Source organism: Hevea brasiliensis, unplaced genomic scaffold (genome assembly GCF_030052815.1).
Source record: "Hevea brasiliensis isolate MT/VB/25A 57/8 unplaced genomic scaffold, ASM3005281v1 Scaf1, whole genome shotgun sequence".
In the NCBI taxonomy this organism is placed as follows: Eukaryota; Viridiplantae; Streptophyta; class Magnoliopsida; order Malpighiales; family Euphorbiaceae; genus Hevea; species Hevea brasiliensis.
In genome coordinates, this window is record NW_026614585.1 from 1,564,664 (window position 1) to 1,636,752 (window position 72,089).

Below are 72,089 nucleotides of genomic sequence, written 5' to 3' on the forward strand. Positions count from 1 at the left end.
CTATTATTGTTGATATATAAAATTATTATTAAGGGTGTACATTATATAATTATTAATTTAATATATTATATTATTTATTTTATTATTAGATAAATATATAATTATTGGTTACGTTATATCATTTATTTATTATTTATTTTACTATTTTATCATTGTTTATCAATATTAAGTTATAAGATTTGATATTCTAATGAGTAATAATAGCTACCTTATAAAAGTTATTTTTACATAATTAAATAGTATAATCTATTTTTATATTAAAAAAATAAAGTACTCAAACAAATTTAAAATTTCTCAGAAATTTATCTATAAAATTTATGATTTTAAGATTACTTTTCTCAAACTTATAGAACGAAGATGCATAAAATAAATTTGACCAAAAAATGTAAAATAAAGAGAGTTATTTTTATCAAATAATTACATAAATATACAATAATTTTGAAATACCTTCTATTTTAAAATTGATTCAAATTGTTGCAGTATCAATTTAATATTTTAAAATTTTATTAAAAATTTAAATTAATTATTTAAATATCTATCAATGATAATTACACCAAACAACTCAACCAAACACTCTTTAATTAACTCCGGACAGCACACCGAACCTGGTTTATTCCGTTCAGGATGCGAATCCTCTATGAGCTTCTTTGAGGGCCAAATTAATATCATGCAGGGCACGTGATGATCTTTTTCTTTCTTTATTTTCATAAAATCCCACGTGAAGATTAATTCAAATCTAATCCAAATTAATAATTCCATGTATGGAGATATTTTACTTTACCTTTGCATCCTCGTGAATGAGGAACTCCTTTTTTTTAATGCTAACATTATCATTTATTAAAGATTAACGTTTTATATCAAATAGATATTCAATAAGATACTATGCTTACATATTTTATTACTGTATTTGCACTTAATTATTTTTATTATTAGATGAATTATTATTAATTCATTCTTTTGAAAACATATTATTAATTAATTTAATGTTTAATTATTTATAAAGTAGATTTTACTTTATTTTTTCTCTTTTCAATCCAATTAATTAGTTTAACAATTTTCTCTAATAATGTATATCAAAACTAGGTGTGCATAGTTGTTAAGGTTTCAAATCAAATTGAAAATGTAACAAATCAATAAAAATAATAATAAATTAAATTTATTTTATTATTTTAATTTAGTTCTAATTATTTACTGAAAATCAAATCAGAACCATACAGAATTCATATTGAGTTAGAGCTGTGTTATTATATAATTAAGAAATAACTTTATGTAAATGTGTGTGTTTAATTTTTAATTATATATGTATTTTATAGACAAATATTATATAATCAATAAATAACTGAAGAGTATATTATATGATATAGTATATATTAATAATAAATTTTTAAATTTAAATGATAATTTAAGTATGAATTTTTATATAAATAATTATATAAATTTATAGTAATCGAAACTCAATCTAAAATCATACTTAAACTAAATTGAAATAAAATATTAAGAATCAAATCAAAACATAAAAAAATTAAACTGAAACTATTTCAAAATTTTAATTTCATCTCAATTTCCAGATGAATCTTGAATTGAAATCTGGACCTCACATCCCTAATTAGATGTACCAAATGCTATGTTTCCAAAATAATAATAATAATAATAATAATAATAATAATAATAATAATAATAATTTTATATAGCAATTGAGATATATAGTATAATACGTATTAACTATTAAGCAAATTTTTTTAATTCGAAGTTTAATGTGTCACACTATGTAAACACCACGCAAAAATAAAAATCTTTGATAATTCTCAACCAAACAAGTATTAATTTATGTATTTTATTTTATTTTATTTTATTTTATTTCTTTTATGGAGACTTCCACGATCTAAAGTTTAAAAACCACCAACTTCACTAATACTGTAAAATAGTAAAAAAAATAAAAAATAAAATATGTCAATATTTCGCAGGTAATTAAGATTACTTATCAATTATCGATGATTTTTTTTATATAAATTTATGCATGAGTGATTTTTATTGATGGAAAAGTTTTTGTCATTAAATATATCAATAAAAAAATCATTGATAAAGTGAAATTTTTTTATGGTAATTTTGTAGGGGATTATAGATGAATAATAATTTATAAATTATTTACGAATGAAAATTTTCATCATTATTTTTTTTAATATTATTAATCAAATATGAATTGGTTAGTACTTATTGATAAACCTTTTTCTTAAGTAAAATTTTTAAGCTTTTCTTGTTATAATTGATTACTTAATTGAAATAAAACAAAATTTTATTTTAATTTTTTAATTTATTTTATTTTTTTAGTTTAATTTAATTTAAATTTTAATTTTTTAAAATTTTATTTTTTAAATAATTATTATATTAATGATTTTAATTTGATTTTTTTTGTCGAAAATGTTGTTTTAATAGATTTAAAATTAATTTTTAATTTTTTAAAATTTAAATGAATTTTAAAAAAATAACTTGTAGGATTCAAAGTAAGCCCGCACAGTGATTACGTCATAATTGCAATAAGTTAGAGAGTGACTTCCCCTAACACCTTTTCATTCTATTACAAAACGACGTGAGAATTTTATATTTTTTGTAGTGTATCCATGATTATCGATAGAACCATTTTCATAGAAAATTATCGATAAAACTTTTTTTTGTAGGTAATTTATTTTATAATTTTATTTTTTATTTTTTTTAAATATTACAAATTAAATACGAATTGATTGATAATTATTGATAAAATATTTTTGTAGGTAAATTGTTTTCAATTTTTTAAAATTTTATTTTTTTAACATTACTGATCAAATACGAGTTTGTTGATAATTATAGATAAAACTTTTCATAAATACCATTGTTTAAACTTTTTATAATTTTATTTTTATTTTATTTTTAATATTATCAATCAAATATGATTTTGTTAATAATTTTTTATGAAGCTTTTTCGTTCATAAAATTTTTGAAGTTTATTTATTTATTTATTTATTTTTTTAATATTCGCAATCAAATAAAAGTTGATTGGTAATTATCAATGAATTTTTTTTATCAGTATATTTTATATTTTGTCACTATCTTTGTCGTCAGTATTTTATGCTACTTTTATTTATGAAATTACGTAATCGATAAAAATTCTATCCACAAGTGATCGGTAATTTCGTTGATATAAATTAGTTTAGATTTTAATTCTCTTGACTTCCCTTTTTTGTCAATAAAATATAGGCAATTACCAATAAAATGTAGTAGTAGATAATTTTTGTAACTATTTTTTTTTTTAATTTCTTATAATGCAACTTCATTAAAAAAAATTATATTAAAAGGAACTATTCGTATGAGTCGAACTCTCAATCTAATGAAAGCTTTAATTAAGTTTTATTAACTAAACTAACTCTCATCAGCTATTCATTTATGTCTCTGAATGCATTTCGGAATCTCATATTTATACATTAAAAAAATTAAAAAAAAAAACTATTATCATGAAAATCAATGGTAGATTAATTAAGAAGCAAGGTATCTTCTATTCGTACTAACATTAGTAGTTAATTTTTTCTTGTTTAACATGTGCAAAGTAGCCACCCACCATTTTCAACACTAAACATTGGCAATTACTGGTCCATACTGCTGAAGAAAGGTGATCTTCAATTAATTAATTAGGTTAGGCCAATTAGCATAACTGTTAAGGAAAGAACTCTCGCATGATTGCGACCTTGATTCGCTACGCTTGAATTTTGCGTGCATCTAACATAAGCTTGTAGAATAAATTTTATAATCGCTATATTAAATATTTATATTAAAATTTATATAAAATTAATTAAAATATGTATAATGAATACATGAATTTATAAGTTTCTATTTATTTTGTAGAAAATATTTTTTTAAAAATATTTTAAATATTTTTTAATATTTGAGATACTCAAAAAATAAATTAAACAGAAAAAAAAATTTTTATCAGAGAAAAAAATTAAGCAATTTTTAAGAAATATTACTATCTCTTCTCAAAAGAGTAAGTTATTTTCTGGAACTTGACAATCTTATTAAATTGTGAAAATACTTATACATACGTATAATATAAATATATATATTATTAGTTTAACATTGTTGATAGTCTAGCCCAAAATTCGATCAAAGCTCAGATCCATCTCCCTCAAATCGGATCCATCCATAGACCAAGTGCTCAATTCTAATCATCTCCCATCTCATATAGATTGGATAAGATCTTCTCATCAAAGGCAGTTGATATCTTAGTAAGTGGATGATCAGGAGATCAGCACTACAGGCAAAAGATTGAAAGAGCACAAGACTTGCCAATAAGTAAGGATGGTGTGATCCTTGTTGGGAATCATGCTAGCCGTACATATCACTTATGTACAACAAGCAAAAAGCTTGGGATTAATTAATAGAATTCCAGGATTAGTGTTGGCTATCTCCTATCACCATATAAAAATGTTCCCAGTGCCTGCTCAGGTATACATTCTACAAAATACTATTCCATTTGCCATTATTTCTTAAATACCATTACTAACTTGAGCATCAGAGTAATTGTCAAACAGTTCTAGCCTCACTTTGTTCTTAGTTTCAAGCAATGTGAGACTCTTGCTCAAGTATTTAGTGACTCAAAGATCCATGGCAACATTAGTTGGTGCCATCTATGAGAAACCATCGGTTGTTTCCTAATAACAATAATTTTCTTCTCATTATTTTTACTTTTGTGTTTCTCTTAACATCTGTTCATATTTGCTTTCTTTTTTCCCATGTTTGAAATGATTGAAACAGGTTTGAAAATGGGAAAAACACCCTTAGACACCACTATAGACAATACAACTAACTTCACCGTCTGAGGTGATATCCCAGTCGTTGCCTAAAACTAGGGAGCTAATTTAGTGAGAATATTTGATTCCTCTCAAGATCCTATGTTCAAGAAAATTAAGGAGATGGAAACCATGTTAGTATCCCTGAAGAAGGAATATGAACAGGCTAACAAAAGTAGTGCACCAACAACACCAGGAGTTTCACCACCTCCACCTCCTTCACCATTCAGCATAGTACCTTCTGGAGACCCTCTGAGGGAGGTCAAATCTGGCAATAGCAAGGGAAAAGGCAAAGTTAGATTTTCTTAAAGAGGAAAAGTCTGATTCAGAGGCCAAATCTAGAAATAGCAAGGGAAAGGCAGAGTTAGATTTTCTCATAGAAGAAGAGTCTGATTCGGAGGATCATCAAAATGATCAAGAATTACTAGAAGTTTCCACACGATGATGATTTCGACATGGATGATAGATCTCCACTATGTGAGGTAATCTTGTTCAAGGTCTAAAATGGAAAATATTTTCATAGAAATATCTTCATAAAAAACAAATTTCATGAAAACCATTTTTCATATACAATTATTCCCTATGAAACAAGTAAAGTAAAAAATGTAAATATTTATTCTAATGATTATTAAGTTTATTCTCATATAAAATACAAGTTATAATAGTGACACCCTAGGATTTATATAAGGAAAAAAAAAAGTTCAATTGAAAACTAGCAAACCCAATTCATCCATATCAAGTTTGAATATTTTAATTCCATATCACATTGGTTGTATGGAATTGTTTAGGATTTCTTACTAATTTGTTTTGGAATTTGATTTTGGAATTAAAATGCATAAAAATTATTTCATATATTTTAATTATTTTATGTCATAGACTTATATCATTGGCTCATTTTCTACCTTCCTACAATAATTTTTTTTTTGTTATTGTAATTTTTGAAGTATGAATGTTGTGATTTTTTTCAAATTTTTAATTGTATGATTTTACATATATGTATAAATTTCCAAAAAAACTAAACAAGTAAATAGCACAATTATTATAATATCTTTTCTTTTAACTCAGAATCACAAGATTTTGGATTTAAATTTTAATTAATATTAAGATATCACTTCTATGCAAAAAAAATCAAGAAGAAAAAGCCAAATGTTATGAAATATCATAGCCTTAATTATTTTTATATAAATCTATTATTATTTTATTAATTACATTTTCTTTATTAAAAAATTTAATACAATCTATAAATTTTATTGTAATTTTATTAAAATATCTTTTTTATCTAAATTGAAAAAAAAAAAAACCTGAATCAGGGCGCCCATTTTTTCCCCCTCACCAGTCCCTACGCTTTAGTCAATGAAGTTACATTTTTGCCCCTTCATGTTTGACACGTGCTCCAAGGGTAGAGGAGTGGCATTCATCTTTGGCTTTTATATAGCACGCAACCCCCATATATTCTAATATCCTGTCATTCCAAGCAGAGTTTATCCAAAACAGTGGGCCCTCAGAATATGGCACTATGCATCTTTTGGACATGAGTGGAGTCTTTTAGAAAATGGTGTAGACTCGTTGGCCAATGGTGTGGCTACATTTAATTACGAGGCACACTTGTGAGCTGCACCACATCACCATGCTGCCATCATTTTATATGCATCAATGCTAGACTAAGCAATAGTGTACACAATTTAATGTATAATTTTATTATTAATAATTTTAATTCAATAATATTATAATAATCTTTAATATTATAAATTTTCGAATCAAAATCAATTACAAAAATTTTATTTACAAGATAATCATTTGCTCCCTTTTTCACATGATATCACAATTTTAAAATTTATTTTTAAATATTAAATTTAACATTTTTTTCTTTCTCCTCCTTTATATTGTTTGTTTGATTCCATGGCTTAAATTGATTATTAAAAAATAGAAATTATAAATAATTATTTAATAATTAATGATTAGATATTAATATTATCAAATTAATAATTAAATGATTAAATATTTATTTCCTAATATAATATCAAACATTTAAAATTTGATCATTTTATTTTTTTTTTATAGAAATTTAATGTATTAAGTGCCTCGTTAAATTTAATATTTTTAATATAATTGACTTTGATTGAAATTTAAATTTAAAAATTCACAATTTTATTTTTATTTTTATTTATTTAATTTGTTATAAAAATGCATAATTTTTATTAATAGCTTTTTTAAAAAATTAAAAATTTATAAGAATTTAATTAAATTAATTTTTTAATTAATTTTATATTTAAAAATATAAAAAATAAAAAATTTTATTATTTTAATTTTTTAAAAAATACATTTTAAAAAATATAAATTAAATTAAAAAATTCTATAATTATATGAAAATTTAATTGAATTTTCTTTTCATAAACGATTTTTTACATAGAAGCCTAAGGAGATAAAGGATATTACTCCATTTGGAAATCAAATCGAAGGCTCATGAAACTTGATACAGGCGTTGCACATTTTACAACTCCCTCACTAAGAGATAAACGAAGAAAGTCGATCGGCTACAAATCCACGTCCGCGTGATTTCATCTATGTGCGCAGCACGCCGTTAAACATTCCGCGAACACAAAATGCATAGGGACAGAGAAGAAGAAATAAAAAAAAGAAAAAGAAAAAGATAAATTAAAATACATGTTTAGAGAGAGAAACACATACAAATACAGCACAACAAGCAGCAATCAGAACCTCTCTCAGTTGCCTCATACAAATCCATTAATCTTAATCTTAATCTTAATCTTAATTTTAATTTTCTGCTTAAATCTGCTCCTCCTAACGTAAAACACTTCAGAGAAAATCGCTAACCTTTCTCTCGCATTTTTCTTTTTCGTTTTCTTTCTCATTTCGTTTCGTTTACTCTCTTTTTTCTCTTCCAAATGGTGGTGATGATGGAGGATAATGACAGTTCTGGAACCAGAGTTCACGATACAACGACGTTGCTTTCTTCTTCGCCGGCGCCTTCACCTGTACAGGGACGACAACAGAGACAGAAGCTAGAGGTGTACAATGAGGTTCTTCGTCGGCTTAAAGAATCAAACAATGAAGAGGCTAATCGGCCTGGCTTTGACGACGAACTCTGGTCTCACTTTCATCGTCTTCCTACTCGGTACCTTTTACCTTTCCTTTCATGAGTACTTGTTTCTGTGTCTATGTATGTTTTGTGTGTGTGTGGTTATGGTGATTGTGGTTTTTGCTCGACGGATTTGGTGCTGCTTAGCTATTGAGATTCGGATATGGAAATTACATTTTCTTGTTTCTTTTTTATACTATTAATTTAGTTAATAAAGCTTTCATGTGTTGGTTCTGTGTGCTTGATTGAGTTTTGTGGATTGGTTTTGTGTTGTTAGTTAATTTACAGCTTGGAGGATTTGAACGGACTCGGAAAAGAACAGATTTGATATATTATTTATTTATTTTCCTCGTTGTTGATTATTAATATTAGGGAATTTTGGGGGCTTTGATATGCATTTCAAGCGCTTGTACTGTTCTTTCTCGTTATTTCCCTTCATTGGTCATTAAATTGGTGTTTTAAGTGCTTATCTTATTATGTATTGCAGATATGCATTGGATGTGAATGTGGAGAGAGCAGAAGATGTACTTATGCACAAAAGATTACTGCAATTGGCTTGTGATCCCGATAATAGACCTGCTATTGAAATTCGCCTTGTGCAGGTGACTTGATTCAATAATTTTACAACTAAGCACGTTTAGTTAATTGATTTGGCCTTAAATCTTTTATTGGAATACCTACATGCACTCTGTATTGCGAGACTGAAACAATTAATACTGACACAATTAATACTGCTATTTACATTTGAGCTTGTCCGCCTTTTATTTGATCGGTAAAGGATATTCTCACTGATGATGTGATATTTTGCTTTCTTGATTATGATTAAAGTTTGCAACTGATTAGTTCCCACCTGTCAAATCCTTCTAGACTACAAAGAAGGCATTCATAATATCACTTTGAAGTTCGGTTCATGTCCTTAATCCATCGTTCCATATTGTTTAAATGATATTTTCCTTCTCATTTGGTATTCCAGACTCCAGTACTCATTTACCGGCCATGAAATATCTGGGTTGCAGACAGTTATTAAATGCGTTCAGCTGCAAACTTTGGATGTTGGCTTGACACAATGATAATGACATAAAAATATTGTGTTTTCATCCTCACCTGTGAAAAATCACAAGTTGTGACTGGAGTTGACTTGGTATGACTCAGATTAAGTTGACTCAGTAGAATTTGACGTGAATTTGTCAGAACATCTTTTAAATACTGCCACTCTGAATCTATTTATGCGTCTCCTGGAAATTCCCTCTTTCGTATTATCCTTTCAGGGGATTGTAGTTGAAAGACACTTTTGCGCTGGAATTTTTTTTTTTGGTGAATACTCTACTATGTACTTTATTTTCCACTCAAGGAGTATATATGAAATTTCCATACTGCTGGAAATGCGTGACCGTGATCTCTCTCTCTCTCTCTCTCTCTCTCTCTCTCTCTCTCTCTCTCTCTCTCTCTCTCTCTATATATATATATATATATATATATATAGCGCAAATGTGTTTGTTCATCACTAGCATAGAACCTGTGCATGTATATTGACATTGTTTTTTTGTTAATTGTATATTGATGTTGTTAAATAGTATTTTGTTAATAACTACAATTTATAGATGATATTTTTCACAGATAATGTAATACAATAGCTAATTTATTTGTCCGCCTTCAGTGAGTTTTGTATCTCTAGGTTAGGAAGTCAAATTGATGTGTTTCTTAGTCTTAGTTAAAATTTGCATTTTCCATCTCCTAATCTTTGTTTCGTAATCATTTTGTGTTCCAAAGTTTCACAATTTCCATTGAATTTGCATTATAAATTTCATTTCTTTATCTTTTTTCCCCTCGTACAGGGCATTTTAATTTATTATCTGCAATTTGCTGATTGGAACTCTAATGATTTGTCAACCAATTTATCTTTTGTGCAGGTTCATCCTGTTTCTGATGGGAATTTGTTTGATTCTAACCTTTCAGATTCACCTTATAAAGAAGATGCCCAAAGTAGTAGAAAGTGGTATGATACTCCTCATTGGATCATTGCTTTTTCTGGATTCTAAATCATGTGTAAAATATGAGCTTGAACTTTATTTCATTAATTTGTCTTGTGTCCTTGTTGTGTATTTCCCTGCAATGATTGTCATTAATAATGTTGACATCTCTAGTTGATCTCAATGTTCAGTGTACTTCCACCGCCTGCCTTTGGTTCATCACCTAATCTTGAAGCGCTTGCACTTGAAGCTACTAAATGTGAAAGTGATGATGGTGATAATTCTGTGCATGCAAATTCGAAGTTCTCTAGGTAATTCTCTATCAAAACATTTCCCTCAGGCTATAGTTCATAATGTTTGAATTTTCCTGGAATTATAAAACCATTGCAACTATTTTAGGTAGTCTTAATAAGTAATAAAATATGATTAAAAAGTTTGTTGTTGAAAGAAGTAAAGCTTCATGTTATTCTTTCTATTTCTTGACTTAAGGTTGGGTGGTGTAGGTAGTTGAGGGGCATACGTCAGCTGTTAATCTGTACACACACAAAAAGGGAGGGAGAGCCCACGGCGTGGGGGTGGGAGAGAGAGGAGGAGATACTTGTTATGCTAGTTCTTAATTCATGAACATGCTATAAATTACTTGCTCAAAAAAGAAAAAAAAAGCTATAAATTACTGTCATCGCTTGACCTTGATAATGCTATTTTATATTTTCTAATATTCTTTGTTATTAAGGTTCCTGATCATAATTATCAGTTGTTTCATTCAACTTTGGTACGATGATGACTTCAATTTCTATTTCATTCTATATGAGAAGCATCATATTTGAAATGGAAGTTCAATCTGATTGAATACGTCATCTTGAACTTTTGGGGTAATTTACATGTATTTATGCGCAAATTTTGTGCATATTGCTTTTTCTTTGATTTCTCTGTGTCAAAGCTCCTTGAAGTGGTTGACTGAGGACTTTAGTTTCTATTCAGTATATATGAGATGCAACATATTTGAAATGGAAGTGCAATCTAATTGAATATGTCTTCAGTTTCTAGGTATTTTGCATGTGTTTATGCGTAAAATAATTTTTTTTATGCATATTGCTTGCTACTTGAAATGAATATGAATGATTTTACATTTTTAGCAAGGCATCAACTGATTCTTTTCTGGTACATATAGTTCTATATGACTATCTCCCTTTCTTTATACAGCTTCAATAGATTTTAATGATGAAATTTATGTTCCTTCTGTAATGCATTGATGCAGGCCCTTGCATGAAATTACATTTTCAACTGATGACAAGCCAAAGCTTCTTAGTCAGGTAAGATAGGTGTGCTTGTTGAAGTATGCAAAATTGTCCTTAACAATGTTTTACCTTTGTTTCATTAACTTGGGAATGTCAAGTGCATGCTGCTACATTGAATGCTCTTTCTGTATGTATTTCTAATAGTTACAAATGAAATTACTTTTTGTTGTATTTGCTGTTGAGAAAAGCTTCCTCAAAAGTGTACTGATTACAAGCAATTAAAACTTTATTTAAAAGTATTTTTCACATGTTTGGGCAACAGAAACTCTAACACAGCTCAAATAAAGTTAGGAATTGCAACTTTAAGAAGCTATTGAAAGGGTGCTTTTCTGAAAAGCAGTTTCAGATGCATGCTAAATAGACATCTAGTCAGTGCTTATTGAGACTGATTAATTTTACATGAGACCAAATATAACAATCTCCCTCTCTGATGCGTCCACGATGAATTTTTGTTTCCTGTTCTTTTTCTTGATTCATGCAGTCATAGCTCTTGTGCAAAATTTGCAGTTCACTTCCTTGCTTGCTGAGATTGGGTTGAATATCCAAGAAGCACATGCTTTCTCCACGGTTGATGGCTATTCCTTGGATGTCTTTGTTGTTGATGGTTGGCCATTTGAGGTAATCGCAGCTTTCACATATTTAGTAGATTCACACTTTGAATAGTTTAGTAATAAATTAGGAAAACATTTTAAACACATAAATAGTTGCCTGAGGACATTGTTGACATTTTCAGGAAACAGAGCAGCTTAGAATTGCATTGGAAAAGGAAGTTTTTAGGATTGAGGTAATTTCTTGTTTCCCACTCATTCTTAATTACTTATGGAGTTCACAGCAAATCAGCCATGAAAGTACTGTGTTTTGGATTCTAGTTTTATGTTCCTTCACATGCTTCTTCTGCAAATGTTGTCTTATAATTCCTTTGTCATTATTCTGATTCCAAAGTAAGATTTTTTTTTCCTTCTTTCTTTTTCCTGTATTATCTTGATGTATGGGTTAAGACGTAGAGGCTTAATGTGATTGTTGATATTCAAGCGATTTTTGAATATCCTTGCAAGCAGAATGCCATATTCAAGTAGATGGTTAAATTACTAATTGGCCATTATAAACTTTAGTTATATGAAAAGCCATTGAATTTGAGGGATACAACAGACTGACATGCTTTTTACTATCACATTGTAGTTAATTTGTTTCATGCACCATTAAACAATTGGCTATTTATGATGGAAGAGGATTGTGGTCAGCGGACAACCAATTTAAAACTTAAAAGGCACGCTCATGTAGTGATCTTTTCATCATGTTAATTGAGCCTCTTACTTTGGTTCCATTTGCAATGTCTTCATTACTACATACATTTTTTTTTATTCACTTTTGAGTATGTTGCCAAGCAGAAGCAGAATTGTTCGAATCATCATTCATTATCACACACTAGCGAGCATGAACAAACCCAGATCAAATGTGATCCTGATCATGTGGCAATACCTAATGATGGGAGTGATGTCTGGGAAATTAATCTTAAGAACCTGAAGTTTGAGAACAAAGTTGCATCTGGATCATATGGTGATTTGTAAGTTTACATTCTTTCAGAATTGCTAGCACTGAATTGTGTTGGATTATCCAATTAACTGCCCCAACCAATTGATTTAGGTACAAGGGTACATACTATAGTCAGGAAGTAGCCATTAAAGTGCTCAGGCCTGAGCGTATAGATTCCAATTTGCAGAAAGAGTTTGCCCAAGAAGTCTTCATAATGAGGTTTGACGTATTGTCTTTAGCTTCTAGTGTCATCTGTGTAGCTAAATTTTCCCACAATTTAATAAGTATTTAGGAAGTCAAAGTTGAATAATCTACTGTGCTACTGCTATCACAATTTTAGGTTAGGATTTTTCCTTTTTTTTTTTTTTTTTTTTGTTAACATGCTTTTGAATATTTGTAGGAAGGTTCGGCATAAGAATGTTGTACAGTTTATAGGTGCATGTACCAAGCCTCCAAGTTTGTGCATTGTAACAGGTAAATACAAATTTTTAAACGTTCATAACAATCCTTTTTTATTCTCTTTTTCTTTAATTGTTTAATTTTTCATCTCTAAATGTAACTTTTGTTACCTTCCTCTAAGTATGCATTTTTATTTTCTTGTTAAATAGAATTTATGTCAGGTGGAAGTGTGTACGACTACCTACACAAACAGAAGGGTGTTTTTAAGCTCCCATATTTGCTTAAAGTGGCAATAGATGTGTCTAAAGGAATGAACTACTTGCACCAAAATAATATAATCCACAGGGATTTGAAGGCTGCAAATCTTCTCATGGATGAAAATGAAGTATGATTCTTCCTTAACTTTATATTGTCATTTTTAAAATATCACAAGCTATTTGGTTTATTCATTTCTTTTCCATTGGTGCATTTTATTTTTGAGTAACAGCTTAGTTAGCAATGATGAATATTTTGTATTCTTACTCTGCTTACTAGAATGGGACTGTACTTGGTACTTGATAAGCAATAACTTGCACCAAGATCACTCACACAATAACAACCTATTACAATGTAGATTAGGTTTCCGGAAAAACCCAGAGTTAAATCACCCTTGCGCCCCGGCGCGTCCCCCCCCCCCCCCCCCCCCCAAAAAAAAAAAAAAAAAAAAAACCTAAAAAAAATAAAATAAAAGAAAGAAAAGGCTATTTGTGAAGTGTTTCAATTGTGCTGATGTTTCTTTTTTTACAATTATTACTTTTTAATCTTATATTCAATTCATATCTTATAGAACACTCTAAAGCTTTTCCTTCAAGTGTATGGATGTAGACCTGTGTCGTCAAAAATTAGGACAAGAAGCTCTATCCGTACAAATATATAGCAAGTACTATTTTTGCCTATGGATCTTCATTGGGCTATTCAAGAACATTACAATATCCATTATTAGTGGTTGTGGGGATTTCTCCTAAAAACTCAAGCGAAGGCAGAAAGAAGGGTTGATCCAAGTTTGGGAATGAGAAATGGGTAACAAGCAAAATCATACCAAAGGAAAAGGATTAACCATTATTTTAGCCTTTGAACTTTGCCTAAAAGACCGTCTGTACACCTAGATAAGGAATTTTTGATATAACTCTTTTTTTTAGACACCATTTTGTTTATTTATGGCACCAAATTCTTGAAGCGAAACCAAAGTAAGGCAACAGTTGTGTATCGACCAAAGTCATATTTAATTTGATTAGCCTCATAGATTAAGAGAGATGGTGAAGAAAACGTGTGCTAGCTCTTAAAGAAGTGGGCATGGAGATTATGACTATGTTAAGTTTTCTAAATTGGACTTAATAGTCTTGTAAGTACTAATTAGGCAGCTCAATTGGTAGAAATAGAAGTTGAAGCTCTCTATGGAATACCCATAACAAATGCATTAAAAGGGTGTGCAATGACCAATATTATGTCTACAGGAGCAAGGTTTGTCTGTACAAAAATTTGGCCTTGATTTATCTTCAGAATATGTTATTTTCTTTTTTCCCATCATTAGAAATAAAATGTCATTGATGGGTTCCTCATCTCACCCCTTGTTTTTAGTAGTACCAAATGGGTCATTGTTTGTAGCTGTTATTTGTAGTATTGACACATGTTCTCTTGCGCACTAACACCCTTTCAATTGAAGAGATTGGACTGGTCAATTTGAGCACCTGATCCACTTTGGAAAGAAGATACATATTATGCCTAGCATGATTGATTGAGTGGTACTGGGAATCTTAAGATTAATAAGCCAACATTTGCTCACTTGTGATCAAATAAATGTGCAGGCAACACCTTAAACTTATAAATTAGCTTTTTGTGCATTAATATATTTGCAACATATGATTGGATAAAGAAGCATTGCAAGTTGAAAGTATTGTGCTTCATTCAATTATTAATATAATTACATGCTTTATTTGTTTATAACAAGATTTATTATTCCCATGGCAATAAAAAGAACATATAAAAATAGAAAAAGCTTGCCTTGCTCTTCTTCTTTTTCCATCTTTAATTAATTAAGCTAATTGCCCTGTGCTTTGTATTAATTATTGGTTGTCACATGAAGACATATTTGATTAGCCATTTAACTTTGAGGCATGAATTATGAAGGATTTGTACTTTATGCCATGCATATCTAGAACAATCATATTTGTTCCTTGAATTTTAGGTGGTTAAGGTTGCTGATTTTGGTGTTGCTAGAGTGAAGGCTCAATCTGGAGTTATGACAGCTGAAACTGGGACCTATAGATGGATGGCTCCTGAGGTGAACCTTTCTCACAAATATTAATTTCAAAGCTTTCTGCGCTTACTAATATCATCTGCCTTTTAATTTCAAGTTGTTGCGTAGGGGAAGTGCTTGGATGTTAAATTCATGCCTATAGTATTAAGAATGAGTATTTAACTCACCCTTACTAATGGATAGCAAAAGAGAAAATAGAGAGATTAGAGAAGGAGAAGAAGGTTTTAGAGTGAGAATGAATTAGAGAGGGAGGGAGGGGGGTAGGTGACTAGGTGGGTCAGATGGGATGATAGGTTTCTCCACTTCTTAAGCAATAAATTATCAATTATCATGTAACCATGCTGTTTCTTTTCAAAATCAGAATGGTGAATGGCATCTCTGCCATCTTGATGTGAAAACATCTTGTAATTGTTTGCTTATCTCACCATTTTCTTACAACAGTTCTTTTGCATTGAAGGTCATCGAACACAAACCATATGACCACAAGGCTGATGTTTTTAGTTTTGGGATTGTGTTATGGGAGCTGTTAACCGGAAAGGTATTGTTTGCTCGTCAAACTTTCTTGTTTCATTGGAAGTATTTTATCTCGAGTTAAAGATTTTGCATTCTTGGCTCCCAGCTTCCATACGAGTACTTAACCCCATTACAAGCAGCCGTTGGTGTGGTACAAAAGGTACATAATTTGTGCATGTCCGCACCTGCAGAAATCTTGTTCATAATATATTCAATAGAGTTTGCAAGAGTATTTACATTGGTATTACTACATTATTTATTTCACATGCTGCTTTCATTGACAAATTTTCAGGCTTTACGGCCAACAATTCCAAAGCACACTCATCTAAAGGTGGCTGAGCTGCTTGAGAAATGTTGGCTGCAAGATCCAGCACTACGACCAGACTTCTCTGATATCATAGAGATCCTACAACAAATAGCGAAGGAGGTACCTTCTTCTCATATATCGACACACTGCTATCTGTAAATAAGCAGCACTGGAACATCCCACGCACTGATCCCCCTTTTTTTTTCTTAGGAGTTGAGCGTTTTAATTTATTTTCGGGTCTGATTAGCCTTATCAATAAACTATCATCTTTTATACTTGGCTGCTTTTTTCTTGGTGAGTATTATTATATAGGACTTAATTACCTGTGTGATACAGGTTGGGAGCGAAGGCGAGGGGCGCAAAGACAAATCATCTGGAGGATTCCTATCTGTATTAAGAAGAGGGCACCACCACTGAAGTAGAAAGAAAATAAAAAGTTCATAACCTGATAAAGAGAGGTTTAATTGTTGTGAGCCATCTTTTCATCTATCTGGTAATCAGTGTGGTACAACATATTTGACTTGATAATCAATATTTTTTAAATATTTTTGGCGCCCATGATCCGGTTCCATTTTCACATTGTTTGATCACAGCATTAATCTGCACTGCAGTGAGAGGTTGTGCAGGAGCTTTGTAAATTGTAAGATTAACTGGCCAGATATTGAGCGGCTTTATAATACACCAAATGGTGATTTGAGCATCTTAACATTCTGGGCCTGTTTAGCATTGCTGTTGAAACTGTTGTTGATAAAATCACTCTTTTAAATATACTAGTTAGAAAGTGTTAAGAAATAATTAAAATTAAATTTGATCAGTTTTAATTATAAGGACACTAAAATATCAAAATAGATTTTTTCAAATTGTTTTTTTCAATAGCATCTAAAATGGTGTTTTTATTCAGAAAAATAGTTTTAGGCTCTGAAACTCAATGTCAAACAAAGTTTCTATCTTTTACTTAATGCAATAACAATGCTTGGCATGGGAGATATGCATTTTGCATGAAACGGAGAAAATTTTCAAATTAGTGTATTGGAAAAAAAATTACAAAAATTGGGTGAAGAGAAAAGTAATTTAAAATTAGCGTGTTTTTTTAGCTCATTGTTTGTCGGTTATACTCAATTCAATTAAGACTTTATCCAAAAATTTTGAGGTCGGCTATGTGGATTCTCTTTATTCATTTTAAACGATTTTGTGTTAAATTCTTGAAAATGTGTAATGTTTCTAGGTCATGTTGTACTACTATCCTCCAAGTCAGTTTAGGTCTACCCCTTATTTTCTTTCTATCCTTTACCCTAATGTGCTCTATTTGTCTAATTGGAGCCTTCGTATGTCTACGCTTTATATGACCAAATCACCTCAATTTCCCTTCTCTCAACTTATCCTCAATTGGTACCACTTCTACCTTTTTTCTAATGCTCTCATTATGGACTTTATCTAGTCTAGAATGGCCACTCATCCACCTTAACATTCTCATCTCCACAACTCTTATCATAGACACATACGACTCCTTCAGTGCCAAACACTCACTACCATATAACATAGTCGGTCGTATGGCTATACGGTAAAATTTTCCTTTCAACTTAATGAGAATCCTGCGATCGCATAAAACTCCTGTGGCATGTCTCCACTTCAACCATCCGACTTTAATCCTATGACTAACATCCTCTTGACATCCCTTATTTACTTAAAGGACTGAGCCGAGATATTTAAAGTGATTACTTTGGGACAGTATCACTCTATCCAAACTAACTCTTTCCCTATCACCAGTTCAGCTATTATTGAACTTGCAATGTATGTATTCTATCTTCGTTCTACTTAACTTAAAGCCCTTTGACTCTAGAGTACTTCTCCAAAGCTCTAACTTTCTATTAACTCCTTCTTGCATCTCATTTATCAAAACTATATCATCTGTAAACATCATATACCAAGGGATACTCTTTTGTATATGTTTCATTAATTTATCTAAAACTAATGTAAAAAGCTAAGAACTTACAGCTGAACCTTGGTGTAATCCAACTGAGATAGGAAAATCTCTTGTGTCGCCTTCCACTGTGCGCACAATAGTAGTTGCTCCTTCATACATGTCTTTCAACACTTGTATGTACCTAATAAATACTCCTTTTTGTTCTAATACTCTCCATAAGACATCTCTTGGAACACTATCATAAGCCTTCTCTAAATCGATAAAAACCATGTATAAATCTTTCCTCACATCCCTGAATTTCTTCATCAAGCTTCTAATGAGAAAGATCGCTTCCTTAGTTGAACGACCGGGCATGAAGCCAAATTGATTAGGAGAGATAGAAGTATCATGACGTAGTTGATGTTCCATAACTCTCTTCCACAATGAGTTTAATTCTCCTATAGATTGAGTAATTCTGTATGTCTCCCTTATTTTTAAAAATAGGTAGTAAAATACTCATCCTACATTCATTAGGCATTTTCTTTGAATTTAGTATCTTATTAAACAATTTAGTTAACCATGCCACTCCCATATCTCCCAAACACTTTCACACTTCAATTGGTATTCCATCGGGTCCACAGGCTGTACCTACTTTCATTCTCTTAAGTACTTTCTTTACTTCTAAAGATCTAATCCTTCTAGTATAATTCATATTCTTTTCTATTGCTCAGTCTATATTCACGCTATTATCATTCTGACTATTATTAAAGAGATCATCAAAATAATTTCTCCATCTTTCTTTAATGTTCTCATCTCATTGTTCGCCGATTATAGTGGCGTAAAATGGGCAAGAGATAATTTGCCACTATGAACGGCAAACAATGATGTTCATGCAATTTTTTTTATTATATTTTACAAGTAAATTTTATTTTTATGTTTTACTTTTAAAATCGTCAAAAATATATTTACACATCAGAAAATTATGAAAAAATTATTAATATTATTGACTTTCCAGAAGTAAATACTTTTTGCATTAAAAAATAATATTTTTAATGCTCAAATTATTCCAGCATCAAAAATAAAAAAAAAATTTACCTCAATAAAATTGAGAGAAACTCAAAATTAATTTTTTTTTATAATTTGTTGATGTGTAAATATAATTTTTTTCATGACTTTAGAAGTAAAATATAAAAGAATATATTTTTAATGTTTAGTTTATTTCTGCTTTAAAAATTAAAACTTTCGAGTTAAAAAAAATAAAAAATATTATAATGAGTCTAAAAATATCTTTTTCATAATTGTCTAACATATAAAAATATTTTAAATAAAATTTACAAGTAAACAATAATAATAAAAAATTTAAAAAAATTTCATGAACAAAATTTTTTGTCATTATAACTAGCAAACAAAGGGTTGACAACCCTAATTTCAAAGATTTCTTTTTATTTTGAACTTTTTTTTCAATTATGATTTAAAAATTTGCTCCAACATTGGACAGAAAGTTTCTGTGCATATTCCCTTTCCGCAGTGTGCTTTAAAGATAGTTTGGTTAAGAACAATAAGATGATGCGTTTTCTACCATCTCCGTCTGGGGGCTTAGGCTGATTTTGTTTTTTTTATTTTACTTGTTATGAAAAATTTTTATTTAAATTTAATTTGTTATAAATTAAATTTTATGTGAGCTCTATATTTATGTTTTAATTCTATAATGAATAAGTTTTTACAACTTATTCCAACTGGGTTGCATGTGGAAAGGCAGTATAGAAAATGGAGGAAAAACAAAGAGAGAATAATTTATTACTAGGCTCCCATCATATGATAACGTTGTAATTTAACTGTTAGGGCTAAATCTATTTGGCCACCCGTATTTAAGTGGGATTGCCGAATCATCAAATTCATAAAAAAAGTTTTAATCAATTTGAATGAGTATCTATCAAATTGATTTTAATTTTACATAATTGATTCAAGACGTACAATTATTTGTATGAGCACAATTGAAATAAATGTTACAAATGAGCTTTAACAAATTGAAATAAATTGTTTTAAATATTTCTAGATAAATATTAAAATATTGATCTAATGATTTCATGACTAAAATTGAAATAAATGTTAGACTAAAAAAATTGAAATAAATGTTACTAATAAGCTTTACTTTAATAATATTAAAATCGTTTTGAAAAAGAAACAGTATTAATGAACTTTAATTTAACATTATTGAAATCAATAAGAATATGAGATATTAGAATTACATAATTAACATCGGAAATAAATATTTACATAACTTGTATGTTGCAAATTATATATAAATATATTTACAAATAATAATAATAATACTATTATTATTATTATTATTATTAAATTTCAAGAGAGTGCTAAATAAATTACGCATTAATTTATTTTTAATATGAGCTTATATAAGTGTTTAAATTATTTTACACATAAAAAATGACTAGCCAATTTAATGCCATTTATATAAGTCCTTTCATTTCGTATTTTTTCGATATGGAATTCTTAACACTCCTCCCTAAAATGTAACTTTTGTTATAAATAGTTTGTATATTAGATAGTAGAGAGAAGAATGGGTGAAATAAAATAATTATTTTATTTTAATTTTCATAAATAAATTACAAACATATGTATTTATTAGCAAGTAGATGTGTTTGTTAATAAATAGATATGTCTATTATATACAAATAGTCACAATTGTTTGGAGAGGTACCATGCCAGATGTGTCTATTAATAAATAGACATGTCTATTACACAAACAATTACATCTGTTAAAAGAGGTGCCAATTTAAAACAAAATGGTTATGTCTGTTGGAAATAAACAGATGTGTCTATCTAGAAAAGATGTCATAACTTTTCATTATCTATAAATATGGATGAGTTATTCAAATTATAAAAACTACTTCTATTTCTTCTTCTTCTCTTCTAATTTCTCTAAATTTTGTTCATACAAAAAGTTCTCAAGAAAAATCTTCAAAAATTACTTTCTATAAATTTCAAACTTTGTTGTATCCTCAAGGTATATTGCCATAACCTTGTAGTAATCTGAGGGGTAGCAATTAATACCTTAAAAATAGTGATTCATCACTCTTCAAATCTTATTCTATACCCATTGTCTCAACATTTTTAATGTATTAATAGCAATGGAGTCTAAGGCTATTTCTGTGATTAATCAAGAGTTTGTGAAACTAGATCATTTTGATGGAATAAATTATGTCTGCTGGACAGATAAGATGCTATTCTTGTTGCATTACAGATTTCTTATATACTTGATCTAAGTTTGCCTACTATTTCGCCACAAACATTAGAAGATTCAGAACAAGTGAAAGTAGATAAAAAAAAAAGTGTGAAGAAGATGAATTGTTGTACATAGGTCATATTCTCAACAACTTGTCAAATAGGCTATATGATCTATTTACCTCTATCTAGTTTCCAAATAAAATCTAAAATTCGCTGGAGTTCATATACAACACAAAAAAAGATATGGATAAAATTTCCATCGTGAAATATTTTGAATTTGAAATAGTTGATAATGTGCTTGTTATGGATCCAATCCATGAGTTACATATCCTTGTTTCAAAGCTTAAGGATTTGAAAGTGGTAGTTTCTAAATTATTACAAGTAGGAGGAATAATAGCAAAACTTCCTCCTAGTTGGAATGATTATAGGAAGAAATTATTGAGTACCACATAAGATTTTTCTCTTCAATAGATTCAAAAGCACTTGTGCATTAAAGCAGAAACAAGAAATCATGATAAGAAGTTTACATCTAAATCTGCCATAAAAGTTAATTTTGTGCAAGGAAGTCAGAATTTTCAAAAGAAAAAATTCTAAAAATAAGAGAAAGTTTTCTGAAGCAATAGGCAACAATAGTGGTTCTAAAAAGCAAACCAGAGAAAGGAAAAAGTTGTTACAATTGTGGCAAGAAAGGGCATTATAAAAGTGAATGCTGGCTTCTAAAAAACAAAATAAGGAAGACATGAATAATAATGCTCAGAACTCTAATAAAGAAAATATAGTTGAACATGCTATTGAGTTGATTACAATGATATTAGATTTGCATATTGGAATGGTAACAGTACTCAATATGGCAGCAACAACCAAGTCTAATGATTGGTGGTATGATTATGGGGCTACTGTCCATGTTAGCAATGACAAGACTCAATTTAAAATTTATGAAGAAGTTGCAGATGGCAGAAAGTTCTAATGGGAAATCATGATTCTATTAATTGACTTAAATTTCATTTCTGAAGCTATTGTTAGTAAATGTGCTGCATGTGCCAGAAATAACGAAAAATCTTATGTCTGCTAGTCTATTATATAAGAAAGGTTTTAAGGCTATTCTAGAGTCTGACAAAATAATTATATCCAGAAATGAACTAATTGTAGGAAAGGATTACTCATGTGACAGAATATTTATACTCATTATTAACAATAATGTGAATTTTTCTGCTTATAACTTTTGAGTTATTAGAACTTATGCATTATGATGTTTGTGAATTAAATGGAATGTTGACTAAAGGAGGAAATAGGTATTTTTATAATTTTCATAGATGTTTTCTCCAAATATACTTAGGTTTATTTAATGGAAAATTTTTTTTTGAGAAGTGACAAAGGTAGTGAGCATTTTCTCATTGAATTTTCTTCACTTTTGAGTTATTAGACCCAAAAAAATAAACTTGCTCCTTCTGCAACCTGGAAAAAAAATATTTGAATAGGAATGAGCATTCAACTTAGAGAGTTTATATATTTATTATAGATATAATTTCTATAACTACCTAAAACTAGTGCAAACTACCATGAAATGCATATCCATCACATATAACAAATAATCCATCCAATATTCGCATGAAAAAATAATTTGAAGCTACTCACACACCTAATGTATCACATTAACGTATAAAATATGGAAGCTGATCTCTTATATAGCTCTCTTAATCCAAATCCTGCTAGCAAGCTCAACTCAAGCTGGACTTTCACTTAAATCTAAAAGTAGGGGCCAGCGAGATCAACTCAAAGCCGTGCTTCACCCTGACTTTTTATATCCATAAGGACCGGGATCTAGCAAGACCAGCTCAAGTCCTGACTACTCGTCCAATCCATATCCATCATATAATTATATTTAATTTACGGGCATTGAAAAAGCTTGAAAATCTCATTGAGTGATTTGGAGCGTTCGATGATCGACTTTTCCAAACGATTTTCAATTGGAGCGGGGTTGGTCCCATTGTTCAAAAAGCTCGCTACCATAATTTTCTCTCTTCTCTTTCTCTTTCTTTGTTTCTCACTGAAAACTCCATAGATTTTGGTGCTTCTGGACTAGAAAGCTTCCTTGGCATGAGGGGAGTCAATCTGAACTGGTGGGGTGGCCGACCATTGGGTGAAACGGCCTAAATCGCTGCCCTTTCTCTCTCCTTCCTTCTTCTTCTTTTGTTGCTTTTTCTCCCTTTCTTTTCACTACGTTCTATCGGCCTTTGCCGCTGCTGGCCATTGCCTGGAGGTCGTTTGGAGGTGGAGGAAGCTCATCGGTGTGTTGTTGGTGCCAAAGATGGCTGGTTGGAGGATAAACTTAAAGGGAAAGTGAGGGAGAGGAGAGAGAATCAGAGGGAGGGGGGGGGGGGGGAAGGGAGGTCGCTGTCACGTTTTCAAAATCTCGCCACTGTCACTACCACTGCCACTGCCATGCTACTTTCACAGTAGCAGTGGTCTTGTCATTTCATCATCATCATCATCATCATCATCATCATCATATATATATATATATATATATATATATATATATATATATATATATATTAATTTGTCATATATAAAAATAAGACTTTTAAGTTTTAAATACATATTATTTTATTAAAAATATCTATATCAAATCTCTAATCAATATAATATAAGAATATTACTAGTATTTTAAAATAAACTCTGACTTAACAAATTAATTAAACATAATAATATTACTAATAATAATAGTAAATATATTAAATTTAAAAAGGCCAAAACATAAAATTATAATCAAAATTCAATATTCCAAAAAATTAAATCCAACATTTCAAAATAATCTTATAAAATATATTAAAATTAATAAATAATATTAAAGCAATCAAATACATAAATTATTTATTCCTTAGCTAATAACAATATTAAGTACAACTTAATATTATGTAATATAATTTATTTAACTATAAACTAAATAAACTTATTAATAAATCATCTTACTTGTAATGAAGTGTTTAAATGAATTATACAATATTAAAATAATATCAATATTTATAAAAAAAATTAGGGTATTACAAGAAAAGATTTTACACTCATATTATATATCTTCTCAAGCTATTTTCTTTTTAGTAGAAGGCAATAAGTTTTGTACTTAACAAAATACCAATTTTGTTAAATATAGAAGATGATCCTAAAACATTTAAAGAAGCAATGTCTTCAGGGATGTGGCTTATTGGAAGGAGACAATCAATAATGAAATGTATTCATTATTATTTAATAATACATGAGTTCTAGTTGATTTGCTACCTGGTTCAAAACCAATAGGATGTAAATGGATTTTCAGAAGAAAATATATCATAGATACATCCATTCAAACTTTTAAAGCTAGATAGTTTGCAAAAGGTTTTAAAAAAAAAAGAGGGAATTGACTACTTCGATGCATATGCACCAGTGGCTAGAATAACATTTATTAGAGTATTTTTAATTTTGACATCAATATATAATTTATATGTACATCAAGTGGATGTTAAGATAGCCTTTCTAAATGTTGACTTAGATGAGAAAGTATATATAGAGCAACCTGAAGGTTTTATTCTACCAGGAAATGAAAGAAAAGTTTATAAATTAATTAAATCTTTATATAGTTTAAAGCAAGCACCTAAGTAATAGCATGAGAAGTTTGATTTTGCAATTTTGGAATATGGCTTTCAACATAATAGTGCTGATAAGTATATTTATTCCAAGTTTACAGATAATTTTGTTGTGATAATTTATCTTTATGTTGATGACATGCTTATCATTGGAACAAATATGAAATGTGTAAATGACACAAAGAAGTATCTAATCGCAAAATTTAAAATGAAAGATTTAAAGAGGTAGATACAATCTTAGGTATCAAAGTAAAGAAACATAGTGGGGAGTTTTACTTTTTGTCAGTCTCATTATATTGAGAAAATATTAAATAAATTTAATCATTTAAAAGTCAAAGTAGCAAATATTCCATATGATATTTCTTGCAAAATTGACTAAAAATTCTTATAGAACAATTGCTTAAATTGAATATACTAGTACTATTGGTAGCTTAATGTATGTTATGCATTGCATTAAGCCTGATATTGCTTTTTTAGTGTGTAAATTGTCAAGATATACCAGTAATTCTAGTACGAAACATTGGAAAGTAATTTCAAGGGTTTTTGGATATTAAAAAGAACTATAAACTATGGATAATTCTGTGATAAATTTTCAATTATGCTAAAAGGTTATGCAGATGCTAGTTAAATAACTAGTATTAATAATAATAAGTCAACCTCCAGTTGGATGTTTATCTTAGTTGGAGGTATTATTTCTTGGATATTAAAGAAATAAACTTATATAACTCATTCTATGACAGAATATGAGTTTATAGCTTTAGTAGCTATAAGTAAATAAGCAGAATGACTGAGAAACTTATTAGTGGATATTAAGTTGTGACCACAACTAATGCCCTCTATTTCTTTACATTGTGATAGATATGAATATATGAGATAATTAGTCTCTGATGGTATTATTACTATTGTTTATGTTAAATTCTGTAGTAATATAGCAGATCCTTTAAGAAAAGGACTCTCAAGAGTTATGATTATAAGTACACGTGTTGGATTAGGATTAAGAATATTTCATTAAATTTACTAGTGATGGAAACTCTCATTTATAATATTATTACTAAATAAAGTTTAAAGGGTAATAACAAGTCATTAGTAAATGTTATATTTAAGTACTTAGCGTACTAAGTTAATGGAATGAGGATGAATATTTATATTCTTAATAAATTTTAATATTGTTACAAATGAAACTTCACCCATATGAGCATAGGAAATGGTGCTAACAAAAAGTTAGAATAACTTTTGTAAATATTTATGAAAATAAGAGGTAGCACAAGGCCATATTAGTACTGAAATTTTGGTAAACTTTTAATTCAAACTAATTGGTTAATTTGTGTAGTAATTCTGGTTTTATTTAATAGGAATTTAGATTTAAGTTAAGGTCCCCATGATTTCTTTAGAACTTTAAAATATTTACACTAAGAAAAAGTTTAAATTGAAATATATTTTTCATTATACATGAAACAATGAGATCTAATGTTATAAGCTAAGTGAAATTTTTTTATAAATAGCTTGTATGTTAGATAGTAAAGAAAAAGAATTCCCACTTTGTTAAAATACAAGAAAGAAAAGAAGTGAAAAGAAAATGAAATATATAGAATTATATATTATTATTCTATGATGACACTTGGTAAGTATGTATGCTAAATAAACTAATTATTTTATTTTCATTTTTTTAAATAAGTAACGAACATATGTGTCTATTAGCAAGTATATGTCTTTGTTAATAAGTATATATGTCTATTAATTACATATAAACAGTCACAATTATTTGGAGAGATATCATAATAGATGTGTCTATTAATAAACAGTAAAGTATATTATATAAACAGTCACATCTGTTAGAAGAGATATCAATTTAAAAAAAATAGTCATGTCTATTTGAAATAAACAGACATGTCTGTCTAGAAAAGATGCGATTAACTTTTTATTGTCTATAAATATGGATGAGTAGCTAAAATTATTAATACTACTTCTATTTCTTCTTTTTTTTCTTCTAATATCTTTAAATTCTGTTCATACAAAAGGTTCTTAGGAGAAATTTTCAGAAATTATTATCTGCAAATTTCAAATTTTGTTGTATCCTGGAGGTGTATTGCCATAACTTTACAGCAATTTAGTGGGAATAATTAATACCTTAAAGATAGCGATTCATCACGTCTCAAAGCCTATTCTATACTCACTATCTCAACAATCACATGGTTGTTACTTATCAATTAATTAGTATTTAATCCAATACTGATCCAATTATATAGCTTTGTGGTGGTTGAAACTCATAACCCAGTTCGTCCTTTGAAAACATGTTAAATTCGAAAAGAATGCTAAGCAAATTACATATTAATTAATTTTAATTTGGGCTTATATAAGTTATTAAATTACTTTACACAACAAAATTACTAGACAATTTAATGTTCCAAAACAATCATTTATATATTGTCCTTTCATTTCATATTTTTTTAAATGTGAGGTTCCTAACCAACAACAACAACAACAACAACAATAACAACAACAACAACAATAATAATAATAATAATAATAATAATTATTATATTATTATTATTATTAGGCAAATAAAAAAAATTAAAACCTTTATGTCAATTATCAATTTTAGTCAAACCTTTTTAATTTTATCAATTTAATCATAATCTTTTTTTATTATTTTCAATTTTAGTAATAAATTTAATTAAAAACAATTAAACTTATGAATTGACAAATTATTCAAATCCTTTTATTTATATATTTTCAGTTTTAACTAATCTATTTAATTTTATTAATTTGTTCAATAATTTTAATATTTTCATTAATTTTAGGAAACTTTCAATTAATAAAAATAATAATTAAATAATATATCAAATGTTTTTATCTTAATTATAATTTTTCCTTTCTCTTTCTATTATACTTTTAGGTCACATCTTTCTCCTTATTTTATCTCGATTAAGGCCTAACAAAGGCAAAAAAAAATTCAGATGTTTAAACATAAAATGATAAAAAAATAATATAACCAAAGTAAATCTAATTATAACTTTCAAAATAATAAGTATTTAATTTAGTAAAATAATATTTTTTATTTAATTTATTTGACAATAATTGCTAAAATAATAAAAAAATTAAAATGATTGACTAATATTAATAATGTTGGAAACTATTTAAATTATTTTTTATCAATTAAATCATGTAATTAAGTTAATTGCTAAAATTGAAACGAGTGTGAAAATTTTAGACTAAATTGATAAAATAAAAAGGTTTTATTAAAAATAAAAAAATTATAAAAATTTAGTTTCTTTTAATTATTTAGCCTTGTTATTATAGGACACTTAAAAATTATTGGTTCCCATTTAATTTTGGACCTTTTAAAAAGGGAAATGGAAAATAGAGAGAGAAACTTAAGTAACAATAATGGAAATGGAAAATCAGGCATGGGGTATCAACAATTAATTGGAAATAAAATCAAGGATGAGTTGTGAATTAAGTCAAAAATAAGGAGGGAGCCAGTAAATAATTTTTCCAAAGCCACCCAAGCCATGACATGTGGCACTCCACATTCCATTTATTCATAATAATTTATAATTTATAATATATATGAACTAGCACAATATTCATGCTCTGCATGAAAAAATTTATAATATTTATTTTTTAATTTAATTTTTAATTACATTCTAAATAAGGATAAATTATTATTATTAAATTAATTTTTAACTAAATTTTGAATAAATTTTTATTTATTATAATAATAAATTTTTAATTAATTTATAGTGTAATTAATTAAAATACTTATTTAATTCTTTTTATATATATTTTAATAGTAGTTTTTATAATTACTGTATTTAAAATGTAGTAAAATTACTTTATTTAAAAAATAATTTAAATTTCATGAAATTTGTTTATTTTATTTTATAATTTATGTAAATTGATATTTATTTTTGTTGATTACAGAAACTATATTAGATTAATGAGAAAATAATATTATTTTAAAAATAGATAAATATAATATTTTTTGTTATTAATATAATAAAAAAAATTAAATTGCTACTAATGAATTGAATTATTTAAGTTTAATAACAATGAAAATATATAATATTATTATTAATTAAAAATAATATTTTATTATATTATTTTCTAAAAATACTATATCTTCAAATTTTTGTAAAGTGTAAAATTTTTTTAATTAATATGATATATTTCTTATAAACTAATTATTTCACAACAATGGTTATTGCTTTACATAAATTTATAATATAAATTAAATATATTTCATAAAAATTGAAATTTTAAAATATTATTATTTTCTATTAATATAACAAATATTAAAAATATATACTATTTTTCAAAAACAGATCCTATAATTTTAATATTATAATTTTAATTTTTTTAATCATATTTATTTATAACTAAATTTTTGATGTAATCATATTTACAGTCTATTTTTGAAATTCTAGAGATAATTTATGCATAAAATATAGATATTTAATTAAAATTTGTATATAATTCTATTAAAAATTATGATAATAAAATATGAATAATCAATATATTTGTTATAATTGCATTCGATATATAATTATAATGAAATAAAATATTAACAAGTTTAAGAAATATTAGAGAAATTTATAAAAAATTAATAATTAAATAAATATTAATTAAATATATTTAAACAAATAAATTTCGAGAATGATAGCTAATAACTTTTCAAAGAAATAATAAAAAAAGAGCAAATCAAGAAAAGATTTGACAGCATTTAAGTAAATTAAAAATATTTGGTAAGAATAGAGTACTGATATATATCAAATGTCTCATATGATATACTATATATAAATAAATAAATAAAAATCATTTAAATAAAAATTTAATTTATAAGTAAATATTATTTAATTGAAAAACAATTGAAAAAAATATTAAATTCAATTTTTATAATAGTAAAATATTTCTCATTTATTTAATTATTTTAATTCAATGGCCATAGATTGACTATAATGGTAAGAATAATAAGAATTAATTAATTTTATGAAAGTGAAAAAAAATAATATTAAATTATTAAAACAAAAAATAATATATACTAAATATAAATAATTCAAATTTTTATATTTTATTTTTATAACTTTTTATGTAGACTATACTTTTTATCTCTCAATTTTTTTTAATAAAGATTTCATAACAAAAATAATAGAAAATATAATAATATAATAAAAATATTTATTAAAGATATAAAATAATTTAAGGTTGATTAAATTATATGATAGTTGATTATGAGATCATAAATTAATAGTTAATTTTCTTTAAATTAATGGTCAACGGTAATTTATTATTATTATTATTATTTTTGTTGTTATCATTTTTAAATTATTTTTATTTTAAACTATTATTATTATTATTATTATTATTATTATTATTATTATTATTATTATTATTATTATTATTATTATTACGAAGAGTAATATGAAGTAAATAATATTTTTGCATAAATAAATTTCATAAAAAAATAATATAAATAATTTTTAAATATTATATTTAATCACAAAAGATTTTAATTTTTTAAAAATTAAATTCAAAAAAATAATAATTTAAATAATAAATATTAAGGTAATATTATAAATAATAATGATAATTAAAAAAGAAATAAAAAAGAATTAATTAATAATTAGGATAAGAGATAGCTATTTATGAAAGTTGATATGTGGAAAGTCAAAGAAAAATGCACCTAAGGGTACAAAGTTAGCAATTTTAAATTTTCTTAACCCTAGTGTTCATACAACATACATACAATTTATATTATTGCAAAAACACTTAATTTTAGATTAACAAATTATGTTTCAATTGTTAACAAGTCTAATTGTCATTAGAAAATAAAAATCCTAAAATTAACAAGTTAAAGATTAGGGAAATTTACCTCTTAGGCCCATAATCAAATTTAATCGCCTAATCAGGGTAGTGAGATCACCAAGTGTTAATTCTCTAGCTTGTTCACACAAACAAGAAAACCAAAGCTCCTTTGAAAGAACCAAAAACCCTTCCTTATTCTCCTTTTGATTCGGCCAAGATAGAAACAAGGTGAGGTTTAGGATTTTCTTTGTTTTAGCATTGTGGAAGTGTATAGAAACTATTTCTTTACCTTTAATTCAAGAGTAACAACTTCTAATTTCTCTTGAATTAAGTAAGAGAGGAAGAAGAAAGTTTGGCCTTGGACAGAGGAGATGATTCGGCCAAAAGATGAAGATGAAGAAGACAACATTTCTTTTCTTTCTTCTCCTTTGATTTATTTTGCTTTTCTAATTAAGCTTACAAGTGTCTGCACTTAATTCAATAATTAAATGTGTTTTCTAATTTTAATTAGTCCACTTGTCAACTTAAAGTAATTAAAAAATTAAAATTTCAATTAATTAGTATATAAGAAAAATACTAATTAATCTACCCTCTCTCTCCTTTGATCAAGTCAAATTAATCAAAATTAATTTTCTACCTTATGCTTAATTGATCAAGTTTATATTTAAACACTTTAAATATTAACTTGAATTCTTCCATAAAAAAAATTTAGTTTCAAGTCATGTTAGGGACTTTGCAATCTAATTGCAAACTAAATATATTAATTTGATTAATTAACTAAACCATTTAATCAATTAATTAAATTAATTTTGCTTTGGTCATATTGTTCTTTTATGTGTGACTTACTAGGTTCATTACTAATTGGCAATGAGAATAATATTAACTCTTTAACATTATTGGAATTATTCCATACTTAAAATGACAATCACTTTTCATGTATAGTTTTCATAAATCATGGTTGACACATAGTATAGTATACCATGACTACCTAATTAGTTATGAATTAATTCTTACCTCATGAGCCTTGATCATACATACCATGCACTAAAATATCTCCATTACAAAATCTCGATTCTAGCTAGAGTCATGGTTTATGTCAAACTCTTGAGGCTTAGAATCATATATCCTTATTTTAATTCTAATTCTTGATTAATAAGACTATCCAGTCAGAAACTCTTTTTTTACTAAGTCTATTTGTCCTGGCAAAAAACTTGACTTGTCGAGAATAATTTAAATGGACATAGAATTTTATCTCTATTTACTTAGGGTAATGGATCCCATATTGACTAACACATATCTCTACATATAACTAGTCAGAGCCAATACATGCCCATATACTCATATCTTGTACAAGCATGAAAGCAGTATTAAACTCAAACCACTTATATACAAGATAATTGTGTTATTTCAGGTCAAGAGATTATATGCACTATTATGATCTAGATGATTATGTATTGACAAGAGTAAACTCCATGTATATATCCTCTTACATCTTTAGTTTAGCTTACTTATCTTATAAGTGCCCATTTTATTTGTTATATGGCATGAGACTCACCATTTCATATCATTAGTATCTCATACTAATCGATGAGATTAATAAATAAATATGACAGTCTATATGGATAAATCTTTTGTAACACCCTAGGCAAATCCCATATCGACAAAACACGGGAGAGATGCTGGGTTTATAAGTTGATGGTTCGTAACCCCTAGTGACGCGTTTTAAAACCGTGAGGGCTTCGGCTCAGAGCGGACAATATCACTAGTGGGCCGGGCCATTACATTTATGGTATCAGAGCGCTCCGCGTGCAACCTTGAACGATGGTGGGGCAAACCTCAGCGAGGACGCTGAGTCCCATAAGGGAGGTGGATTGTAACACCCTAGGCAAATCCCACATCGACAAAACACGGGAGAGATGCTGGGTTTATAAGTTGATGGTTCGTAACCCCTAGTGACGCGTTTTAAAACCGTGAGGGCTTCGGCTCAGAGCGGACAATATCACTAGTGGGCCGGGCCATTACATCTTTTCTTCTAAAGTATCTAAAAGTGTAAACCATAATTTTAAAGTACTTGTACCAAAGTCACTCATTTTCGTAACACTTAAAGAATGAAAAATCTGATGAGTTACTAAAAGATATTTTCAATCAAATTTAAACCATTTAAATTTAAAAGAAAAAGACATATATCATTAGAAGGAAATAAATATTTACAAGATAAAATTTCATAATATGCTCTAGGGTATATTACTAACAATCTCATACTTGTACTAGAGCCAATCATTACAAAATCTTAGACCAATTTTCTCAAGATGTCGATCTAATTGGTTTTGTGTCATGGCCTTGGTGAATGGATCAACTGGGTTATCAACGGGAGCTATCTTTTACATGGTTACATCGTCTCTCTCAACTATTTCTCTTATAATATGATAGTGCCTTTTTATGTGTTTAGATTCCTGGTCAGACTAAGGTTCCTTTGCTTGAATAACTGCACCATTGTTGTCACAATATAAAGAAATTGGTGACACAATCGAGGGAACCACTCCAAGTTCTATAATGAACTTCTTTATCCAAACAGCTTCTTTTATAACATTAGATGTAGCAATATACTCAGCCTCTATAGTGTAATCTGCAGTTGTTGTTTGCTTGGAACTTTTCCAGCTGACTACACCTCCATTACAAATAAACACAAAAGCTAAGATAGACTTTCTATCATTCACATCTGATTGAAAATCAGAATTTGTAAATCCATCTAGATGCAAATCACCTCCTCCATGTATCAAGAGTAAATCCTTAGTTCTTTTTAAGTACTTAAGGATATTTTTTTTTATTGCAGTCTAGTATTCTAAACCTGGATTGGATTGAAACCTGCTAGTCAAACTAATAGCATAAGCAATATCTGGCCTTGTACACATCATAGCATACATAAGACTTCCAATTGTTGAAGCATATGGAATTCTTGCCATCTTTTCTCTTTCCTCAGGTGTCTTTGGAGACATTTCTTTGGAAAGATGGTTACTGTGCCTTATAGGCAACAATCCTCTCTTGGAGTCAAGCATGTTAAACTTTTTTAACACCTTTTCAAATATAAACTTTGGGAAAAACCTATCATTCTTTTTGATCTATCTCTATATATATGACTTTCCAGAATATAGGTTGCTTCTCCTAAGTCTTTCATTGAGAAAGTATTAGATAACCAGATTTTTACAGTTGTTAGCATGCCGATAACATTACTCATTTATAATGTCATCCACATACAATACGAGGAAAGTGAGTGCACTCCCACTAACCTTCTTGTACACACATGGCTCATCTTCTTTCTTGATGAAAGCAAAAGATTTAATAGCTTCATCAAAACAGATGTTCCAACTCCTCAAAGCTTATTTTATGCTAAAAATAGATCATTTAAGCTTGCATAATTTAGAACCATCCTTGGATTTAAAGCCCTTAGGTTGTTCCATGAAAATATTTTCTTCTATATATCCATTAAGAAAAGCAGTTTTGACATCCATTTGCCAAATCTCATAATCATAGTATACTGCTATTGCTAATAAAATCTTAATAGATTTCAGCATGGCTATAGGTGAGATTGTTTCTTCATAATCAATCCCTTGCTTTTGGTGAAACCCTTTCACTACTAGCCTTACTTTATAAGTCTCAACCTTTCCGTTAGAATCAATTTTTTGCTTGAAAACCCATTTATTTCCTATTAGTACCATACCTTTAGGTGGGTCTACAAATCCCAAACTTGATTTTTATGCATAGAATCCATTTCAGATTTCATGGCTTCTATCCATTTTGAAGAGTTTATGTCTGATATAGCTTCTTCACAAGTCATAGGATCATCACCATGATCTACTTCTTCATGAACAAACAACTCTTGTTTATTCTCATGAAGAAATCCTTATCTATCTGAAGGATGAGATATTTTAGTTGATCTATGAGGAATTGGTGTGGAGACATGATCAACAGGTGTAGGCTTACTAGATGGATCAATATCAATTTTATCTATTTTTTAATCAAAATTTTCTAATTCTAATTCTATCTACCTTCCTTTGCCACTTTCTTGAATAAACTCTTTTTCAAGAAAAATATCATCTCTGCTTATCACAACTCTTTGTGATGTAGGAAGATAGTAATAATATCCAAAACTATCTTTTGGATATCCAACAAACCATCCTTTTTTCTGATTTTGTTTCTAATTTATCAGTCTTCAGCTTTTTGATATGAGTTGGACAACCCAAATCCTAACATGTTTAAGACTTGGTTGTTTTCCATACCATATCTCATATGGAGTGGAAGAGACTAATTTGGAAGGGACATGATTAAGAAGGTACAAAGTTGTTTCTAAGGCAAATCCCCATAAGGAGATTGGAAGGTCAGTATAGCTCATCATACTTCGTACCATATCCAATAAAGTATGATTTCTCCTTTCAAATATGCTATTTAATTGTGGCATTCTAGGAGGAGTTAATTGAGAAATAATGCCATGTTCTTTTAAGAACTCATTAAATTCAGTACTTAAGTATTTACTCCCTCGATCTAATCTCAGAGTTTTAATACTTTTTCCTATTTGTTTTTCTACTTCTGATTTGAATTCTTTGAACTTTTCAAAGGATTTATGTTTGTATTTCATTAAATACAAATACCCATACTTTGATTTATCATCTGCAAACATAATGAAGTAGTAAAACCTGGATCTTGCCATTTCTTTAAATGAGCCACATATGTTACTATGTACTAGCTTCAAAACTTCTTTAGTCGTTAACCCTTGTCCAACAAAAAGGAGATCTAGTCATTTTGCCTTGAATGCAGGATTCACAAGTTGAAATAGGTTCAGAACCTAATGAAGATAAAATTCCCATCTTCTCCAATTTTGTAATCCTATCTTCTGCAATGTGACCTAATCTTAACTACCTAAGTTTTTTTGGACTTGATTTGGTTTTAATGATGACATTAAGCTCAATTTGATTACTTGGAATTATTTTGTTTTCATTATCCAAATAATGAAGAACATCTTGCAAATAACCCATGCTAATAATTTTATTTCTAAAATAAATATTGTAAACATCATCTATGAAATAAAATTCATATCCATTACTAGTCAAACTAGATACAGAAATGATATTTTTAAAAGCATCAGGTACATACAAAATATGATCCAAAAACAAAATATGTTCTTTTAGATACTTGATTTAGACCCTATGGCTAATGCTACAACAGTTGTTCCATTGTCATTCTAGAGTCTAACATTTTGTGCATCCAAGCTTTCACTACTTGCTAGTTCCTGCATATCAAAACATATGTGAGAACTTGCACCAATATCTAAAACCCAAGCTGTAGATAAACTATGAGTATTATTAAAATCTAAATAATAAGATAAGACATATCTTCTGAAGGCTTATCCTTCTTGTCTTTCAGAGACGCCAAATACTCTGAGCAATTTCTTTTCCAATGCCCATCCTTCTAACAATGAAAACACTTTTCTTTATCAGCAATAGCTTCAATTTTCTTTTTCTTTTGGGATTGGTTTTTGGAAATTCGCCTAGAATGACCAGGGATAAAAGTTTTCTTCTTTTTGTTGCTTTTCTTCTTCTTGGAATTTCCAGAAGAAGAAGCAATTAAGGCAACTTCTTTTCCCTTATTGCCAAGCATATTCTTTTGTCCAATGACTAGCAAATTCAACAAACCAGCTAAAGTGCATTCCTATTTTATCATATGGAAATTTATGATAAAAGATCCAAATGGCTCTGAAAGGGATTGCAATATCAAATCTGTTTGCAATGTGAATTCCATAGTAAAATCAAGTGTCTTAAGCTGCTTAATATGCTTGATCATTTTGTGCACATGATCTCCCACATTCATCCCTTCTGTCATCCTCATCCTGAATAGCTGTTTAGATATCTCATATCTAGCATTTTTGCTAAGCTTACCATACAACTCTAGTAAGTGATGTAGGATTTCAGATGCAGATTGCTTCTTCTCATGTTGCTTCTGTAACACATTAGTCATAGGAGCTAACATATAGCACCTGGCTCACATGTCATGCTCCTTCCATCTATCAAAGTGTCATGTTCCTCTGGTATGGCCCCTTCAGGTAAAGGACCAGGAACTTTAGAATCTAGAATGTATCCTATACGCTCCAAATTTAAGACAATCTTTAGATTTCTCAACCAATATGAGAAATTAGGCCCAGTTAGCCTATGACTATATAGTATGTCAGCAAGAACATTGGATGGTTGTGTTGTGATTTTATTAGATTAAACTACAGAAAATAACAAGATTCAAATTAGTATATTGTACCATGTAACTTACCAAAATGATTATGATCTTTTAATCAAATTGTTCCTCCCAATAATTTGGCAAATCCCACACTTTCAATGTAGGAAACGAATATCCCAGTTGGGATGGATTTCAAGTGAGTGATTGAATTCTTATAAATTATTAATTATCCACTAGTACATCTATTATTTGATTCATAACAATTCATAAGTGTGTAACTCTTTACTTATCACGTGTCATGTGAGATTCAATCAATTATTTGGCTCCTAATGCTCAAAACCTCAAGTACATCAATTCTTAGTTTATTTTGCATTGGTTAAGTTAACCCAACTAAGTCAGTAAATATGTAAATTTGAACCTTAATGACCTCAGGTAGGTACATTCTTGATTACTAAAGTATTTACATACTTATAACATCTCATGTTTATAAATAATTATTTCAAGAAAATCTCTTAAATTAAATACATCATTCTTATGTAACCATAGCCAATAATGTAAATGTTTAAAATTTCTTAAATAATTATCTTAGTAAAGAGCCATTATGCAATTTTCAAAATTACATCATTACTAACTTAATCATTTAATTGGAAGATTTCTTGGCCAACTTAATTACTATTTGGTCTCACTTTGCAAATTAATCATTTTCATGCATATCTCATATACATACATGAACATACATATCTCATACATACATTCATCGACAATAATGTAAAAGGCATGATCATGGACTATTCTATGAGAATCCAATCCTAGCCACAAGGATTAAATTTAAAGGCATCCAAGGTTATCATCCATCTATTTGAAGCTTTATCACAAATCTTCAACTCTTTAAGTCTTATACTCCCACTAATCTCCATCAATGTCTTAAACTCCATTTCTTTTTATAAATTCCACTAAAGCCAATTACATAATGTATCCTTGGCATACCAAGGTGAAAAATGCAAAAGAATTAAGCATGCAAGCTCAAATAAATAAATTTATAACCCAGGACTAATCATAACCACTTTATGATACATCCCTTTGTAAATAATAAAATGATTATTACAATCCCATAAAATAAAATGAATAAACCAATCACATAGGTATATCTAAGTCCATGATTATCCTTCATGCACTTTTACATATCTAACTGTAGACCCTTATTTTGTGATGAGTATGTGCATTGAGGCCGTGGGAAACCCGATGATGAAAAATTATATGACTGTAAGATGTAATTGGAGGTATGGAGCTGAATTATTAATTCCGTGGCATGATCTTGAAAAAAAAATAATAATAATAAAGTTTTGGGGAAATTAATTTAATTAAATTTAAATAAAATTTTATTTTATTTAAATTTAATAAGGGTAGTTCTTAAATGGATCTAATTAAGTTTAATTGGGTTCCATGGGCCTAAGAAAGTCTAGTTAGGAATTTTAAATGAGACCCATTTAATTATTTTTTGAAAATTAAAATAACAAAATATCTCTCTCCTCCTTGGCCCCACTCTCTTCCTCACTCCCTATTGGTGTCACCCCCTTTCCCTCTCTTTCTATTGGTTGGAACACCCCACCCATATTCTAGTCTCATCCAAATTTATCAATCTTAGTCATTTAAGTTATTTGAACTTTATCACACTAGGACTCCAAACCCTACCACACCTCTTCCTCACTCCCTATTGGTTCCTTCCATTTTTTCCTGTCTTCCTATTTGTTGAAACACCTCACCCATATCCCAGTCTTATTCGAATTTTGCAATCGTAGTTGTTTAAGTCATCTAAACTTCATCACCCTAAGACTCCAAACCCTATCACACCTCTCTCCCAAAACCCTATAAATACCCTACTAGAGAAGGGAAGAAGGGGAGATGGGAGGAAAGAGGAAGAGAAAATTCAGAGCTATAAGAAATTTAGAGATATTCAAGACTCTTTGAGTTCTTCCTTATTTTTTCTTTTCTTCAAGAAGATTTTCATACAAGATTTCTGGAAGGTCAGTTTTTATTGTTTTTTTTTTCAAGATCTATGCCACACAATATTTTAATTCTATGCTCTTTGTCTTTAATTCATTTTATATGTTCATATAGATCATGTAATCATGTTTAATTTGAGGGGATACACAACTCTCCACATGTTTAGTTTCTGTCTCTCATATTTTTATTATTTTTCTTTATTTTTTGAATCTGTAAAAAATTTGTAAAAATTATATTCATATTCTACACAAAATTCCATTAATTTTAGGCTCAAGAATCACTAAAAAAGCTTTAATATTTTGTAAGTTATGGCTATTTGAAGTTAGGGTTCTTGTAAAATCTGATTTGCAGGATATCCGACTTGTGGAGCTCATATCTCCCTTGTTCCTCAATATTTTTGTGTAAATCTAGTGTCTAAAATTAACTTCAGAATCTTATGAATCTTTTCCAATTGGTTTTGCATTCATATCTATTGTGGTTAATGAGTTATGAATTTTACAAAAACGTAGTACGATTCTGTCACTTAGAAAAATTACGATTTATGTAGACCATTCGGCTAGGGTTTTGTTTGATTTATAAATTTTATGATCTTGTATGATATGTAGGCTGTCTTCTTTAATTTTTTTATGATTTTTAGGCATGTATAACTATTTTTAAAAAATCGGATTTCTTGCTACTGTTAATCTGCCAGAATTTAGAAATTGTATATTTATGCATGATCTTGTATTTTCTTGGGTTTTAATTGATATTTGATCTATTTTTCTGTATTCTTTTAATTCAAGAAGTGTTATGAAGTGTTTGGATTATGTTAAAAGACTTAGACCATTAGGTAGTTGTAACTAATTAGGAATCTTAACCCTTTAGGAGACTAGAGTTAGAATCCAATGTAAATTGTTATTAATATTTTCTTTATTTCTTTTATTTTCTTTAATTTCTTTATTTTTTTTTATTACAAACAAAATTGGTAAGTAGCCCTAAGGTAAGTACCAAAGAGGGCATTTGCGTGGAGCTTATATGGAGCTAAACGGGAGTAAGCCAGGGATATCATTGCCATACTAGAAGAGAAGACCCTTTTTTAAGGGTAGTTTGCCCCAATGACAACTGCATTTACCAACAGGTAAATAGCTCTAAACTTTTCGAATAACTATTGGCATGAAATTATAGTAATAATAGAACTTTTATTTGGTAAATTAAAATTAATTTTGTTTTTAATTTAACTGACTTTTGCACGTAATTAATTTAAATAAATACTTTGTAAATTAAAATTAATCTTGTTTGTAAATTAAACTAACATTGGCATGTAAATAAATTTAATTTAATACTTGGTAATTGTAAAATAAATTTGCATGTTAGAAATCTTTATTAGGTTGTGATTGTTTGGGCCTTATGTGATATTAGAATAAATTACACATGCACATAATTAACTTAGTTCAATTATCCTTAGAGTAACTTGGTGAAAATTAATTAATTAGGTTAAATAGAAATGTAGGCTTATCTGAAATTGAATTTGTTTGTAAATTAAATTCTTAATAATAAATTAATTTTAGTCATCTGGTAAATATCATTTAAATAATTAGCAACCCCATAGATAGAAATTACTTGTGCATGAAAATTGTGTGTAAACAACGACCCTTTTGTGAATTACTTGCGTGTGTAGGATTAGAATTGCATTTTTTAGGATAAAGTTTAATAAAGGAATAATAAACAAGACTTCTAGAAGCATTAGTAGAGGACTGGCACTCGAATCAACGAGGTTAGACCAGGCGTAGGGGGTTCCTAACACCTTCCCCTTATGTACCCACTATCCCGAACCTAGACATTGGGCTATGGTAATGACGGTTGTGGAAACTCTGCAAGGAGTAAGTTGCCATTCATGACCCTCGGAAGAAACACTGAATATGTCCCTGTTATTACCCGGGTGGTGACTCTTGTCTATCTATGCCTTCGTGGTATAAATCCTTAGTACAGTGGTATTGTTATGGGAAGACGGTACTTACCAGTGGTTTGATTCTATTAGGATTGTATGAAGTGCATGTCTAGGAAATACTGTCTAAGGAGGTGGTACTTAAGTAAGACCATTGTGACTCCACCATCTTTCCTGGGCATTATCTGGTGCATTTTATATAATTCCAATGGATGATATTTAGCCTCACGCCCCCCTCCTATAGTTTGGCGACTCCGCTAGGGACTAAATGGATAGTTACTCCAACATGTTTCTATTAGGCTAATATTATTCCTCTGTTAAACTTTTTGCATTGCACTGCACTATCACATGGATCACTCTTACCCTTTTTAGCCCCGCTAGTACTTGCTAAGGAGACCATAGTTTCACTCGAGCTCTGACGAATTGGTGAATGCTAGCACCCCATGCCCGTACCTTCGAGTATATAAAAGAGCCACAGCTCTAGCCGTTGTGCTTAATTGACAAGCTCTCGCATGGGTGACCCTTTTCCTACCCAATGAAGCCCATAAGCCATAGATTTCAATCATAGGTACCCCATAGATTTTTGTTGTGCTAGATTTATAACCTTATTATTTAAACCATAAGTTTTAGTGGTGGTTGAGATGAACTTAGGCCTATGCATAGGCCCAATGTGTGTATAGGCCTAAGTCCATTTCAAAACCCATGTTAAGCATGAGGATGCTTACTTATGGTTAAACTTTAAGGATATAAATCATTTGTTTGTGAGGGGAAGATCGTCCTGGACCACCCCCTGTTGGTGTGTCCAGTGTACCGTAGCCTAGGATAGAATTTTTTTTCTTACCCTGCACGTGAGAGTTGAAGGTATAAGGAGGCGAAGATTCAGTTCTGGAGATTTTTTTTTCAGTTTTGATTCAATCTTTGGTCCGTTCTTAGTTCAGTTTATATGGTCTGGTTTTGGTTTAGTTTTGGTTCTATTGGTATAGTTCAGTTTTTGTTTTGTAAAAGTAAAGGCAAAAAAAAAAAAAAGAAAAAAAAGAAAAAAAATGGTCCATTCATGCATTGCATTCATGTACATAGCATACTTAGGTTAACCCTTAAATCCTATTTTTTTGAGCAAACATAGCCTCAAAACACACCAAAGAGACTTCTAATCAGGTCACTTGGGTCAGGGAAGGGAAGAGACTAGTAAGGATTTCACCTGCACTACTTAAGATGGAAGAAACTATGGCCGTACTTGATGAAATATTGAACGCCAAGATGTTTGAGCTAGAAGAGAAAATTGTGGTCAACTCTAGAAAGTGGCCCCAAGATAGGCCAATTAAGTGGTATTAAAGTTATTGAGGTTCAAATTGTGTCTCTCACCCCAAGGAGATTTTTCTAATTCAGCCAACCCTCATCCAAAGTATTGGAGCATCTCAAAGCTCAAGACCTCTTATAGCTCTTAGCACCCAGACCACTACCAAATCCACTCCCACCTAGCTATAATATCAACTAATGTTGCCGGTCCTACCAAGCCCACAGTCACGACACCGACTGATGCTTTCAACTTAAGCATGATATCTAAGACCTAATTGATGCTAAAAGGATAATTGACCCAGAAAATCAGCCCAAAAGCCCTATGCCTAGCCCAAATTTCCACCTACACTAGGTCTCTACATGATCTCCATCACCCCAAATAACCCTAACAGAATTATTAACTTTATCCAACCCATCCAAAAGCCTAATGAACTTATCCAAGCCATCTAAAAGCCTAGTGAACTTATCCAACCCATCTAAAAGGCCAGTGACCTATCCAACCCATCCAAAAGCCCAATGAACCTTAATCTATAATGGTTGTTGATATTTGTGATAATTCTAGCTATGATGAGGGTCTTTTAGATGTTTGGACCAATTTTGATTAGGAGATAGTTGAATTACAACTAGATGGTTCAATTCCACTAGTGTCTGATTTTCAAGTTATTGGGATCTATGAAAACTAGATGGATCTAAAAGTGGCTACTATGAAGAAAGGAATGAAGTTTTTTCTTAGCATAGGCCTAGGAGAAAGTATAGATGGCCTGGTGACTTTTTTTGAGATGAAGGGGTAGATCACGAGTTATGGTTTGGGCTATGAGCCAATTGAAAAGAAAGAAGAACCAAAGCCTCCTAAGTCCCTAAAAGAGGGGGCAATTACCTAAACATATGATTAAGGGTTACCACATGTAAAAGAGCTAAAGTACAAAATCAGCACCATTAATCTAAGGACTGCAAGGAAAGCCAAACACCTAAAGCTACACCCTTAAGTTTGAGTCTGTCTTTTGTAATGCTCACAGTAGTGATACTAATGTTTCCAATTCTGACGTACTTGATAAATATTTTGAGGAAAAGATTAATAACATGACCAGTCCTTTTACTTACTTGTTTGATGTTTATTCTAATAAGCGTATGCATGGCATTCATAATCATTTAGAATCAGTTTCTATTAATGCATCAAAATCGATCTCTATTAATTTGTGTACACCAAATAATCCTAATGACATTAAGTTAGCTAAAGATTTAACCCAAGAAGAAAGAGATAAATTTATAGCCTTGTTAATAAAGTACCAAGAAGCAAATACCTTGAGCTTAGAATCAGATGGCCGATTCCAAAGCCATGCTGGTGTCCTCATAGGAAAAGAGTGATCAAAAGTTGACTTAGCTAGTTATCCTAATGAGGAGTAAAATTTCATGCTATGAAGGATTAATAGTAACACATGTGGACCTAGAGGGAGAAGGAAAATGATATGAAGACATAAGGAGGTCTCTGGAAGTGAGAGAATACTCACAATAAGCCAACAAAAAAGATAGAGCAATAATTCATAGATTAGTCACTCAACTTACTTTAGTTGAGGGACAATTCTACAAACTCTTATGTGTGATAGAAAAATAGGCTGAGCAAATAATGAAAGAAATACATGCAGGAATGTGTGGTCCCTATATGAATGGAAAGGTTCTAGTTGGGAAAAAATGTTCAAAACATATAAGGATAGGCCTGAAAAACTCCCTTATGTTCTTTAAGGTTATCGTAGTACTGCAAGGACATCCACGAGGGCAACCTCATTCTCTTTAGTGTATGGGACTAAAGCAATGTTATCCATTAAGCAAGAGCTCAGATCCTTAAGAGTGATGCTAGAAGCTAAGATCCTAAAAAATGAGTGGGCTTAGAAGAGATATGAAGAACTAGCTTTGATTAAAAGAGAATGTGAGCCTTGTGTCATATGCAGGCTTATCAGAGGAAGATAGCTAAAGCCTTTAATAAGTAGGTGAAGCCAAGAAAGATCAAAGAGGGAGACATAGTTTTGAAACAAGCTCGGCCCGTCCCTTTTGATTTAAGAGGAACGTTTAACCCAAGCTAGGATGGTCCATACATAGTCAAAAAGATCTTGCTACTATAAGAATATCAAACATGGATGGGAATGAATTTCAAGAACCAGTCAATTTAGACAGGCTCAAATGGTACTTTGTGTGAGACAGGCTCGCTAGGCTGAAAACCTGCAAAAGGCGATCTAGGCAAAAGTAAGGGTTAAAGAAAAAAATAGAAAAGAAAAAAATGCTAGATTGAAAACCTGCAAAAGGTGGTCTAGGCAAAAGGAGAGATGAGAGAAGATTTGGATGGAAAACCTGAAAAGGCCATTCAGCAGGTTATAAAGCTTATTTCTAACTATGGAAGGTTAGAAATTTGGCAAAACTAAATGTAAGAGGGAGTAATGGTGTACCTGAATAAATAAAGAAGCTTTTATTGCATTAACCAGGAATAGGTTTTATTTAATTATGATCGTGAATGTTTGTGTCTTGAGGGATACATCAAATGATTAAGTAATTGAACTGCATTGTTTTGATTTAATCTATGTCTTCTGAGCATGACAAGTTAGGTGCTTAATATGAATGCCCTGGTAATTGTCTAATTTCAAAAAAAAAGAAAAAAAAAGGAGCTCGCTAAATGGAAAACCCGAAAGGGCCGTTTAGGCAAAAGTTAGAGCAAGCCCGCTGAGATGAAAATCCAAAAGGACATTTCAGGCAAAAGTTAGGGCACAGAGAATAGGGTTCATGAAAGAGAAATGAGTCAAGGCAGAAACCATTTGGGGGGGGGGGGGAGAAGAAAAAGAAAAATCAGAGGGCAATTGTATTGTGACCTTAAGGAAGACTTTTCGGTGAATAATTTTCCTTAAAAATTTTGAGGCTAAAAGAAAGTTTTTGTAAAAAGAGGTCCCTCAGAGGACTAAGTTTTTTTTTTTAGAATCTCTAGCAAAATCAGCATGCCCATAATAGGAAGTAGCATACAAGAAGCATAAAAAAAAAAAAAGAGTTTTGAGACCCAGTCATCTCAATTTTTTTAAAATCATGAAATAGATATTTTTTTGATAAGTCCTTAGACGTTGTTTAGGGCACACGACATAGTTGTGAAAGGCATAGAAGAACATGCATCAACATGTCACTTGTAGGTGTGTAAGGCATAGAAGAACATGAATCACCACAGTTTCAAGTGTCGAACTACGAGGGGGTCTGATTCTTCTTCAGGATAGCGAGGGGGATACGTAGGTAGTTTAAAACCGTGGTCCTAAATACGAACCCACAACATTTCATGACAGATTTTTTTGATAAGTCCTTAGACGTTGTTTAGGGCATATGGCATAGTTGTGTAAGGCGTAGAAGAACACGCATCAATATGTCACCTGTAGGTGTGTAAGGCGTAGAAGAATATGCATCACCACAGTTTCAAGTGTCGAACTACGAGTGGGTCTGATTCTTCCTCAGGATAACGAGGGGGATACGTAGGTAGTTTAGGACTGCGGTCCTAAATACGAATCCACAACATTTCAAATCACACAGTTGCCATTGTCATGAGACCGTAGCTAGTCTCATGACACAGAGTGTATCGACAGAGCAAGATGCACTCAATTTTCACATGACACAATTATCACTGTTATGAGATCGTAGCTAGTCTCATAATGCAGAGTGTATCGACAGAGCAAGATACACTCATTTTTCACATGACATAGTTATTACTGTTATGAGACCGTAATTTGTCTCAAAACATAGAGTACGTCGACTGAGCAAGATATACTTGATCCTCATAGCCCATGTTTCATAGTTATTAGAAATTTGAGTTTCACTTTGACGAAACTTGAGCAATGCTTTTGCATTGATTTCAACTTTCGCCAAAGTGGGGGGTAAACTGTAGACCCTTATTTTGTGATGAGTATGTGCATTGAGGCCGTAGGAAACCCGATGATAAAAAATTATATAACTGTAAGATGTAATTGGAGGCATAGAGCTGAATTATTAATTTTGTGGCATGATTTTGAAAAAAAAAATAATAATAATAAAGTTTTAGGGAAATTAATTTAATTAACTTTAAATAAAATTTTATTTTGTTTAAATTTAATATGGGTAGTTCTTAAATGGATCTAATTAAGTTTAATTGGGCTCCATGGGCCTAAGAAAGCCTAGTTAGGAATTTTAAATAGGACCCATTTAATTATTTTCTGAAAATTAAAATAACAAAATATCTCTCTCCTCCTTGGCCCCACTCTCTTTCTCACTCCCTATTGGTGTCACCTCCTTTCTCTCTCTTTCTATTAGTTGGAACACCTCACCCATATTCCAGTCTCATCCAAATTCATCAATCCTAGTCATTTAAGTTATCTGAACTTTATCACACTAGGACTCCAAACCCTACCACACCTCTTCCTCAGTCCCTATTGGTGCCTTCCATTTTTTCCTGTCTTCCTATTAGTTGAAACACCTCACCCATATCCCAGTCTTATTCGAATTCTGCAATCGTAGTTGTTTAAGTTATCTAAACTTTATCACCCTAAGACTCCAAACCCTATCACACCTCTCTCCCAAAACCCTATAAATACCCTACTAGAGAAGGAAAGAAGGGGAGATGGGAGGAAAGAGGAAGAGAAAATTCAGAGCTATAAGAAATTTAGAGATACTCAAGACTCTTTGAGTTCTTCCTTATTTTTTCTTTTCTTCAAGAAGATTTTCATACAAGATTTCTGGAAGGTCAGTTTTTATTGTTTTCTTTTCAAGATCTATGCCACTCAATATTTTAATTCTATGCTCTTTGTCTTTAATTTATTTTATATGTTCATATAGATCATGCAATTATGTTTAATTTGAGGGGATACGCAACTCTCCACATGTTTAGTTTCTGTCTCTCGTATTTTTATTATTTTTATTTATTTTCTGAATCTGCAAAAAATTTGTAAAAATTATATTCATATTCTACACAAAATTCCATTAATTTTAGGCTCAAGAATCACAAAAAAAGCTTTAATATTTTGTAAGTTATGGCTGTTTGAAATTAAGGTTCCTATAAAATTTGATTTGCAGGATATCCGACTTGTGGAGCTCATATCTCCCTTGTTCCTTAATATTTTTGTGTAAATCTAGTGTCTAAAATTAACTTCAGAATCTTATGAATATTTTCCAATTGGTTTTGCATTCATATCTATTGTGGTTAATGAGTTATGAATTTTACAAAAAAGTAGTACGATTCTATCACTTAGAAAAATTACGATTTATGTAGACCATTCGGCTAGGGTTTTGTTTGATATATAAATTTTATGATCTTGTATGATATGTAGGCTGTCTTCTGTAATTGTTTTACGATTTTTAGGCGTGTATAACTATTTTTAAAAAATCGGATTTCTTGCTACCGTTAATCTGCCAGAATTTAGAAATTGTATATTTATGCATGTTCTTATATTTTCTTGGGTTTTAATTGATATTTGATCTATTTTTCTGTGTTCTTTTAATTCAAGAAGTGTTATGAAGTGTTTGGATCATGTTAGAAGACTTAGACCATTAGGTAGTTATAACTAATTAGGAATCTTAACCCTTTAGGAGACTAGAGTTAGAATCCAATGTAAATTGTTATTAATATTTTCTTTATTTCTTTTATTTTCTTTATTTTCTTTATTTCTTTATTACAAACAAAATTGGTAAGTAGCCCTAAGGTAAGTATCAAAGAGGGCATTTGCGTGGAGCTTATATGGAGCTAAACGGGAGTAAGCCAAGGATATCATTGCCATACTAGAAGAGAAGACCCTTTTTTAAGGGAAGTTTGCCCGAATGGCAACTGCATTTACCAACAGGGAAGTAGCTCTAAACTTCTCGAATAACCATTGGCATGAAATTGTACTAATAATAGAACTTTTATTTGATAAATTAAAATTAATTTTATTTTTAATTTAACTGACTTTTGCATGTAATTAATTTAAATAAATACTTTGTAAATTAAAATTAATCTTGTTTGTAAATTAAACTAACATTGGCATGTAAATAAATGTAATTTAATACTAGGTAATTGTAAAATAAATTTGCATGTTAGAAATCTTTATTAGGTTGTGATTGTTTGTGCCTTATGTGATATTAGAATAAATTACACATGTACATAATTAACTTAGTTCAATTATCCTTAGGGTAACTTGGTGAAAATTAATTAATTAGGTTAAATAAAAATGTAGAGTTATTTAAAATTGAATTTGTTTGTAAATTAAATTCTCAATAATAAATTATTTTTAGTCATCTGGTAAATATCATTTAAATAATTAGCAACCCCATAGATAGAAATTACTTGTGCATGAAGATTGTGTGTAAACAACAACCCTTTTGTGAATTACTTACGTCTGTAGGATTAGAATTGCATTTTTTAGGATAAAGTTTAATAAAGGAATAATAAACAAGACTTCTAGAAACATTAGTAGAGGACTGGCACTCGAATCAACGAGGTTAGACCAGGCGTAAGGGGTGCCTAACACCTTCCCCTTACGTACCCACTATCCCGAACCTAGACATTGGGCTATGATAATGACGGTTGTGGAAACTCTGTAAGGAGTAAGTTGCCATCCATTACCCTCGGAAGAAACACTGAATATGTCCCGGTTATTACCTGAGTGGCGACTCCTATCTATCTATGCCTTCGTGGCATAAATCCTTAGTACTGTGGTAGTGTTATGGGAAGACGGTACTTACCAGTGGTTTGATTCTATTAGGATTGTATGAAGTGCATGTCTAGGAAATGTTGTCTACGGAGTTGGTACTTAAGTGAGACCATTGTGACTCCACCATCTTTCCTGGGCATTACTTGGTGCATTTTATATAATTCCAGTGGATGATATTTCGCCTCACGCCCCCCTCCTACACTAACTCTTGAATATGAAATTTAATTCTAAATATCCAATATTCAAAATTAAATTAATTTCTCATAAATTTCATTCATAAGCATGTTATATTATGTTGGAACTTAGATTAAACACTTTAATCACCAAGAAAAGTCATAAAAATTGATTAAACACCCTTATCATATACAGGCCGAATGGTCTCCACCACATGGGCCGAATGGTGCTCTTTGGAAATTAATAATTTTTCTTGGATTTTCTTTGCTTTTACTTGCATCTCATGCAACTTTCTTGAGTCCCAAACATTATATAATAAAAATAAAAGTTCCTCATGGTAAATTAGGATGGCTTTGACACTAATTGAAAGAAAAATGCACTTAAGGGTGCAAAGTTAGCAATTCTAAATTTTCTTAACCCTAGTGTTCATACGACATACATACAATTTATATTATTGCAAAAACACTTAATCTTAGTTACAACAAATAATGTGTCAATGGCTAACAATCCTAATTGCCATTTGGAAACTAAAACCCTAAAATTAACATGTTAAAGTTTAGGGAAATTTACCCCATAGGCGCAGAATCAAATTTAATCACCTAATTTGGGTAGTACCAAGTGTTGATCCTCTAACTTGTCCATACAAACAAGAAGACCAAAGCTCCTTTGAAAGAACTAAAAACCCTTCCTTGTTCTCCCTTTGATTCGGCCAAGATAGAAATAAGGTGAGGTTTAGGATTTTCTTTATTTTAGCTTTATGGAAGTGTATAGAAACTATTTCTATACCTTTAATTGAAGAGTAATAACTTCTAATTTCTCTTGAATTAAGCAAGAAAGGAAGAAGAAAGTTTGGCTTTGAAGAGAGGAGATGATTCGGCCAAAAGATGAAGATGAAGAAGACAACATTTCTTTTCTTTCTTCTCCTTTTATTTATTCTAATTTCCTTAATTATAATTAAGCTTACAAGTGTCCACACTTAATTCAATAATTAAATATGTTTTCTAATTTTAATTAGTCTACTTGTCAACTTAAAGTAATTAAGAAATTAAAATTTCAATTGATTAGTATATAAGAAAAATACTAATTAATCTACACTTTCTTTCTCCTTTGACCAAGTCAAACTAACCAAAATTAATTTCCTACCTTATGCTTCAGTAATCAAGTTTATATTTAGACACTTTAACTATTAACTTGAATTCTTCCATAAATAAATTTAGTTCCAAGTCATGCTAGAGGCTTTGCAATCTAATTGCAAACCAAATATATTAATTTAATTAATTAACTAAACCATTTAATCAATTGCTTTGGTCATATTTTTCTTTTGTGTGTGACTTAATAGGTTTATCACTAATTGGCAATGAAAATAATATTAACTCTTTCACATTATTGGAACTATTCCACACTTAAAATGAAAATTCCTTTTCATTTATAGTTATTATAAATCATGATTGACACCTAGCATAGTGTACCATAATTACCCAATTAGTTATTAATTAATTATTAACTTTTGAACCTTGATCATGCATACCATGCACTAAAATCTCTCCGTTACAAAATCTTGATTCTAGTTAGTGTCGCCATAGATTTTGCGGTTGCCTGGACGATCACTCACCGAAGTGGGAAAAAGTGAGGAGTCGCCACCTTAGTTTTGAGGGAAACTAAAGAAAACCATTTGAGAAGTTAAATTAAAAATGAAACCACTTCAAAACAGAGATTCTAAGTTCGGGGTTCATAAACGGGTGGGGAAGGTGTTAGGCACCCCACCTCGTCCCTTAATAAGGGTAAGTAGATTTAATTCTGCGTCCTTTATAAATTAGTTAGGAGGGCTTAGGCGGCAATGTTAATCCTTTTGGTAGAAGGAATATTTGATTTTTCACTAAATTTGGATCACCCAGATACATAAGTAAATGAGACAACCTTAGTGAACGGGTGTGAGAATCGGATAAGAACTCTCCTCCAATCTCTTTTAAGTTACTTATTAAAATTTTGAGGGGAGACCGGATAAGAACCCTCCTCCGATCTCCTTTAGAGTTATTTATTAAAATTTTGAGGGGAGACCAGATAAGAACCCTCCTCCGATCTCCTTTAGAGTTATTTATTAATGTTTCGAGTTGAGACTGGATAAGAACTCTCCTCCGATCCCTATTTAATGTTTATTAGAATTTTGAGTTGAGACCGGATAAGAACTCTCCTCCGATCTCTTTTAATAGTTATTAAAATTTTGGATTGAGACCGGATAAGAACTCTCCTCCGATCTCTTTTAAATTAGAATTTTGGGTTGAGACCGGATAAGAACTCTCCTCCGATCTCTTTTAAATTAGAAAGGAGCCTGAAAGGGATTTTTCCGATCTCCCGAATTTTGGTGTCCTAAGAACCTAAGGATAAGGATCCTTAAATTTAAAGAGGTTGGGGATAAGATTTCTCGATACCTTTTGGCTAGATGGGGAAAACTAGACTCGATTTACCAACCTTCCATGTATTCATTTTACCAATATCTATTAACATCCGATCTATGCTGTTATGTTTACTTTGATTCTATTTCGCTTTATGACATCTTGCCGAATTGCTGTTTACGTCAGCCTAATGGTTTGGCTATCTTCCTGACGTGTTATTCATGTTCTCTCTTTTAAAAGAGACCCCTAAGTTGCAGCTACCTACGTTTACCCACCCATTTACATACTACTAGGAGTTAGAAAAACTTGTTTTCAGAAATAACGGAGATCAATAAAATGAACTGAGCACTAAAAAGATGATTTGAGAGTGACTTTCTTTGGGATTGCTTGTGCAGAAATGATCTTGAAGAAAATCGCAGATGTGAGAAGAACAAGGAAAATGCGGGAAATAGACGTAGACACTTAATAAAACAGTAGCATGAACTCTTACAACAACATTTTTCTTGGGTTCTCTTGTACAAAATAATCTTGAAGAAAGTTGCAGATGTATGAAGAACAAAGGAAGTGCAGAAAATAAACATAAACAGCAGTATGAACTCTTACCTGTGAGGAGCCGGGTCTACTAAAGTAGTTACGGGGTGGCAAACAGGGATGAGACAGTAGACTGATTAGCCTGAGGGTAGTGTTCTTCGTGAACTGGAGGGTACTTAGCTAAAGAAATGAGTGATATGAAGTTGATCTTGGGCAGTGAAAACAGAGATGATAGAAGACAGAAAGTGAGAGTATGACCAGATAATGAACAAACTGGAAATATAGAGTTCCAGTATTCAAAATCTCTTCAAGAAAACACTTGTAAAACTAGTTTCCAAAGTCTTTTAATCAACACTTCTAAATAGCGAGTAACAAACTAAATGAACTTTCGAGTTCCTCTTGCTATAATAATGACCTCTCGTCTATTTTTCCGTCCGTCCCTTGAGCAGTTTTTATGCGGTATTTATAGGAATCGGGTGCTCTTCGTGAAGGGTCGGGATTTATTTGAGGAGATGGAGGGTCGAGATCTCGAAGGACATGATCGGAGGTTCAGAATTAAAGAGAATCAAAATGAATGGTTGAGATCACTCTTCATAATATTTGTCCTTTTCTTCTTTCCATCCGACGGTCTCAAATTTCCTTGTCCGAACGATCCGAGGGCTAAGAGTGAAAGACCGGTATTGTCGTCTTCTCTCTTGATCTAAGGGTTCCGGGTTTGTCCTTACAAGTGGGATCAACGGTGGAGATTGGGATGTACAAGATTGTCATGACATACCACGGCACTGTCGGCGTGCGGCGATTCTTAGGCGTGCGGTGGGGATCGCGTCGCCACGCTTTAACTACCTCGGCTCACGATTCGACGACGGTTATTGGGATTTGTCTTATTCTTTTTGTCTTCCGATCCTCCCTAGCTCCTATTCCGATCTCTCATGCCGATCTCCTATCTCCGATCTCTATTATCCCTTAATCGATGCATTCGGTCCAAGCATTAATTACATCTCGATTCTCGGCGTCCGCCGTTTTCCGCTCGACATTAAATGCCCATTTCCCCTATATATACCCACATCGCGGAGACATTTTCTTCATCTGACTTTCCTCTCTTCTTTTCTTACTTTCCCTGTTCTAGCTGCTCCGGTGGAAGTTCTGGCTATAACTGTGGCTTTGATCTTTTTCCGATGAACTTCTTTACTTACCGACTGAAAATTCACGATCCCGGTGATCGAATGACCTTCTTGATGATGGTGAGAGGACTGGATTTGATCGATCTGTATTGCGGACTTTGGTTGTACCGATCTCGAGTCGCTCTACTGAGTTCATTCGGCTTCTCATCGCATTGGGTGTTCCGACAGCATCTTTCCTCCACATTGGGTGTTCCGACGTGGTCGGTTTGAGTGGTAACATCAGGGCCGATGTCTCTCATCTTCATGGGAGTCATAGTCACCCCATCTAAGCTGCACATCTATCCGATGCCAACAGCCGGTCTCCTGGTCAAACACATCTTTTGATTCAGCCACAAGACTAGGCTTTGACATAGGCCCTTTAGATAGGATGTTCCACCGGTCTCTAGAGATCGCCCAAATGATGTAATCCCGAAATGTAATCAGATCTCTAGAGATTGCCCAAATGATGTAGTTAGACCTTTATTGTAGTCCGATCCCTAGAGATCGCCCAAATGATGTATTTTATTTTCAATGCAATCCGATCTCTAGAGATCACATAAATGATGTGATCCAATGTTAGTGTAATCCGATCCTAGAGATCGCCCAAATGATGTAATCCGAACTTTTGAAAATAAAGACTTTATTTTGTCGGTTATCATCTTATTATTTTTGCATTGATTATTTTCCGATCTCTAATGTGGTTATCCGATCTGGTTTTTTACCTGAATGACACTTAACTGATCCTTTATTCAAAATATTTAGCTCATTATGCCGATCTCTAATTAACCGATCTCTGAACATTCAGATATTTGAGAGAAGTGTCAGAACAGCTGTCGAGTTCCACCAATCGATGCGCTGCCTAGAACCTCGTGAGCATTAAATGCTCGGACTAGTATAAATAGGGGTGGGAGGGTTAGCCAGTTGTTCTCTCATTCCACTTTCAATCCTCTGCTCACAACTTCGAAGTTCTCTCATTTTCTCAAGTTCTTCCGACGCGATCGGACTCGGTAAGGGCTTTGATCCTCTTTTAATTTAAATTCTTTGTTTCTTTTGAAAATGAACGGTCAGAAGGTCGAGAGCGGCGAGCCCTCCTTCGATTCGGGCCTCGTGGTCATCGTCTCAAGAAGAGGCTGGGCCAAGCGTTCAACAAGAACCTCCTGTGGCCTCCGCTCCAACTCCTGGGGCGGGTCATACCATCGAGGGTAGCACCTTCTTCAAGGAGAGTGACCCTTCCTATACACGAGCTTCCGTGGGTTCTTCGAGAATCCGATCTGCAATCGTTTTTTCAAGAATACAATATTTGTCCCGATTCATATGAGATCAAGTGCCATGGCGATCTTCGTGTCGATCACTCTTTTGAAGAGAATGACATGGTCATGGTGTACGAGGAATGCTTAAAGGCCGGTCGAGGTTCCCTCTAGCCGATTTCTATAAGGAGGTCCTAAAACTTCACCGAGCATCCATTGTTCAAATCCACCCCAACTCGTGGCGGATCTTGGTAGCTTTCCGAGGTCTATGCCGAGCTAAGGGAATCGGACCTACGGCTAAGGTGTTCGCCGAGCCGCATGCACTAACTCGCCAAAGGATGAAGAACACTGGTTCTTTCAGTCGAAGCCTCGATGCGGACTCTTTTCCGATCCGCCTCATCCCTTAAGAATTGGAAGAACCGGTTCTTCATTCGAGGAGTAAAGATCCGAGCCGCTGAGGACTTTCCTCGTAGCCGGTGGTACCAGAGGGCCCCTCGCTCAAGCACATTACCCCGAGTCAAGAGGAAAGCTTAATAGTGATGGAGTGAAAAGTCGCCGCCACTCTAAAATATTCTGTCCAAATGCGGTGATCGCGAATCGCACCATTGGACCATGCAATCGATCACCGCCGAGATCGCGAACTTCCGCTCTCGACCTCGGCATTGGTATTTTCTATATCTCGATTCTCGGGACCTTAGCGATCTCACTAACCTCTTTTACGTGCGGTATGGCGGGTGGTGAGGGTTCTAGGAAGCGGAAGAAGGAAAGAGAGATCTCGGAAGGTAAAGGAGATGAAGCGTTCGAACGTCTTTCAAACACGATCACGAACCTGGGGAGATACAAAGAGACCCGCCTCAACCTTCGGGTCCGCCGACCATTGAAGCTGTCAGATCTCCTCCTAGATCGGAAGAGCAGCCCCCGCCTCTCTCAGTTATTCCAAGCACGGAAATGGAGCCTTCTCAATCTTCTGGGAGGACCTCTTCTCGTGGCGCTCAGATACTGATCGACTGCTTGAAGAATAACCGGACTGTTAGGGAGAACTCCGATTTTGCCAAAGTCCTGGGATCTACCATCTTCTTTCAAGAGGATCGGGACAGGCTATCCCGGAATAGTCTCGATGATATCTTGACTCGAACCATGAGCTTGAATGTGGAGTGTCTGGTGAACCAGACCATGGTTCGGGAAAAGATTCAACGTCTGGGTAAGGAGGTCGGGAAGAAAAATCAGGAATTGGCTTCCCTCCGATCCCAACTCTCATCCGCTCGGGATTATATATCTCAAGTCGAGGGATGGGCGAAGTACCATGAAGACCGGTGGCGAAAAGTCTCATGACTGGCCAAAGAGAACGGCTCGAGAGAAGTCCGTGCACTTCAGCCAACGGCCGCCAGTCGCTCAACTTATAGAGGAGCTTAACGCGAAGGATAAGGAGCTTACAGAGAAAGACAAAGAGCTTAAGGAAAAAGATGAAGAGATGGTGTCAGGAATAGCCGGAGCCTATGTGAATGCTCATAAGGATCTCTTGGCCGAACTCCAAAAGCGCTACCCTGAAGAGGACTTCTCCTGGATGGATGACCTGGCTCCCGAGGGAGGAAGCCGAAGGTGAGGGAGAGAGGGAGAGTGATCCAAATGTAGATCAGGCTGGGGGATCAAACTTGTACAGATTATGACATGAAATGAAATGCCTCTTTGTTCAATGAATGATTGTGATCGGAAAATTTTAAACCATTGTTTGTCTGAGTATTTGATTGTATGAGCACAGCAAAACAAAAACTAAATGTGATTATTAATCTAAGTATGAGAGATCGGAAAGCACTTTAAGCATGAGATCGGTAGGGAAGAAATGTTGAACGGAACTTGATCGAAAATTTAACTCGAACACTTAAGATCGGAATCCTCATTAAATCGAACTAAAACCTTAGCTCTTAAACCTTCGGAAAGGAGGTCGGCAATAAAACTGGTAGGAAAAGATCTAGTGCCAGTTCATTTTATTTATCAACAGAGATCAGGAATATACTTGACAGGTCCGGAAATTCGACAACGGGTTTGAGAGGTCGGTAAATGATTTGAGAGATCGGCGAGGCTTTAATGAATGTGAGGACTTAGCATTGATTCAATCCTTTGTGAGGAGAGATCGGAAATGTGACCACCTATCAAAGAGGGATCGGAAACGTGATTAGCTGTTCAAAGAAGAATTTTTATTGATTCTAGGGTCGCCAAAATATGGTGTCGACAATGCCCCTCTTTACATAATTTCTATTAAAGGAAAAATTTCAGATAGGAATTATGTAAAGATTCCGACTCATATTTTGGACGATTAGGTGTTTGAAGTTAAGGAACTAAAACACACCTAAGTTAATGACCTAGAAATAGGCAATGGTTAGACCCAAATTAACTTGGATCAAAGAATCGGGGAATAAAAATTAAAATCAACTTAGATCAGGGATCCAGAGGTTGATGACGGAAAACGTAAACTGCAGGAAATTAAAATCAACTTAGATCAAGGATCCAGAGGTTGATGGTGGAAATGTAAATTGCATGAAATTAAAATCAACTTAGATCAAGGAACCAGAGGTTGATAACAGAAATGTAAATTGCAAGAAATTAAAATCAACTTAGATCAAGGAACCAGAGGTTGATAACAGAAATGTAAATTGCATGAAATTAAAATCAACTTAGATCAAGGAACCAGAGGTTGATGACAGAAATGTAAATTGCAAGAAATTAAAACCAACTTAGATCAAGGAACCAGAGGTTGATAACAGAAATTAAATTGCATGAAATTAAAATCAACTTAGATCAAGGAACCAGAGGTTGATGGCAGAAATTAAATTGCATGAAATTAAAATCAACTTAGATCAAGGAACCAGAGGTTGATAACAGAAATTAAATTGCATGAAATTAAAATCAACTTAGATCAAGGAACCAGAGGTTGATGGCAGAAATTAAATTGCATGAAATTAAAATCAACTTAGATCAAGGAACCAGAGGTTGATAACAGAAATTAAATTGCATGAAATTAAAATCAACTTAGATCAAGGAACCAGAGGTTGATGGTGGAAATGTGAATTGCAAGAAATTAAAATCAACTTAGATCAAGGAACCAGAGGTTGATAACAGAAATGTAAATTGCAAGAAATTAAAATCAACTTAGATCAAGGAACCAGAGGTTGATAACAGAAATTAAATTGCATGAAATTAAAATCAACTTAGATCAAGGAACCAGAGGTTGATAACAGAAATTAAATTGCATGAAATTAAAATCAACTTAGATCAAGGAACCAGAGGTTGATGGTGGAAATGTGAATTGCAAGAAATTAAAATCAACTTAGATCAAGGAACCAGAGGTTGATAACAGAAATTAAATTGCATGAAATTAAAATCAACTTAGATCAAGGAACCAGAGGTTGATAACAGAAATTAAATTGCATGAAATTAAAATCAACTTAGATCAAGGAACCAGAGGTTGATGGCAGAAATTAAATTGCATGAAATTAAAATCAACTTAGATCAAGGAACCAGAGGTTGATAACAGAAATTAAATTGCATGAAATTAAAATCAACTTAGATCAAGGAACCAGAGGTTGATGGTGGAAATGTGAATTGCAAGAAATTAAAATCAACTTAGATCAAGGAACCAGAGGTTGATAACAGAAATGTAAATTGCAAGAAATTAAAATCAACTTAGATCAAGGAACCAGAGGTTGATAACAGAAATTAAATTGCATGAAATTAAAATCAACTTAGATCAAGGAACCAGAGGTTGATGGTGGAAAACATAAACTGCAGGAAATTAAAATCAACTTACAAGGCAAGTCTAACCCTGACACATGAAGTTCTTTCCCTGACGAAGTGTACTTAATAAGATACCGAAGGCCGATGATTAACGGAAAAGAAGTTGCAAGACTTGACCTATAACCCCATTTTCTTCAAATGCCCCTCTTCTGTTCCCGATTTTCTTCTTATTCTATGGAAAGCGCCCTCGCGGGTTTTCACTTTCTTTCCGTCCATTTAACCAGAAGCGCCCTTTCGGGTTTTCACCTCTAGTTTTTTTTTTTTTTTTTTTTTTTTTTTTTGAACGGCCATTCCCTGCAAATCTCATAATAAAGTACGTGAGGTTATCAATTTTTGAATTCAAATCTTATGGCAAAAATTTAACTAATTAATAGCACATTAAACAAGGATAGTATTAAAAGGTGAGTAAATAGGAAAACAAAAGGTAAGGAATAAAGTATGACTTTATTATGGTGAAAGGGAAGGTACAAGGATAGATTTCACATAATCCTTATAGTTGGTTTTGAAGTCTTTTAACTGCCATTATTTCAGGTTCTCTGAAGCCTCCTGTCGTAACGGTCTCCATCCTTGGTTTTATACCCCCTTCCTTATTTCTCCGTTTTGGGTTCTTGGGATGCCCTTTCGGGTTTTCACCCCAAGTTTTTTTTTTTTTTTTTTTTTTTTTTGGACGCCCTTTCGGGTTTTCATCCTTCGCTTGTTTATGCATAATACCTCTTGACAGTGTCGGCATTCACAGGTCTCTGAAACTCTTCGCCGTCCATTTGGGTCAAGATCAAGGCTCCTCCGGAAAATGCCCTTTTAACCACATAGGGTCCTCGTATGTTGGTGACCATTTGCCCCGTGGATCGCTTTTGGTTTGACAAAGACTTTCTTCGTAACTAAGTCCCTGCTTGGAATTCGCGTGGCGAACACGTTTATCAAATGCCCTAGCCATTCTCCTCTGATATAATTGCCCATGACATGCCGCTGCTAACCTTTTCTCATCAAGCAAGTTTAACTGATCCAACCTTGACTGAATCCATTCTGACTCATCAATTCCTGACTCCTTCAGGATTCTTAGGGAAGGGATTTCAACTTCAATGGGCAATACTGCCTCCATACCGTAGACCAAATGAGTACGAGTTGCCCTTGGCCGGTCCTCACTAAGTCCGGTATGCGTGAAGAGCGTAAGGGAGCATATCATGCCAATCCCTATATGTGATACCATCATTTTCGGATTATCCTCTTTAAATTTTTGTTTGCGACTTCCATCGCACCATTCATCCGGGGACGTGACGGAGGAATTGAGATGCCGAATTTTGTATTGATCACATAATTCTTGAATCTTTGGACCATTCAAGTTCTTGGCATTATCAGTGACAATTTCATTCGGGAGACCATGCCGGCAGATGATGTTGCTTTTGAAGAATTTAAGGAACGTGTTCTGCGTTTTGTGAGCATACGACGCTGTTTCGACCCATTTGGAGAAATAGTCGATGGCCACCGTGATGAATCTGTGCCCATTGGATGCCTTAGGATTGATGGGACCAATCACATCGATGCCCCACATTGCAAAAGGCCAAGGTGAGACGAGGTTGAATAACTTGTGAGGTGGTACATTTATTGATCCGCATAACCGACACTTATGGCACTTTCTAAGTACTCGACGCAATCCTTTTCCATCGTGGTCCAAAAATACCCACGTCGCATGATTTGTTTAGCCATCATGTGTCCATTGGCATGGGTCGCACAATTTCCCTCATGTGTCTCAAAGAGGATTCTCTTTGCTTCTTTCGCATCTACACATCTCGAATTCGCCGTTGGAGCTCCTCTTGTATAGGGTTTCTCCACCGGGAAGTATCCCAATGCTAATCTCCGAATCATCTTCTTTTCATTTCGCTTGCCCCAAAGGGAATTCTCTGGTTTTACAAGAGACCGTGATGTCATGATACTGTGGCTTTCCATCGGCTCTTCTTCAATCATAAAGCAATAAGTGGCTCATCCTTGCTTTAATCCTCAATGCTTGAGTTGTCCGCTCTTCTTCCATTTGGGCCATAACGGCTAGAGTAGCTAAAGCATCAGCAAATTGATTCTTGTCCCTGCTAAGATGAGTGAAAGAGATTTCCTCGAATTCCTTGATCAGCTCCAGTAAGTACTTCTGATATGGGATCAACTTGGGATCCTTAGTTTGCCATTCTCCCTTGACTTGATAAATTATCAGAGCCGAGTCTCCGTACACCTCCAACTTTCTGATTTTCATTTTGATAGCAGCTTGTAGACCCATCACACAAGCTTCATACTCTGCGACATTGTTGGTACAGTCAAACCTCAACTTGACAGCTATCGGGAAGTGCTTCCCATCAGGGGATATCAGTACAGCTCCGATTCCGTTTTCGGATAAATTGACTGCTCCATCAAAATACATTTCCCATACATCGGCGGGCCTCTCCTCTACTTCATTAATATGCTCGTCAGGGAACTCAAAATCCAGAGCTTCATAATCCTGGATAGGATTTTCCGCTAGGAGGTCAGCGATCACGCTACCTTTCACCGCTTTTCGGGTCATGTAGACTATGTCGTACTGGGAGAGTATAACCTGCCACTTGGCTATCCTTCCTGGCACGAATGGGCTTTCAAATACATACTTGATAGGATCCATCCTGGAGATGAGCCATGTCTTGTGATTCAACATGTAGTGCTTGAGGCGATTTGCTGTCCAGGCTAACGCGCAGCAAGTCTTTTCTAAGGAAGAATACCTTGACTCACAATCGTTGAATTTCTTGCTTAGGTAATAAATGGCCCTCTCTCTTCGGCCGGTATCATCATGTTGTCCCAAAACACATCCCATTGAATTCTGCTGAACTGCCATGTACAGTATCAAAGGCCTGCCTGCCACAGGTGGAACCAATACCGGTGGATTTGTGAGATCGCTTGATTTTCTCAAAAGCCTCTTGACAAACTGAATCCCACTGAGTAGAGTTATTTTTCCGGAGTAATCTGAAAATAGGCTCAGCTTTGGCAGTAAGATTAGAAATAAACCTTGAAATGTAGTTCAGCTTTCCCAGAAAACTGCGCACCTCCCTTTCTGTTTTTGGGGATGGCATTTCTTGAATAGCTCGAACCTTGTCTGGATCTACTTCTATCCCTTTCTCGCTTACTATGAATCCCAACAACTTTCCCGATTTAGCTCCGAATATGCATTTAGCAGGGTTCAGCTTCAAGTGGTACTTCCTGAGCCTTTCGAATACCCTCCTCATTACCTGAACGTGGCTCTCTTCTCCCCTGGATTTAATGATCATATCATCCACGTATACCTCCACTTCTTTATGCATCATGTCATGGAATAATGTGACCATCGCGCGCTGGTAAGTAGCCCCTGCATTTTTCAACCCGAAGGGCATGACCCGATAGCAGAACACTCCCCATTGAGTGATGAAAGCAGTTTTATCCTTGTCTTCTTCGTCCATTGGGATCTGATTGTACCCTGATGCCCCATCAATACACGAACACCTGCCTAATCCCGCAGCATTGTCAACTAACACATCAATGTGGGGGAGAGGGAAGTCATCTTTCAAGCTAGCTTTATTAAGGTCCCTGTAGTCAATGCACACTCTGACTCTCCCGTCTTTCTTCATTACCGGGATGACGTTAGCCACCCATTGGGGATACTTGACCACTTCCAAGAATCCGGCGTCATACTGTTTCTTGACTTCATCCCGAACCTTAAGCAGTGTGTCGGGATTCATTCTCCTTAGTTTCTGCTTCACCGGAATTGTTCCTGGGATTAAGGGAATTTTGTGCGTTACTATCTGAGGGTCCAAACCCACCATATCCTCATAGCTCCAGGAAAACACGTCGAGGAATTCCTTAAGCAGATAGATCATATCTCCCAATTCCTCACTCTCCACTACCTTAAGTTCCCTTTTTACTTCCTCCGTGCCTAAGTTTATTGTGCGCGTTTCGTTTTCACAAGGCATGAGGGAGGGTTCATGTTTTTCATCGTCTTCTTCTGTAAGGTCTTCCTCAGAATCACTTGAAGTAATGGCAGTTATGGGGATTTCAAAATTAACCAGAGGATTTTCTGAATCTATTGGATTATTAGGTGCTAATTGATGAATGGTCCTGAATGAATAAAGAATAGAACATGTTATAAGGATGGAATTTAAAAGGAAAGAAAGAGAGTGTTGGATTAAAAAAAAAAATGCGCTATCAATTCATTAATAATATTAATGCCATAAGAAAAGATCCATTTACAGTATTACACTTGTAACCATGGACAAAGTGATCAAGTGTAGATAACCAGAGGTACTTTACTCGAGATTGAGTACAGGGATATCCTCCGTTGTCCAGTTGTCAAGCTCCTGCCCCTCAACCACTGGCGAGACTAGGGCCTCATACAAGGAGTCTAGTTGGATGACATCGATGGATGGATCATCGGGTGATTCTTCTGTACTTGCCGGATGTTGAATGACCGGTTTGGTGAAGATCTCCGTGATTCTCGGGACTACTCTCATCTTTCCCATCTTCTGGTCAAACCTCTGATCCCGAAGTATTTTCCTCATCCAGAATCGCCCATCCACGAGGGCATCCTCCTCATATCCCAAACCACTACGGCCCACCTTCTGAATAGCCGGTATGGGTTCCACGATCCCTTGTAATGTGGCGCCTAGGCCTTTACCCTCTTCATACCCGTTCTTTGACAGCACTTTGGCTACCATAGCCATAGCCCCCTCTTTCCCAGTATCTTGCAGCTCAAGGGCTAGCCCCCTCTTTCCCAGTATCTTGCAGCTCAAGGGCCTGGAAAGAACTCTCCAATGATTCCTCGGCCGCTTCCACATAGGGAAGTGATTGCGGCTTGGTGACCAGTATGGCCTCTTCGCCCCTCACAGTGATGATTTTGCCGTCCTTAATGTATTTGACCTTCTGGTGCAAAGTCGAAGGAACAGCATTCGCAGAATGGATCCACGGCCTTCCCAACAGCATAGTGTAAGCCGGCTCAATGTTCATGACCTGGAACGTGACATTGAAAGTACATGCACCAACTTGGATTGGCAAGTCAATGTCCCCCAGCACCTCTCTCCTGGTACCGTCAAAGGCTCTTACCACCATAGCACTCTGACGTATATATGATTGGTCAACCGGCAGCCTGGCTAAGGTAGCGCTAGGCAGTACATTGAGGGCTGATCCGTTATCGATGAGGACCTTGGCCACTATACAACCCTTGCATTTCACAGTTACATGCAGAGCTTTATTGTGCCCTAAGCCTGCGGGGTCTACCTCCTCTTCAGAAAAGGCTACAAAGCTGGATGCCTGGATTTGTTCTACTATCTTCTCAAATTGCCCCGGAGTAATGTCGGGGTTCACAAAGGCTTGATCCAGGATTCTTTGTAAGGCTTGTCGGTGCACTTCCGAGCTCAGGATCAGTGATAACAGTGAAATCCGGGCGGGTGTTTTTCTCAACTGCTCCACCACATCATACTCGCTCTGTTTCATTATTTGGAGCAGCAGTTCTTCATCTTCCTTGTGCTCAATAGGCTCTGCTTCCCCTGCTTTCTCAACCTCCTCTTCCGTGTTTCTGGATGACTCTCCCATTTTTACTTTCCCTTTTCTCTTCTCTCTTTCTTCGTTCCCGTAACACCTCCCACTTCGAGTTATAAACTCGACTTCTTGCTCAGGTGGAGAGGATTTTGTTGCAATAACGGGTCTAGAACTGGCTTGGGGAGTAGTGTTGCTAGCAGGTCCAGCATAAGTCATTCTGAAGTGCTCGTGAGGAGCGAAACATGGTTTTGGTGGTGCCGGAGGTGAGGCAAGACTAGGAGCGGATGTACTGCTTGACGCTCCCTGAGTGAAAACTTGGAAGTTATAGTTCCAAGGGACAGCGTGAGTATTGGTGATGGGGAGCTGAGGTGGAGTTTGGATAACTGTTACCGGCGGAGAGGCTACCGGGGGTGAGAAGGTGATTCTGGGTTTGGAGGTGGAGGCGTTCTGGCTGTATCCGGTGGTGTTCTCTCATTTTTCCGTTTTGCCTTATGCGGCATCTCGTAACCCCGAGAGACAATAAGTTCGGACTTCTTGCCGAACCCCTCACAATCTCGCACTCATGGTCACCGCCTCCATGGTAAGGACACCTCACTTTCTTTGAATCCCGCTACCGAGGGCAAAGGTAGCCTTCCCTCGTTACTCTAAAAATCTCCTTAAAGTATGGAACCAGCTCATCCACTTACGGTGTTGATCCCTCTCCTTTAGACTCTATCATATTTACACCACGCCGTATTGTGGTTAGGCAGTGGGTTTGAGGTAACATTGGGGAGGGAACCATTTCCCTCGATCTTCAACCACCCGTTTCGGATTAAAGCGTGCACTCTCCCTCTGAGTGCCCCGCAGTTATCAGTTGAATGCCCTTGTGCCCCTCCATGATACTCACAACGGGCAGTGGCATCATACCACCTGGGATATGGCGGCTGGATTGGGTCTAAGGGGTGAGTGCGATTTGGTTTATACCGACAAGGTATCGGTATATTTCATCGAGAGGAAGGGGAAGAGGTGGATCAGGGTTCCTTGGAGGTCTCAGGTTGTTTTGCGGTGGTCTTGGTTGAGCTGGAGGAGGAGGTGGTCTTGGTTGGAAATTTGTAGGTGGGGCGTATTGTGGGCGTGGTTGCGGATAATTAGGGAAAGAAGGTGGAATGTTTGCGATGGTCTGGCCATGAGAGGGAGGATATGGCGGTAGTTATTTTGGGGAAATTGGGGTAATTATTCACGAGTGATGGAATGCACATCACTCTCATTAATATTGCCGAAATACGCAGTCTTCTTCACAGGCTTCTCAGCCAACTCCTTTAGTCAACCTATTCTCAGATTAGCTTCAATTCTCTCACGGCTTGGATGATATCCGAGAAAGCTGTTGGAGGTATTTCCAATCATCGGGTTGAAGTAGGAGCCTTCAATGTTTCAATGAATAGGAGCAGAGTTCATTGTCAGTCACCGGAGGATATACTTCTGCAGCCTTCTCCCTCCATCGTTGGGCATACTGCTTAAAACCTTCCCGGTCTTTCTGTACCAGGTTCTGGAGGTCCCTCCTTGTGGGTGCTGCATCACAATTGAATTTGTACTGCTTAAGAAAGGTATCGGCTAAATCCTTCCAGGAGTGCAGCTTGCTCCTGTCCAATTGTATACACCATCTCGTAGCCGCTCCGAGAGGCTCGTGAAAGAAGTGAATGAGAAGTCTATCGTCTTCATTAAAGCAGACATTTTGGCAATGTAGGTTGCCAAGTGGATGCGGGGATCTGAGTTTCCGGTGTACTTGTCGAAATCCGGAACCTTGAATTTGGGTGGTACCACCACATCTGGCACCAATCTCAGTGATGACACATCGACTGAACCATACATGTTCAGCCCTTCTATAGCTCTCAGTCTTTCTTCTAGAGCCGATAGTTTCTCATTTTCTCTCGCCCTATGTTCTCCTTCCACCGTATGATGCGCTCCTCCAACTGGGAGCTGAGGAGTGGAGTAAACTGGAGGGATCGGGATTGAAGGGTGAGGCTCGGCATTTGAGATAGCCGGGTAATAGGAAAAAGGTAGGTCATTATTTATGGTCACCGGATTGATAGTGACGGTCGGGTCTGGGATTGATGGTTGGAAAGTGAAGGAGGTTGAAGCGTAGTGAGAATCAACCGTTGTAGGAGGTGGGGGAGGTAATGGTAGGTTAGGGTCAGAAGTGGGCCTATTTTGGGACATCTCCCTCATCATCTTCATAAGTTACGAAACACGGTCTTTTAGTTCGGACACTTGCCCTGTAGGTTACGTACTTGTTCCTGGTCTTCCATTAGTTTTCTTGTTCGAGATCTTGTTAAGTACACTCGCTGGGGTTGGACCGTGTGCTTGGTCAGACTTGCGTTGTTAGAAGCAATATTGATTTCCTGTGAGGTGTAAAAAAGAAAATTTTAAATAAACTTCGAATTTTGCAAAGAAACTAAAAGTCCTGGTCTGGACGAAGGATACAGTGGCATTTGAGAGCCAGGTTGAAATCTGTAAAAAGGATAATCGCCTCAGCTTTATCATGGCATCGTTCGATAGTCTGACCGTGAATGACGGGATTGAATGCGCATTTATGATACCTGTCCATATAGCGCATTTCAATTTTTCACATAACCCTAGCGAGGAAGTTCCTACGGGAGTCATACTATTCATTCACAAATTTTGCTAAACAATGGTCCAAAAATCACTTCATTAACTGAGTAATTTGTACATCGTATCTTTTACATTGGCCTAGGCTCTGGAAGGTTCTTTATAATAAGATGACATTTTCTGAGATACTCATATAGCCTTTCTTCTTGCTTGGCGGGGTCGAATGCTTTCAGAGCGTACTCGGATTCCGGTAATAATTCTTGTTTTCCCCGTGCTATTGTTCTCTCCAGCTGGTCAACATTCTCTTTCAGTCCTTGATAGAGAGCAGCTTGTTTTTCTTTCTCTTTCCTTTCTTTAGCACACTCTTTCAAGATATCGTTGATGAGTAGTGCTTGTTCTTTCAATTCGAGCTTCTTCTTTTTGTTTTCTTGCTTATACTCTTCGATGAGTATCTCTTGGTATTTCATCTTTTCCTGAAACTTGCTATTCTGTACTTTTATTTCTTTGGTCTCATCTTGAAGAGAGTCCTTTTCCTTTTCCCACTGTACCTCTTGCTCCTCGAACCCCATCCTTTCGGCCCTTACCTCTTCCTTAAGTCTTCTTACTCTCCTTTTAAGTTTCTGCTGTTGGTCCTTCAGCTGTTTTATTTGTTCCTGCAGTTGTGAGTTCTCAGTATTAGCCTCTCGTAGTGAGTCATCCAGATGGCCATTCGTTTCTTCTAATAGGACATCTCGGAGCGGGTTACTGTCTTCGAATTTCACAGTTGAATGTTCTCGGTCCCTGTCAGCTCTCCATTTAAGATAATCGCCCGAGGTGCTTGGGCCCTTAGGCGATCTTTCCATCAGAGTGACGTTTTCCCAAGATTTGCGAGCCTTTTTTAACCCTTCTTCTCCTTTGAGCTCGTGGTAGAAGCAACCTTGGTGGTATTCTTCAATGTTGATCACAGACTGTGTTGAGCCGAACTGCCTCATTACCAATGCCGGAGTGTAACTTGTGTATCCGGTTACTCCGATCAGGGACACCGACTGAATACCCCCTGTACCGATCAAAACGGGTTGGCTTGACGTCCACAGCTTCCTCCAACAGTAATCATGGCTATTGAAACTCAAAATCCGTTCCCACCATTGTTTTTCATTCTTCGGGCTGATCACTAACCGGATCATCTTCTCAATGGGAGGCTGGTCAAGGTACCAAGTCAATCCTTTTGTCTCCACAGGACACATGTGACTGATAATCCAGGTATATGATTGAGAACAACACTTAAGGGATCCTGCGCCTGTTGTTATGCAGAGGTAAGGGTTAATAAAGTCTCGCAAGGATTGCGGGTATTGGATTAATCTGCGCCTTTCCACCGTCGAACACTTCCACGCGTTGCAAGTTATGATTCCCAATGGTCGGGAGCAGAATCGGCCGTAGATTCCCAAGCGAGAGCTCATCAAGCCCGGTCCCACTGTTTCTCTTGGAGGTATTGATCTAAACATTTCTGGAGATATGTCCAATACCAACCATGTGTTTTTCCCTTGGCAGTTTCTTTGGACTTTACTTCTTCTGGGGGAGAACCCAACATATGAGCCAACCGTTTCCAGGTTTGCCTATGCTCGAGGTGTAAGTAGATCCGGCTCTGCAATGAGTATGGGATCCCCAGCAATGCCTGATATTCTTCCATAGTGGGGACCGTATCAATGTCATTGAAAGAGAATACCCCATATTTAGGATTCCAAACCGACAACATGGCTTTTAATGCCGGGATTTGGACCTTGACTTGCATTAAGGTTGCAATCTTCCCGTACTTCTCTTCAAAACGTACCTTGGCCTGATCGGGAAGCGACCTCCATCCGTTAGACAGACCCTCTAGGCTGTTCATTCTGACCTCTATTTTATTCAGATCTAGCGAAGGTAGCGAGCCAGCAGGTGCCTCGGAAGCATCATTTTGCGAGGGTACCGGACAATGAACTGATTTGGACCAAAGTTTAGCATTCTGAACCTTTCCTACCGACTGACTCGAGGATGCCATGATAAAAATGATGCCTATCCTTTTACAGACTCTTGGTTTGGTAATGCCTGTGAGGAAATTCGTTAGTAAGACAAATTAGGGTAATTTTGAATCATCTTGTTGTGAGTGACACGTACACATTTATCAAAGTAGGAAAATGTGTAGGTGTTCTAGTAGGATTCAAGATTACCCTCAAAAGAAATGAACAAAAGGAAATTAAAGCAGAATAGGGTAAGAGAAAGTATGCCCCTTTTGTCCTATAGTAGGGAGACTCCTAACACCGGGTGAGCTCTACCTACCTGGATAGTTCTATCTTATGAGGTAGTTTACTACGGCTTTCAACCATCGTGATAGTTTAGCTCAGGATCTAATTCTCTAAAAGCCACAGGTTCCCAAATTGCCCCTACTGTAAACAGTAGAGCCCCATTCTACCCCTGTGATGTTATCGGGAAAATTCCACGAGTATCACAGTGGATAGAGCGAGTTTCAATTTGAGCAGAAGCCTTCACGGATACTAACGGGGTAAAACCCACGGGTACCGCTACATGACTCCCTCCTACTTTCCTAAAAGGGTAAGAAAGCCCGGGTTAGGACCATAGTGTGTGAGGACATTGTGTGAGTGTTCGGTGTGTGAAGGGACACCTTTACCTCTTCCCAATTCAGGGGGAATTTATTTTCCTATTTTTTCATTTTTCTTCCTTTTGAAATGAAGAACACTGTGAGAGATAGAACATGCAAAACAAAATAGTTAGCAGCAATAATAATTAACATATAAGACATCGCCGAGTGAGCCCATCTAACTATAATTTGATCGGACAAAAATTAAATCTAATTTTGGACCACTAGACCGGGGTTAAGTCAGTTCGTTCCCCAGTGGAGTCGCCAAGCTGTCGCCATAGATTTTGCGGTTGCCTGGACGATCACTCATCGAAGTGGGAAAAAGTGAGGAGTCGCCACCTTAGTTTTGAGGGAAACTAAAGAAAACCATTTGAGAAGTTAAATTAAAAATGAAACCACTTCAAAACAGAGATTCTAAGTTCGGGGTCCGTAAACGGGTGGGGAAGGTGTTAGGCACCCCACCTCGTCCCTTAATAAGGGTAAGTAGATTTAATTCTGCGTCCTTTATAAATTAGTTAGGAGGGCTTAGGCGGCAATGTTAATCCTTTTGGTAGAAGGAATATTTGATTTTTCACTAAATTTGGATCACCCAGATACATAAGTAAATGAGACAACCTTAGTGAACGGGTGTGAGAATCGGATAAGAACTCTCCTCCAATCTCTTTTAAGTTACTTATTAAAATTTTGAGGAGACCGGATAAGAACCCTCCTCCGATCTCCTTTAGAGTTATTTATTAAAATTTTGAGGAGACCAGGATAAGAACCCTCCTCCGATCTCCTTTAGAGTTATTTATTAATGTTAGAGTTGAGACCGGATAAGAACTCTCCTCCGATCCCTATTTAATGTTTATTAGAATTTTGAGTTGAGACCAGGATAAGAACTCTCCTCCGATCTCTTTTAATAGTTATTAAAATTTTGGATTGAGACAGGATAAGAACTCTCCTCCAATCTCTTTTAAATTAGAATTTTGGGTTGAGACAGGATAAGAACTCTCCTCCGATCTCTTTTAAATTAGAAAGGAGCACGAAAGGGATTTTTCCGATCTCCGAATTTTGGTGTCCTAAGAACCTAAGGATAAGGATCCTTAAATTTAAAGAGGTTGGGGATAAGATTTCTCGATACCTTTTGGCTAGATGGGAAAACTAGACTCGATTTACCAACCTTCCATGTATTCATTTTACCAATATCTATTAACATCCGATCTATCTTTGTTATGTTTACTTTGATTCTATTTCGCTTTATGACATCTTGCCGAATTCTGTTTACGTCGGCCTAATGGTTTGGCTATCTTCTGACGTGTTATTCATGTTCTCTCTTTTAAAGAGACCCTAAGTTGCGACTACCTACGTTTACCCACCCATTTACATACTACTAGGAGTTAGAAAACTTGTTTTGAAATAACGGAGATCAATAAAATGAATCGAGCACTAAAAAGATGATTTGAGAGTGACTTTCTTTGGGATTGCTTGTGCAGAAATGATCTTGAAGAAAATCGCAGATGTGAGAAGAACAAGGAAAATGCGGGAAATAAACGTAGACACTTAATAAAACAGTAGCATGAACTTTTACAACAACATTTTTCTTGGGTTCTCTTGTACAAAATAATCTTGAAGAAAGTTGCAGATGTATGAAGAACAAAGGAAGTGCAGAAAATAAACATAAACAGCAGTATGAACTCTTACCTGTGAGGAGCCGGGTCTACTAAAGTAGTTACGGGGTGGCAAACAGGATGAGACAGATGGCGATTAGCTTTGAGGGTAGTGTTCTTCGTGAACTGGAGGATACTTAGCTAAAGAAATGAGTGATATGAAGTTGATCTTGGGCAGTGAAAACAGAGATGATAGAAGACAGAAAGTGAGAGTATGACCAGATAATGAACAAACTGGAAATATAGAGTTCCAAAGATTCAAAATCTCTTCAAGAAAACACTTGAAAACTAGTTTCCAAAGTCTTTTAATCAACACTTCTAAATAGCGAGTAACAAACTAAATGAACTTTGAGTTCCTCTTGCTATAATAATGACCTCTCGTCTATTTTTCCGTCAGTCCCTTGAACAGTATTTATGCCGGTATTTATAGGAATCGGGTGCTCTTCGTGAAGGGTCAGGATTTATTTGAGGGAGATGGAGGGTCGAGATCTCGAAGGACATGATCGGAGGTTCAGGAATTAAAGAGAATCAAAATGAATGGTTGAGATCACTCTTCATAATATTTGTCCTTTTCTTCTTTCCATCTGACGGTCTCAAATTTCCTTGTCCGGAACGATCCGAGGGCTAAGAGTGAAAGACGCTGGTATTGTCGTCTTCTCTCTTGATCTAAGGGTTCCGGGTTTGTCCTTACAAGTGGGATCAACGGTGGAGATTGGGATGTACAGGACTGTCATGACATACCCTGGCACCTGTCAGCATTGCGGGCGATTCTTAGGCGTGCGGTGGGGATCGCGTCTGCCACGCTTTAACTACCTCGGCTCTGATTCGGCGGTTATTGGGATTTGTCTTATTCTTTTTGTCTTCCGATCCCTCCCCTAGCTCCTATTCCGATCTCTCATGCTGATCTCCTATCTCCCGATCTCTATTATCCCTTAATCAGTCTGCATTCGGTCCAAGCATTAATTACATCTCGATTCTCGAAGCGTCCGCTTCGTTTTCCGCTCAGCATTAAATGCCCATTTCCCCCTATATATACCCACATCGGAGACATTTTCTTCATCGACTTTCCTCTCTTCTTTTCTTACTTTCCTGTTCTAATTTGCTCCGGTGGAAGTTCTGGCTATAACTGTGGCTTTGATCTTTTTCCGATGAACTTCTTTACTTACCGACTGAAAATTCACGATCCCGGTGATCGAATGACCTTTACTGATGATGGTGAGAGGACTGGATTTGATCGATCTGTATTGCGGACTTTGGTTGTACCGATCTCGAGTCGCTCTACTGAGTTCATTCGGCTTCTCATCGCATTGGGTGTTCCGACAGCGGGTCGGTTTCGAGTGGTAACATCGGTGACGATGTCTCTCATCTTCATGGGAGTCATAGTCACCCCATCTGAGCTGCACATCTATCCGATGCCAACAGCCGGTCTCCTGGTCAAACACATCTTTTGATTCAGCCACAAGACTAGGCTTTGACATAGGCCCTTTAGATAGGATGTT

The 72,089-nt window shown here is 33.7% G+C and overlaps 1 protein-coding gene across 2 annotated transcripts; it reads left to right on the forward strand.

Moving 5' to 3' along the window:
- Positions 1–7,372: 7,372 nt before the first annotated feature.
- Positions 7,373–16,778, forward strand: LOC110651520 (serine/threonine-protein kinase STY46). Of its 2 annotated transcripts, XM_021806880.2 has the most exons (16): positions 7,378–7,953; positions 8,405–8,519; positions 9,828–9,913; positions 10,079–10,198; positions 11,146–11,200; positions 11,693–11,803; positions 11,919–11,969; positions 12,574–12,749; positions 12,830–12,937; positions 13,119–13,192; positions 13,327–13,502; positions 15,342–15,437; positions 15,871–15,951; positions 16,033–16,086; positions 16,219–16,353; positions 16,570–16,778. In XM_021806880.2, exons 1-16 carry the CDS (start codon positions 7,724–7,726, stop codon positions 16,648–16,650), a joined length of 1,749 nt encoding a protein of 582 aa, XP_021662572.2. In that variant the 5' UTR covers positions 7,378–7,723; the 3' UTR covers positions 16,651–16,778. The 2 variants fall into 2 exon arrangements, 1 of the variants encoding a protein (XP_021662572.2); XR_009146420.1 differs by lacking the exon at positions 16,570–16,778 and having other exon boundaries at positions 7,373–7,953; positions 15,855–15,951; positions 16,219–16,311.
- The last annotated feature ends 55,311 nt before the right edge of the window (positions 16,779–72,089 follow it).

Coding starts and splice junctions, on each gene's coding strand:
- LOC110651520 (XM_021806880.2), top strand. CDS start 7,724: ATGGTGGTGATGATGGAGGATAATGACAGTTCTGGAACCAGAGTTCAC. Junction 13,193..13,326: donor AAGTTTGTGCATTGTAACAG/GTAAATACAAAT, acceptor CTTGTTAAATAG/AATTTATGTCAGGTGGAAGT. Junction 15,952..16,032: donor GGGAGCTGTTAACCGGAAAG/GTATTGTTTGCT, acceptor CTTGGCTCCCAG/CTTCCATACGAGTACTTAAC.